Source organism: Malus sylvestris, chromosome 13, assembly GCF_916048215.2.
Source record: "Malus sylvestris chromosome 13, drMalSylv7.2, whole genome shotgun sequence".
NCBI classification, from domain to species: domain Eukaryota; kingdom Viridiplantae; phylum Streptophyta; class Magnoliopsida; order Rosales; family Rosaceae; genus Malus; species Malus sylvestris.
The window spans coordinates 33928724-33987918 of record NC_062272.1 but is presented as its reverse complement, the minus strand read 5'-3'; the positions used below and the strand labels follow the sequence as shown (position 1 = coordinate 33987918).

The window sequence follows — 59195 nt, the reverse complement described above, 5'->3', positions numbered from 1 at the left end:
ATTTATGGTTTTTTGTGTCTTAAGATGTGGTACTATTATTCGAGAAATGTCATAAATTCTGGAATTTCTCTCATAAAACATCAAATAGATGTCGGAAATAGTACAGCTCCGTAAGTAATCAACTAACCTCTTTAGGCCCTTTGATCTAGAATTTCCCTCATAAAACACCCAATGTGCCAAGAATAAAGAAACCATATTTTACCAACGGGGACTTTTTTGCAAGCTTTCCAAATTAGTATAATCCAAAGTTTTCGAGACAAGCAAATTTATGATAAAAATATTATCAGATTTACAATCCTGGAACTGGGCTATCCCACGAGACAAAATAAAAATATAAGGCACAGGTGACTCAAATCAGAAGTTAGAACACTGGATATGCATATGACCTTTGAGACTAAACAATGCTTCAAAATATCCAAAGACATTGACAAGTCATCATAATCAAATTATTCACTTTCATCTTCATTTCAAACTTTTAAGCTCATAACAAAATGTGGCAAACGCAACTATTAGCATCATCACATCTTTTTTGATATCCTTAAACCTCGAATCTTTTCCCCGTTGATACAACTGTGGAAAACCCATTTTAAATCAGCCTTGAACCCAAAATGGTATTCCAAAAACACAAAATTGAACTCAAATTCCACAAGAAAACAGTAAAACCCATTTTTCACAAAATATGGAAGAAAGATTCGACATGGGACTACAACTTTTTGATGAAGGCTATCTCGGTCGACCGCAATGCCAACGATTGAATCCCCTGCAACGACGACAGGAAGTTGAACTTGAAGAGGTTCTCGAGCTCGCAGTCGAACAACATCGCTAGGTTCTCGAACTCGTTTGGCCGGTGCTTCATTGATAAAAGATCCGCGTCGGCCGAGTACTTCACTTCCCTCCACCCTTTCGACATGAAGGAGAAGGCGTTGGAGGAGGCCGAAGCTTGGCCTTCCCTTCAATGGCGAATGAAGAGTTGGATCTTGATTTAGTTTGAAGAGAAAATTACCTGGTCAATCGGAGAGCTATAGACTCAAGTGAGATGGGATCTCATTGATTTAACGGAGAAAAAATCGGCGACTGGGGTGATGAAATGGGAAAATTGCATAGAGAAAAGGAATATGAGATCTGTAGAAAATGTACAAAGCTTTTATCTCTTTTCGTATGAAGTGAAACAAAACAAATAAACACAGCAAGGTTTGCTGTCAGGGTAAAATTGAAAACTAGGTGCTTGGACAATTTTATTGGGTTGGTTTTATGTTGGATTTGTCCTAACTATTAAATAAAGTTAGTGGATGGTTTTTTGTTAAAACTCAAAGTTTTGAAGTTCTTTTTATTAGTTTTCCTTTTAAAAAGAAGTTAACATTTTCTAGAGGATCACTTACCAATCAAATAAATTCAAAAATCAGATTCCAAAAATTACTTCCAAATAATGAACTTTAAATTGGAAAAGGACATATCATTTTACCACATTGAACGTTCACTTGTATAGTCCAAACTTGTACAACAAAAGCAAGTTCTTAATTAAGCCACTCATCTATTAACTGAAACAAATCGAATAATTGTTTTGTTTGGGATTGTTGAACAAAATATTCTATAAGAGAGAGGAAGCCTGCAACAACCTGGGAAAATTAGGACCCCAATCATGTGATGAGCATGTTTTCAATCATGCTGCAATTGTAAGGATATCAAAGCAAGTGATCCAAGTGATAATCCAAGTGAAAATAATACAATGATTAAGATTGTGTCATGTGTCATTAGATGAAGAGGGTTGTTATAAAGGTTGTTAGGATTGTAGTTTGTTGCAATATGGTGCTAGCACATTGTATTAGCTTAACTAGCAAGCTTTGTAATGGATTAGTATATAAGACTCTTTGTAATACAATTACTTGTTAATGAAGAAAGAACAATTCACAAAAACTCTCAAGCTCTCTCTCTAATTCCCTCTGCATTCTTTTATGCATAATCTCTGCATTTCTTGGTATCCTTGCCAAGAAATGATCCGGCACTTCCACAATCACATTGAAAATTTCTCTCTTCTCTTCTCAATCCGCTAGTTTGTATACCTTCTAAGATAAAATTGGACATGTACAATCATCCGATTCACAAGAAAATTGGAGTTCTTGATCACGAAGATCAATTGTTTGATAAAATGCAGCAGTGAAGAATTTCTCTCTTTCTACGACAATGGTTACAGCAGCACAACTACACATTGTTTAGTCACCAATCACCAGTCTTATTCCGACAGTATCAACATCTGTTACAATGAAATTGGATGACACCAACTATTTGACATAGTGTTTTCAGATCACATTACTTCTTAAAGGTCATGGGATCTTGGAATTTGTGGATGGCACCAAGAAATGTCCATCAAAATTTGTCAATGATTCGAATGTGGAAGGTGTGGAGACAAATGCTTACCAAGTTTGGAAACTACACAACTGTGCAACTATGTAGCTCATTACTGCAACTTTGTCATCCACTGCAGTGTCTTGTATCATTGGTAGTATTAGTTCTAATGAAATGTGGGTGAATCTCAAGGAAAAGTTCTCATTTGTGACTAAAGCAAGCATCTTTCAATTAAACACTGACCTTCAAAACATAAAAAAAAAAAAAATGTCTGATTCAATTTTTTAGTATGTGCAGAAGATTAAAGATACAAGAGATCATCTTGCAGCAGCTGGGGTTGTTTTTGAAGATGATGATATCATCAGTCTTGCTCTCAAGGGTCTCACTGCATAATACAACACATTTCGATGTGTTGTTAGAAGCAAGGAAAATGGCATCTCCATTAAAGATTTTTGTTCTCAGTTGGTTGCTGAAGAAGCAAGTATCAATCAATCTCTAGAGCCTAGTATGTCTTTTGGCACTGCAATGGTAGCAAGTACTCAAGCTTCAAAAGGGAAAGCATTGGTTCTTGGTTCTAGTTCCACAGAGTCAAACTGAAATACCCTAAAAAGTTTTAGATATATGAATTAAATATCCATGATTAAGAATATGTGGAGGAAATCGGGAAATAAATCGATTTATGGTTACGAAATTCAAGTGGGGGAAATGTGAAATCCTGTTCCTGGATTTATTATTAAATTAAGTATTTTGTTGTCGTATTCATAGAAACGACACATTTATGCTTACGGCGTATATTTGTTTGATAAGGGAAAAAGACAAAAATGCCCCTAGTTGGCTAAACATAAGTATACAAGGATGAATTTTATGCTTATATACTTTGTTGTATTTCTTGGCATATTTGGATAGAGTTCAATCCCATGAGTGTGTAGGCAAAAGCTATGAGTGAACCGGAGTTATAACGAAGAAGTTAGAGGCTCTTAAGTTTAGGGGCACTTCGGTAATTTTGCCCTAACCAGGAGACCCGAAGAAAAAGAAGGAAAAATAAAAAGAAAGGAAACGGAGGGAACTCTGGAGCCTTCCAATTTCTTCACTGTATTTTCATAACTTTAGTTAAGTCAGATTACAGTCAAATTTTCATCTCAGTGATCGGGGAGTCGAATCCAAGTATATGAGGGTGCAAATCAATTTAGAAAAAGGATTCGTGAGATGTACGTGAAGTCGAATGGTGATTTTCGAGCCAAGCATATTTGACTCGCATATTCAACAAGTCGATTTTCGATTTATTCCCGGCCTACCATCTTACTCATCCTTCCACATCATTGTCAAAGAACTATTTGTCAAACTCGTTTTAGTTTCTTTTTATTTATTTTAGTTTTATTCGCGCACTGGGTGTGGAATCAATTCTTTCATTGATTCCGGGTCCGGGGCGTGACAAAATGGTTTGAATCTTGTATTGAATTCACCATTTGAATATTTTAGAAAATGGTTTAATCGATGATGAACTACGAATGACTTAATCCCCTTGTAGGCTACGTAGGCAGTCTAACGACAAGGTTAGATGCAGCCATAAAATAACCAACTGAACTTTTGTGAATAATTGTCAAGGAAATAAATTTATTTTGGTTAATAATGTAAAGATTAACAACGACTTTATTTTGGCCTATCACCGATTCTAGCTTCCAAATTAATTTTTGGGTCCTTACAAAAAATGGTATCAGAGCAAAGGATCCTACTTTAAATATGTGATATTATTGAGTTTTGTGGATGCAAATTATGATTTGCATTGATATTGCTTTATTTCATAATTCCTATGATTAAAGTGGCATTTATGCGAAATACATAAGTATTGTGAATCTCTCACTTGTAGGGGGTGAATGCAGATATATTCTTGTGTTCTTGATGGTGTGAAATATGATTACAATGATGTTGCATTATTTATTCAATTCTATGAATAATGAGGCATTTAGGTGAAATGCATATATATTGTGAATCACTCACGTGTGTGGTTGTGAGTGCAGGTTCCATGGATGGTTTTGATGACCTAAGAGTGAAAGGGACTATGTGGTTCTCCTGGATTTCAATCCCCTAAACCTTTAGAGGGTGTTGTATAGACAGGCTACTCTTGCGGGATAGTCTATGTGCTATAGCTGGTGAAATGGACACTCCAAGATTGACAGGCACTAGGAATGAGGGGCACCATGCACTTCCTTGGGTTTCGATCCCCTCAACCTTTGGAGACCTACACAGATGGACTTGTACCCATAGTCCTTAGGGAGGGTACTTGGATATGTGGTGTAGGGTTAAATGGACATTCTCATTACCCTACTTTGCGTTGTTGTGAGATTGAAGTGAGGTTAATCGGCCATAGGACTAGTCATCAGGTTGGATTATTTTTATATGAGTTCTGAGAGAGAATTGTGGTAACGGCTGTGTATAGCCAATGATGGTAAGTGGTTTAGCCAATGAAGTTAATGGCTAAAATCTCTAATATTTGTTTTGCTAATGTTGATTATGGCTAAAAATTTTGATATTGATATTTGCCAATGATGATTATGGCTGAAATTTCTGATATTGGTATAGCTAATGTGGATTGTGGTTGGAAATTTTGATTATTGGTTTTGCCAATGATGTTTGTGGCTAGAAACTCTTATTATTGGTATTTCCAATATTTGTGGCTACAAAATTCCAATAATTGTGGCTGGAAATTTAAATATGTGTGAAAAACATAAAGATTATTTATTGATTTATTCTCGAGCTTGAACAAAATCATAGACTGAGGTTATGATTTTATTCAATATAAATGATAACACACCCGACCTAGAATGTCCACCTGGACACCTGAATCGTGATGTGTTGGCCGATATCTGGAAGGTGACGAAGCCATAAAGTGTAGTGAAGTGGAAAAATGTGAATAAATTAAAATCTAAAAATGACTAATTTAGAGTGCGCATGTGAGTGGGGATTGAACCTATATCACACGAGTGATGTCAGAGCATAGATAAATTGCAGTAAAAGAAGAGTAATGACATTTATACCGAAAGGAGAAGTCTCCTACATAACAACTTTTGCCAACAATCCTCGTCATCATGAAACCTCTGCCACTAAAATCTTGAAGGGGCGAAAAACAAGGGTGAGTGGGCCTGAAAATAAAGTTTTATAGAACTTTTTCGAAAAGTGTAACCCCTTGCTGTAAAACAAGTATATGGATTCTCAAAAAAATATTATAATAATAGTATTTAATAGGTACCCTACAGCAGAAGTGGGTCAAAGATGTAGGGTACAACAACAAGGCATCTCAACATTAAATCTTAAACTGTTTTTCTAAGAAATCAATGCTCATTAATTTATGTAGGCACACAAGTCCATTGCAAGGATATTCAGACAATGGAACAAGTTGGGTGTAAGTTTTACATTCTAGTACTACATCACGTGAGCTGCGCTAATTGCATCACATACGAGTCCAAAACATCACACAAAAGGACAGGCTGGCACCTAACTCTGGATCCAAAGCGAATGTAAAAGGTGCATGTGAACTACACGTGAAGCTAGTCCTCGTCCCAGGACAGTACAAATCACTAAGAGACACTGTGGAAACATGTAATAATGAGTAGATAAAATGCAAGGATGTCATGCCACAAGTTTATGCTCACAAATAATATTAAAAACATAAAGTGTACGAAAAGTCTATTTGTAAAGCTAAACATGACATGTCACATCATAATATATAAAAGCAATTGTCGAGAAAATCACATATATATATATATATAAACAAAATATATATATATATATATATATATATATATATATAAACAAAAAGACTCACTCACAAGTAATTGCGATGTCATAACCATTCGAGCTAGAAAAGCTGGAGTCTCTTATAGTAATCACACCTAAGCATAATATTGGGTCCCGTTAGTAAAACTCAACTAAAACGATTAAATTTGGCAAAACGAACTGCGGATTTTGAGTCAGTGCGTCGAAATATGCGCTGACAAATTTTTTAAAGAGTCAACAGTCAACCTTAAAAGTCAACCGAGACACCCCAATGATCAACTATGTTAAAACTTCATAATTTTCCTAAATGGATGTCAAAAATGGACTCGGGATGTCGATATTAGCCTATAAGGATTTTTGAGAAAATTTCGAAAAAGTCAACACAAGGAATATTCCAAAGATTATTCTAGGGAATATTCCATAATCCATTTAGAATTTGGGCTGGGCCGAATCCCAGGTTTGGCCCGGTTCCATGTTTGGACCAAAGGTTTGGGCTTAGGACCCTTTTTGATTTTTTTTTTGTACCGGGTCAGGTTGACCCGATTAGACTTACGGATCGCCCCAAAGGTTTAGGCAGAATCGGATCTGGGCCACGGTTCCGGTTGACCCTTTTTTTTTTCTCTCTTCTTCTTCTTCAGCAGATTTTCGTTGGAAAATATGGGGAAGATTCAAACCCTCCGTTCAGACCCAAAACTCAACTAAAACTAGCAACCCAGTATATCAAATCGAAGCCTCAGAAACAAGGAATCGAAATATACCATTGGGGTTCTCATCTGTGGTCGCATTTAGCCCGAAAATGGCCTGTAAGGGCCAGGTATCTTCGCCAGAAATCTGGGAAACGAGATGCAGTTTGCATGCATGTCAAACCTTAGTAATTTCCAACTAATTTTCACATGCAAAGAGGTATTTAAGTACCTTTCAAGTAGAATATGAGCTCCAAAGGACTCAAACTCACTGAGTTTACTCGAAGAAGGTGACCGGAAACTGGGCAAAGTTTCAAAGAAATAGCAGGGGATTAAACCTCTGGTTTTGAACTGGAAAACACCACAACTCTTGTCCCAAGCAACATTAAAACATAATGAAACAAGATTTGCATATAGAACCTCACCTAGGTTCGAGTTTCAAAGCTTGAAGCTCTTGGCTTCAATGGTGGTTTACACCGTGATGGTCCAATGACCCATGCAGCTAGGATCCTCTACTAGTCCCAAATATTTAGGTTTCATGGTTTTTGGATTTTGATTTGTTTAAATTTGGAAGAGGAAAGGGAAGGAGAGCTCTCAGAGCTCTAGAGAGAGTGACAATGTCGAGAGCTTAAAGAGAGAGAGAGAGAGAGAATCGGTCAAAAAGGAAGAGAAAGTGAGAGGGAAAAGAGAGAAAAAGTTAATGAGGGAAGGAGGCAGATTGTCTGCCCTCCTGTTTGGGTGCCCTTCTCATGCCCTCCTATTTTGTGCGGTCACGGTTAAGCCACGTCAACATTTTATATTAGTTTTTTTTATAGAGATAATCTGCCATGAACGCACAAATAGGAGGGGAAGGGAAAGACACCCAAACAGGAGGGCAGATAATCTGCCTCCGTGAAGGAAAAATGGGGTGTTGAAAACCCAAATAAACCATTATTTTAGTTCCTACTTGCATCTCACTTCAATTTCCACCAAAAACAAAAACATGTCTTCCCATTGTACGAAAACTCACTTAGACATTCAATAATGTTCCAGCAAGGGTGCGTGCTGCACGAGGGAAATTTCCAAGTTTAGGATTTGTCTTAGGTATTTTTACATAGTTTCGAACATAACTTGTTCGTTATAACTTCGAATTAAGGGTGAGCATGATGCGGTTAGGTGCGGTTTCGAATGAAACCACAACCGAAATTGAAATCTTTTGCGATGTGGTTCTGTGCGGTTTTGAAGGCAAAACTGAAAAGAAACCAAACTGTTTGGTTCAATGCGGTGCGGTTTCAAACGGTTTCGATTTGGTTTTTGAGAAAAAAATGTACAATTAACATATACACCTATTTACGCATAAGACGATCTTATTTTCCTCATATATATTAATTAATGAACATGCAGCAAAAACAGCAACAAGAATGCAGCAAAATGCAATAACAATGCAGCAAAACTGCAGCAAAAAATAGCTGCAAAACTGCAAAAAAAAAAAAAAAAAAAAAAAAGCTGCATCAAAACTACAACAAAACTGCAGAAAAATTGCATCAAAACTGCAGCAAAAAATTGCATCAACCCTTTTTCATTTAGTGTTCTTAAATCCTCAGTTTCCACTAGAAGAAACTTCTAATAAAGCATGTTTCAGATAGCGCAATGTATACCACACACATAGCAGCACAAACGATTGAAAGAATGGTAGTAAGGATCCACATTGAAAATGCCGAACACTAGCAAGGATACATGCATACAAGCCCACGCAACATAACATCACAACTAGTAGTTACAATCTGCCATTAAAAATACTCTTATTTCTCTACATCCAAAGAGAAGCAGATGAAATTGAAAACAGTGGACAATCTCAAGCCATGGGATAATTGGGAAGCCTCCAACTGTGAAGTGGTCTCTATCTGTGACTCTGCTAATTCAATTACATAGCTCAAGCCATGCTTCTGATGAACAAAAATCCTATGAGAATACCTCTATCGTGACTCTGGAATTTGGTTGGAAAGTGTTTTTTATACAGTTATTTGGCTTCATCAATGATCAGAGGCTTTTCTTCTAATAAATACCAAATTTTTTGAACTTTAATTATCATGATACATTCGTCGTTTTTGTTACATTTAGGCAAGCACACAAGGCATTGCCTAAAGAAATTAATAATTTAGAACTTAAATTGATACTTGGGTGGTTCCTAATCTAGTTCCCCTTTTGATTCACAAACCCTATCCCTAAAATTAATTATAAACCCTAACCCAGTTCCCCTTTTGAATCTTTGATTCAAACGAACCCTAACTCTAAAATTAATTTAATTACAAATTATTAACTAAACTAACTAATACAAGTTCTAAGTTCTTACCATATTAGCTGGAACAAAGAGCACTAGAGCAGGTGAATGGCTTGTAGATAAAGGGGATCTGGGGATGCAAGCAGCCAGGTCATAGAGATGCAAGCATCGAGGGCACTGATGTCGACTATGGAAGGGATAAAGATGAGTTTTGAGAGAGAGACAGACAAATGAATATGGTGACTTGAATAGTGTAGTTGAAGTTGAACTAATTAAAAGTTAAAACATAACATTCAAAATATATGGCGCGGTTTCGGTTTTGGTTTTAGTTTCGGTGCGGTTTTGAAAACCCAAAACCAAAACCAAACCGTTTTCTTTGTTGCGGTTCAATTTCAAAACCGCAACCGTTTCAAAACCACAAAACCAAACCATTTGGTGTGGTCCGATTTGATTTGTGTTTTGGTTTTAGTCTTCGGTTCCAAGTGCCCACCCCTACTCTGAATTGAGTTCCATCCGTGGCCACGTGTTCGTAAAAATGAGTACTATTCAAAAATAGTAAAATAAGACTGGAAAAGTGAAAGGAAAATTGAAGTGCATGTGTAGGGATGATAATTTAATCTGTCAAATTCGATACCCGCAGGTAACTGGCCCGAACAGTTCAGTTTCGGGGAGCAAATTTCGGGTTTTTTTATTGTTATGGGTAACCGTTGGGTAAAATTTTCAGTTTCGGGTTCGGTTTTGGATATAGGGGTATCTGCTCTGAACCCATACCCAAACCCGCCCCATTTTCATTCTTTAATAAAAAATATAAATATTTATTATATTTAAAACCTTTGAGTTCTTTAATACTACATGGGAGACTACAAAAATCTTGAGCACCACATACACGTACACGCGTACCCACGCATGCAAAAGTCTTGAGACTACAACAGTTCCATTTTTGTGCTTTGTGCTTCTCCTTTCCCCAAGCACCTTTCTCTTCTTCCCGTGCTCTGTCCCTCACCTCACTTCTCTGCAAGTCTCTCTCTCTCTCTGTCTTTCTCTCCTTCTCCTTATTACACACCACACCACCATCTTCTCGCCCTCATCGATCCCTCACCTTTCTCTTGTTCCTGTGCTTTCTCCCTCACCTCAATTCTCTACAAGTCTCTCTCTCTGCCTTTCTCTCTTTCTCCTCATTACACTATCCTCACCTCTTCCGAGCTACGTACACACGGCACCGCCACCCACACCACCCCATTGTCTCTGGCGAGCCCTCAAACCACACCCTCTAAACCCCCACCATGTTTGCAACCTCTCACTCTCTCTCCTAGTACCTCTTGCACCATAACCTCAAACTCCCCCGAGAACCAACCATCGAAACACCAGTGGCCTCCTCGTCTTTCTAACTGTTCAATCAGTTAAATTTTACGGTTACAGGAAAACCGTTACCCGATGTATTTGGTTACAAGGAATACTCGGTTGGGTTTTTTACGGTTTCGGGTACGGGAAAAATAAACAAGTTTGGTTATGGGGATGGCACATCCAAACCCAATCCACCTCGTTGCCATCCATATCCACGTGGAAGGCCTATGTGGCATCTCAGGGGCATTTTGATAATTTCACTACTACTTCGAGACGGGATGTCACAATCTATCCCCTTAAGAAAATTTCATCGTAGAAATTCGAAACAACATAATTTAATCAAGGAAAAATACGAATACAAGTCTCTCGCATGTTCTTCCATTTGCCATGAAGCCTCTTCAACATAGTGGTCTCTTCGAATTTTGTATCGCTTGCAGACATGCGATCGTAGCGGCTAGCACTACGAGAGCAAGTGTGTGTGTGTGTGTGTGTATGTCTTTGGGTCAAGCCCATACAACAACTAGTTAGGCATGAGGCCTAATTAATAAAATACTACCGGAGATGGGCCTACTTGCCCACTCGCTTAATGAACCCAACGAATATGTTATCGATATTTCAATCTGTAACCTGCAATACCAACAACCGATTATTGTCTCGATAAACAAGTAATGGGACCCCAAGGGTGCAAAATTATTATTTTGCCCCTTAAGGAGAAAAGTGCATAAATCGTCCGATTTACACATCATTTGCACTCACGTGTTCATAAGAACACGTACTACCTAGAAAGATGTGAAAATGAACAAAGAGTAATAAGGACTCAGATGTCCACGTATGAAATCCACATGGGATTTCCTTTTAGTTGACTATGGGTGTTTCGTAAATTTCTAGCGTTAGGGAATAAAATAAGAATAAATGTGGGATAAGATTCTGTCAAGTGGTCTAGAAGGTGTCCCCGTGGACCGACAGAAGATGGGAACATTAGTAAGTCGGGTCGACAATCATCGAAACATCATCATAGTCTCCATGTGTACAAGGTGACTTATACATGAAGTCCATGGTGATATTCTCTCCTATCCATCTGGATATAAGGAGTGACTGTGACAACTCGAACGATTCTTTCTTCCTACTTTGACTAGTTGACAAATCAAGTTTTTGCTTAATACCTAAGCGATCTCCTTTTCCATCCCAAGTCAAAAATGGAAGGGTTGGATTTGGAAATTAGTTAACAAGGTTTCTTGATGATTTGTAAGTAACGTCACATCAATACTTGTGAGTTGTAACTGAAATAGGATTTAACGGCCGAGTCATTCATGTGTTTTTTTGCTGAGATCATGAGTAACTACGTTTACACAAACTGGGGTAGTACACGATGGTGTAATCGTAGACGTTGATTAATTTCTTCCTTTGTTGCCGTCTACAATCAAGCTCATTCTAAATGAAGATGTAATTGAGGGGTTAAAGGGAGTCGATGAAGATTTTGGCATGTTTCTCCATAGCGAAACCACCATCAAGTTTTTAGTGTAAAGGTAGCAATTGTCAACTCTAAGTTGTAAGTAAGAAAGTTCACTTCATGTCGTTCCAACTGTCGGAAGGCATAAGCGGTTACCCTACCATGCTGCATAGCACGCAGCTAGATCATTCAGTGAACTGTCACTACAAATTCCGAAATAAGGTGTCATCGAAAAGTGTAAGAACGATAGTTGGTAAGAGACAACATCTCAGTTGTCAGAAACTTAATCACATTCACCTTTCAAATGAAACTAACTTCTTTCCTGGTCAACTTGTAAGGAATATGGCTAAGGTGGAGAAAGTTAGCACATAACGTCAATGGTAATCGACAAGACCAAAGATACCTAGTATTTCGCAAAACCTTGTAGGGGTTTCCAATTTTCCTACAACTACAACATTTTTGGGGATTGACAAGTATGTCGTTTGCTGAGCTCATGTCTCCCAAAAAGAAACATGATCTAAACAAAACTAGCATTTAGGGAACATAGTTAAAGCTAGTTCTCCTTGAAATTGCTCAGATGAAATCATCGATGTTTAGAAAGTTTAACTTCATTATTAGAGTAAACAAAGAAGTTCTCGATATGGTTATCACGAATTTCATGGGACATAGGCGAAATGTACAGTGTATCAGGTTCATAAACAATATTTCAGCATTCGTCAACCCACATGACGTCACAAGGAACTCATAATGAACATCTCGAGTACTAAACGTAGTCTTAGGAGCATCATCGTTTTTGATCTTTAGCTGGTTGCAACCAAACTTCAGATTAATCTCAAAGAAAGCTTGGGTTCTATAGAGTTGGTAAGAGGGATCTTCACTTCAAGACATAGATTAACGGTTTTTAATCATCACCCAATTAAATTGCTAGTAAACAATGTACAATCTTAAGGTTTAGTCTTTGCTCTTCATGCATGGAAGCAGAGGTCTTTGCAGTCAAGGTTCGAGGAAAATAGGTTTTATACTTGGACATAGACCAATGATGCCTCACAGGTAGATATTTATGAATGATGTCAAGAATTTAGTTTGACCGGATTCACAATTTCCAATTGTACCAGATTGTCGTCCTCTTCTACAACACGTGCTAATAAGCCTTCACATTTACTCTCAATGACTGTTTCGCCTGTACGGCATGGATTTTGTACTTCAGTTTTTTATGTTTGCCAGTTTAACTGACCATAGGAATAACAAGTCGTAAAAAAATGACTACTTTCAGTTAATGCTCCACCAGAGGAATAATAATAATGTAGTCGATCCATCTCTTGGATTACGTGGAATTCCACGATATCTAATAAAATAAGATTAACTGGAATTACCGGATTGGTAATGGAAACGGTGCAATCACTACACTCGTATTGGCATAACAAACTTGCCTCGTGGCATAGGAATTGTCAAGACGTACCCGACTAAGGTAACATGTGATTGAAGTATTTGAACAACAAGGATCAAATGACTGACTGGTGATTAATGTCGTTGTCATGACTATGGGTTTCCTGTTCTCCTATAGACTTGTCCCCAAGTTTCCACAATTTTAATTTCTTCAGCTCAGGTAGTCACTATTAATCAGTCTACCAGTCACGTTGCTAATTAACGCATTTATGATATTTTGATATTGTTCATTACTCTGAAACTGTGAACCAGCATTCTGGCACAAAGGTATCACTCCCAGATACTGTTAATCAGTCTATCAATCACGTTGCTAATTAACGCATTTATGATATTTTGATATCGTTCATTACCCTGAAACTGTGAACCAGCATTCTGGCACAAAGGTATCACTCCCAGATACTAGCATTTGTCTAGTATAAAAAATCATATCACTTGAATACTAGTTTACAGTTCCTGGGTATCAGACAACATCGTCAACGAGTGGCGCTACTGTAGGCTGATTACAGGTTAGAGCCCGCTCGGGTGGATGGTTTTGGACGATTGGTTAAAAATTGGTCCTATGAGGTGGTTTCATAATTCTAGGGAAAATACTTACTACTTTAGAGATTTCTACTAACCGTAGGTATAACAACTCGTTCTTTGATGCCTATACTCATCGAAATGATGAGTACATCACCAAAAGAAATTCTGGGAACTAGTATTGGTTGGAGTGTTCTAAAGTCGAAAAAAGGAAATTGCTAATAATCTACTTTAGGACAGATTTAATGAGATTTGATCTTCCTCCTAAAGATTCAAAATCATATCTGCTATGTTGGAAAGATTGACGTTGTCGGGGACAAAATGTGATTGTCCCCCTAGATGTTCTTCTATTGAGTGCAACCACTTCAGCACTAACATAGTCATTCGAGACATTTTCGAAACTTCGAGGTGAAGCAAAACCTCGAGGAAACTTTGGGAGGTGGCACAAAAATAAAGATGGCAAAGGATGAAAGCGCTTGTGGTTTCCTAACAAAGAAGGGTTGGTAGCGATGGTTAGACTATAGTTGTGTTTAATCGATAAATTTCCAATGGTACACAATTATCGATATGATTTCCTTGCTTCAGGGTCAATAAAATGTCTCCCTTTCGGGTCTTTCTTTGGCAAGGAGGTTCTTCACATAAACTCTAGTGGGGGTTGCGAAAGTGTTCTTCTAGAAGGTCGGTAAGTCGTAAAAAAAATGTCAGCGATAGTTGTTCCAAGTTGCCAAAAAGTCATGAAAAGTTGGCATATTTCATGTTTGACAAGGTGGCATAATTAGGACGTTAGAATTCAAGAACCGAGAATGCTTACATCACGTGTGTGATGATGGCAATACTGTCTAACTTATGCTCTGATACCAAACTGACACACCCTCACCCGGAATGTCCACTTGGGCACCTGAATCGCGATGTGCTTGCCGACACTTGGAAGATGACGAAGCCATATAGTGTAGTGATGTGGAAAAATATGAATAAATTAAAACCTAAAAGTGACAAATTTAGAGTGCGCATATGAACAGGGATTGAACCCATATCACACAAGTGATGTTAGAACATAGGTAAACTGCAGTAAAAGAAGAGTAATGACATTTATACCGAAAGGAGAAGTCTCCTACATAACAACTTTTGCCAACAATCCTCGTCGTCACAAAACATCTGCCACTAAAATCCTAGAAGGCGAAAAATAAGGGTGAGTGGGCCTGAAAATAAAGTTTTGTAAAACCTTTTCGAAAAGTGTAACCCCTCGTTCTAAACTAAGTATATGGATTCCCAAAAAAAATATTATAATAATAGTATGTAATAGATACCTTGCAGCAGAAGTGAGTCAAAGATGTAGGGTACACCAATAAGGCATCTCAACATTAAATCTCAAACCATTATTATAGGAAATCAATGCTCATTAATTTATGTAGGCGCACAAGTCCACTGCAGGGATATTCAGACAATGGAACAGGTTGGGTGTAGGTTTTACATTCTAGTACTACATCACATATGAGTCCAAAACTTCACACAAAAGGACAGGTTGGCACCTAACTTTGGATCTCAAGTGAATGTAAACGGTGCATGTGAACTACATGTGAAGTTAGTCATTGACCCAGGATAGCACAAATAACTAAGAGACACCGTGCAAACATGTAATAATGAGCAGATAAAATACAAGGATGTCATGCCATAAGTTTATGCTCACAAATAATATTAAAAACATAAAGTGTATGAAAAGTCTATTTGTAAAGCTAAACATGGCATGTCACATCATAATATATTAAAGCGGTTGTCGGGAAAATCATAGACACACACACACACACACACATATATATATATAAAGATCCACTCACAGGTACTTGAGATGTCACAACCATTCGAGCTAGGAAAGTGGGAGTCTCTGATAGTAATCGCACCTAAGCATAATATTGGGTATCGTCAGTAAAAATCAACTACAATGATTAAATTTAGAAAAACGGAAGGCAGATTCAAAATCAGCTTGTCGAAATACGCTAAGAAGGGTCCCGGACAAATTTTGTAAAAAGTCAACGATCAACCCTAAAAGTTTATCGAGACACCCCGGTGGTCAACTATATTAAAACATCAAAATTTTCCTAAATGGATGTCAAAAATGGACTTGGGACGTCGAAATTAGCTTAGGAGGTCAAGAAAATTTTGAAAAAGTCAACAAAAAGAATTTTCTAGAGAATATTCCAAAATCCATTTAGAATTTAGGCTGGGTTGGATCTCGAGTTCGGATCTGGGTTTGGGCCGGTTCTAGGTTTGGGCTTAGCCTCATTTTTGTTTTTGTTTTTTTTTTTTTTGGTACTCGGTCGGGTTAACCTGAATGAACTTGTGGGTTCCACCAAAGGTTTGGGCCGAGTTGGATCTAGCCCATGGATCCGTTTGGCCCTTTTTTTTTCTTCTTCTTCTGCAGATTTTCGTCGAAAAATCTAGGGAGGATTAAAACCCTCCGTTCAGACCCAAAACTCAACTAAAACTAGCAACCCAATATATCAAATTGAAGCCCCAGAAACAAGGAATCGAAATATACCATTGGTGTTCTCATCTGTGGTTGCATTTGGCAGGAAAATGGCATGCAAGGGCCAGGTTTCTTCCCCGGAAATCTGGGAAACGAGATGCAATTTGCATGCATGTCAAACCTTAGTAATTTCCAACAAATTTTCACATGCAAAGAGGTATTTAAGTACCTGTGATTGTTCTAAGTAGAACATGAGCTCCAAAGGCCTCAAACTTGTCAGAGTTTGCTCGGAGAAGGTGACTGGAAACTGGGCAAAGTTTCAAAGAAATTGTAGGGGGTTAAACTTCTGGTTTTGAATTGGAAAACACCACAAATCTTGTCCCAAGCAACATTAAAACATAATGAAACAAGACTTGCATTGAGAACCTCACCTGGGTTTGAGTTTCAAAGCTTGAAGCTCTCGGCTTCAATGGTGGTTTACACCGTGATGGTCCAATGATGCATGCAATGGTGTAGCTATGATCCTCTAGTCCCAGAGATTAAGGTTTCATTGTTTTGGAGTTTGATTTGTTTAAATTTGGAAGAGGAAAGGGAAGGAGAGCTCTCAGAACTCTAGAGAGAGTGAGAGTGTCGAGGGCTTAAAGAGAGTTTTAGAGGGAGAGAGTTATGAAAATAATGAGGGAAAAGTTGAGTGGGTAGAGAGGGAGGGAGGGAGGGAGAGAGAGAGAGAGGGAGAGAGAGAGAGAGAGAGAGAGAGAGAGAGAGAGAGAGAGAGAGAGAGGGAGAGAGAGAGAGAGAGAGAGAGAGAGAGAGAGAGAGAGAGAGAGAGAGAGAGAGAGAGAGAGAGAGAGAGAGGGGGTGGGGGGGGGGGGGAAGGAGAACCGGTCAAAAAGGAAAAGAAAGTGAGAGGGAAAATAGAGAGAAAGTTAGTGAGGGAAATGATGGTGTCAGATGAGGTCGGAAAAATTGGAGAAATTATTTTAATTCCTACTTGCATCTCATTTCAATTTCAACCAAAAACAAAAGCATGTCTTCCCATTGTACAAAGACCCACTCAGACACACAATAATGTTGCAGCAAGGGTGCGTGCTGCACGAGGGAAATTTCCAAGTTTAGGATTTGCCTTAGGTATTTTTACATAGTTTTGAACATACCTTGTTCGTTATAACTTCGAATTGAGTTCTGTCTGCTGCCAAGTGTTCGTAAAAATAAGTATTATTTAAAAATAGTAAAATAAGACTGGAAATATGAAAGGAAAATTGAGGTCCACGTGGAAGGCCTACGTAGCATCTTAGGGCATTTTGATAATTTCACTACCACTGAGGATAAAGCACGATAAATTTCGGGACAAGATGTCACAAATGATATGGTGGGATGGGTTTTAAAACCTTTTCCATTATTTAGTGGCTGAAATCTCAGGGACGAGATTTATTTTAATGGGGGTCGAATGCAATACCTATTGTGTAAGTTATATAACAAAAATTAAACTTATTAAGTCTCGAATTTTAGTGCTCACAAGTATACGAATCGAATGATTGCATAGCATATAAACACAGATATCGTCCCACAAATATCAAATTGATTCTAAATGTCTCATTAACTAAATTGAAACAGATTATAATTGGGAAGCTTTAACGGCAAAGATAGAAGATTTGAATTAAACTAAAAATGAAATATGACTTTAATATAAAATACATGAAATAATAAAATTATAAATATAAGAAAATAAAACCTAGGGCATCCGAATTCACTGTTACCAATTATACTTAATTCCCTTAATATGTTATGCTCAAGTAATTCCTTGATATTGATGATCGATTTTCCCTAAATTGTTCAATGGCCATGGCATCTGGTTCCATCAAAAGTATCCTTACATGTTAATCCTTTATGGCATCTAGATGAATATAAACAAATAAGAACCCATTAAGCTCTATGGAAATCGTTGGAAAATCATATAAACCCTAATTGCATGATGTCTACAAATAGATGTTTATGGTATCAGTTGCAAGAAGCTAAACCCAAGTTAAGTATGACATCTACTATAACTTACATCAAATCAACTTAACTAAAACTTAGACGGTGATCACGCATCTAAATAAAAATCAAGAGCATATGAATAGCAAAAGATACTCAATAAGGATGAAAAACTTGTTAATAACAATGCCACAAGGCAATTAAGTATTCATGATTAGGCTACATCAGTAAAGAAAAGAAACTAGAAAAGCTCTCCCCTCTTCTCTTCCTTGCCACAGCCCCCTATGAAAAATGATGTTATTTGGTGGATTGGTGGCTAGTAATTCACAATGGAGAATCAATCTCCATATAAAGACCCACGGCGAAGACAAGAAAAAAAAAATTAAACCCCACTAAAATTCTAACTAATGCACTTTCTTATTAAATAAAAAGAAAATAAACGGAAATAATAAAAACAAATAGTTATGTCTCTCCTTAAATCCATTGAATAGCACTCCCATGTCCATTTGATTTCCAAAACTGTTGCAGTCTCATCTTCTTGTTGTAACACATATGCCTTGGTGCAGTTGAATTTACTCTACACACCCGAAAAGCTTATTTTTCACTTCATTTTTGCATAACTCTAGTGTTGAATGCCTACAAATTAAAACAAAATAAATTAGTGCATTTAACCCATTCATATATACAAAATCCAAAGGAAGTATATGATAAAAATATATGAGAATATGCACCCATCAAATATCCCCAAACTTAGATTTTGCTTGTCCTTGAGCAAAACAAAAGAAAACACAAAGACGCGACGAAAACAAATGATAAGTAACTTCCCAAAGTTTAATATAGAGAAAATCTAACCGTAAGATAATATTCAAGAAATAAGCAACAATAGTTCAATACAATATCCAAGAGTTAACCAAATTTGAATCGAACCAACTTGGAGTGTAGTGTGTGTAATAGCCATGTCAATTCAATTCTAAGCTTCTTAAAATCATCATATGCATACAAGTGAACTTTTCACAAGGCATACATTCATTCACTCATATTTGTAGGTTAATGTGTTTCACTCAAAAGATCTCATTGTATCTCGCCATATACTTGTTTGTCTACCTAACTCGGTATCAATATAACGAGGCTGAGGGTTAATTGGTTACACAAGAAAAGAGTATGGAAAAACACAAAGTCTAAATAACTTGTCACAATTGTATTTGAGAGATGAAGAAACTTTAAACCCATGAAGCACATTAGAACTTGAGCACATAATAGAACTTTATTTCACTCTTTTTTTTTATAAAGCATACAATAGTTTTTTTTTCTTTTCATTTTTTTTATCAGCTTTTTTTTCTTCTCAATATTTTTTTCATCAGCTTTTTTTTCTTCTCAATATTTTTTTCTTGTCTATTATAAATGCTTAAGCCCCAAGACTTGGCATTCTCTCCTCTTAAGAAAAAAATTACTCTACAAGCTTTTAGACATGTAGGAAATTCTTTACAAGGCTAGGTAGGGAAAATTTAGGTTAAAGAAATTAAAAATAAAAAATAAAAAAAAGGCTCACATAAAGGGTCAACGGGGCTAACTAGGGAAAATAATAACAAGGATTGGCTAGGAAGGATCAAATGAAAGAAGAAAAAAAAAATGCCTATGTCATTTCCAAGATTAAGTTTAAATCTCTTGAAAGTTATGAAAAAATTAAGACCAAATCTCATCACTGAATTCGAAAGTAGCCAATAACATCAGGACCCCAAGAAAAATAAAATGTTTTTGGATATATTTTTTATGTTTTTTTTTTAAGAAATAAAGCAAAAGGATTGAAAAAACAAATGAAGATAAGAATAATGGAAATAGACAACAAACGTATAGAAAAAAAAAAGAATAAATGCGTAAGCTCTTGGACAAAGAAACTTCCTGGGTTTAAAGGAGACATGCAAGTGAAGATATACATGGAATCCACCCCCCAAACTTGAATTTTGTAGTGGCATCAAAGTTGGGTGATTTCAATTTATGCAAAAATACAATATAATGGGTAAGCTAAACAAGAGATTGAGGAAAATAATTTATTATTAAAAAAAAACTAAAAGTAAACATTAAAGCTAAACCAACTAAAAAAATGTAACAATCCAATTAAGTAAGGAATCGAATCAAATTCGATCCCCGGCAACGACCAGAAACTTGTTATGTAAATTAGATAATAAAAATTAAACTCATTAAGTCTCGAATTTTAGTGCTAGCATGTAACATCCCACAATGACCAACGAAAAGAGGGTGATGTGCCTTATATGTACATGCTCCCCTCCCTATAGCACGAGGCCTTTTGGGAACTCACTGGCTTCGGATTCCATCAAAACTCTAAAGTTAAGTGAGTTCGGGTGAGAGCAATCTTAGGATGGGTGACTTACTGGGAAGTTCTTGTTTGAGTTCCAAGAAACAAAACCATGAGGGCGTGGCCCAAAGCAGACAATATTGTACTACGGCGAAGTCGAGACTGGGATGTGGCAGAATGGTATTAGAGCCACTCTGCCGTTCAGTGCGAGAGTGCTAACGAGGACTTCGGGCTCCTAAAGGGGGTGGATCGTAACATCCCACATCGACCAATGGAGAGGGAGTGATGTGCCATATATGTACATGCTCCCTTCCTTATAGCACGAGGCCTTTTGGGAACTCATTAGCTTTGGATTCCATTGGAACTCCGAAGTTAAGCAAGTTCGGGCGAGAGCAATCCCAGGATGGGTGACCCACTGGGAAATTGTTGTGTGAGTTCCCAAAAACAAAATCGTGAGGGTGTGGCCCAAAGCGGACAATATCATGCTACGGTGGAGTCGAGATTGGGATGTGACATAACAAGTATACGAATCAGATGATTATATAGTATATAAGCACGGATATTGTCCCACAGGTACCATTTGGTATGTGGGATGGGACAGAACACAGTGGGATGAGGCATTCCGTCCCACGTTTGGTGCGCCAAAAATAGGTGGAACGCGTTGTTCCAGGGGACAAGTTTTGGCTGAATTTTGGTTCCACCTCACCCCTAGAACGACTCGTTCTACATCCATGGAACACAAATTTATAACATTTTAAGACAAAAATATCCCTTATCTTTTTCAATATTTACACCATCCAAAAAATAAACCCTAAAATTCTATCTTATTTGCAAGGTCTAAAATATCGATATTATCGGCGAAATATCGCCGATAATATCGTTTTTTTTAGAGGGCGATATTTTCACACTTATCCACTTAATTATCGTCAATATATCGCGATATTATCGATAATATCGTCAAGGCTTCGGCGTCGCAATTGCAGCCGAGGCTCCATCGTCACAACTGCCAAGATATGTGCCTCTATCTGGAATCCATGCTCAGACCCATCGAAATGAGCAATCCCTTTTCTCCGGATCCCAAAACCAGCTCATGTTTGATGGATCATCCACCTCGTACGACCTAAACAAGGCTTCCCCTTGCCTGATGGTGCTTGCCGGGAAGTGAGAAAGGGAGGAGGAACGGTCCATAGGTGGTGATGGTGCTCGTCGGAGTGTGCGCCACTGTGGTGCTTCCCAATCTTCTTCAACACCTCGGCCGTAATCGGGACCGTAGAGTTGACTGGGTTGCTAATCATGTTGATCAGCGCCTATCAAAAACAATCACCCAACATCCCAATTTGATCAAATACTCAAGATTTCCAAAACTTTCATAGAAATGAAGGGGACAAAAGGGATACTCACATTGGGGCAGTACTTAGCGATAGCGGTAGTGAGACCCTTGATGGTACCGACATTAATGTTGAAGAGATCATCTCGGGTCATGCCGGGCTTTCGGGGCACTTCGGCGAGGATAATTATGACGTCGGCTCCCTCCAAGGCTTGAGCAAGCTGCTCTTCTCCGGTGTAACCTTTGACCTAATCACCACCATTCATCAAATCCCCGAATTAATAAAAAAAGTTGAAAAATTTAAGATCGAATTGGAAACACCCGATCGGCGAAGAGGAAGTATTAGAGAGGGTTCGGAGTACCTCAGATCTGGTGTTGATGTGGCTGACGTCAATGACGACACCGGGGGTTCCGGTGATATCGTAGAGGGAGACTCGGTGTACGGATCTGGTGATAGACATTGAAAGCCTCATGTTTTACTTTGGGAGTGTCGAAAGCTCTCTACTTAGCTTTGTTTCGCGAGTTACAAATACTGATACAACAAGAAGTAATTTACAGAGCAAGCGATTGTGCCTGCTATTGGTATATATCTATGGCTAGTTCCTAGGGATTCTTGGTGTTGAATATTATTTTCAACGTGTAATTTTAAGAGGTCTTCAAATAATAAATAATTATTACATGGTCCCTTACCTTTTTTGACAAATGATAAAATATGTAAATAAATTTAGACGTAAAGGGCAATTCAAACACAGGATCTCAGTTGTAGTTTGAATGCTCTTAACAAAATTACAAACATCTTTAATCGTTGGGCTATGGCATCCAGTTAAGAGAGAGGTTTCTATCTTGATTATCGCACTTCATGGGTTGAGTTGCACGGCTGCTAGGCTCCAATAAAGGGCCTTCACCTTCTCTTGCATTTTCCAAGAAGATTACCTATTTTAGGCGACACCATTGGCTATCACAATGGTAGAGAGATGTGTTGCCCTTACACTACGATGTGGATTCAAATCTCGTTGGTTACCTAATCTAATATTACCATGCAATTTATAAAGTGTAAAATATTGTATTAATTCATTATATATAAATGATTATGGTGTGTTTAAACTTCTTTCATTAATTACTACATATTTTCTACACTCACAATGTTTGCCATCTCGCTATATAATCAACTTAAATAAGTTAAATCCATCATGCAATGCATTTTCTTCTAATTTTTTGTGATAAACTAATAGATAATTGACTAAATAAACATCCTGCAATATTTCAATAAAAATTTCCAAGTTTTTCTTACAATTTCTGTGGTTTTTATTCAATTTTTATCGATATCGATAATATCCCGATAAATTTATCGAAATTTCCATGTTTTGGACTACCGATATTTCCAATATCATCGATATTTTAGACCTTGCTTCTTCGTTCCATCTTCTCTGCCTGCTGATGCTTTTTCCCATAGCCTTCCTCCTCATCCTCTCCCGTAGCAGTTGCATCTCCAGGTTCGATCTTGATCTTCTCCCGTAGCCGCTGCATCTCCAGGTTCGTTGTCTTGATTTTTCCATGGAAAATTTCAATTTTCTAGGAAAATAGGATGATTATGAGAAAATAAGTTAGTTTTCTTGGTTTCTCTGGTTTAACTTGTGCTTGGGAAAAAGAACAAAGTCTGAATATTAAGGTTTATTTCGATTCTAGTTTGTAAAGATTGGATTTGGTTCCGAGCTGTGCGATTTAGTGGGTTTGGGTGTGAGCTTGGCTTTGAGAATGTGGGGGAAAGTAATTGAAATTTAATCTTGTTCTTGGTTTTTTTGATCTTTGAGATGCTTAGTTTTAAGTAAATTAATGGAGGATTAATGACAAATGTGTTTTGTTTTTGTTGGGTGGGTATTGAATTGCACAAAAATGCCAGAGATTTGTTGCTCTGAAAGTGCAAAAGAGTGCTGACCACTACACCGAGACGGCCATGGATGAGATAACCATCTTGAAACAGATTGCAGAGGGAGACCCAGATGATAAAAAATGCGTGGTGAAGCTTCTAGACCATTTTAAGCATTCGGGTCCGAATGGGCAACATGTTTGTACGGTTTTTGAGTACTTGGGTGATAATCTGTTGACGCTTATTAAGTATAGTGATTACCGGGGAGTGCCACTACATAAGGTTAAGGAGATTAGTTATCATTTTTTAGTTAGATTGGATTATTTGCACAGACAGCTGTCGATTATAACACTGATTTGAAGCCAGAGAATATCTTGTTGATGTCAATGATAGACCGGACCGGCTCAAGGATCCAACAAAGTCGAGCACCTTTTATTCTTCTAGGTGGTAAAGACAAGGATGCATCAGATTCAGGGTATGCAAAAGCGTTAAATTGGGATATGAGTCGGAACCAGAAGAAAAAGATTAGAAGAAAGGCGAAGCGTGCAGCTCAATAGTGCGTCGATAGAGATGAAGCTGATGCTGATGTAGAAACATCCACTGAGGTAGAGGCATCTCCTAACACAAGATTGAATGTGCGTACTGTCGAAGACCAGTCTACTAGTTCTGTCAATGCGAATAGATCATCAGATGCGGGTGGGCCAAATGGCTCTCGTCCAGGAAGTCAGTGTAGTAAGAGAGGCAATCGCACTACAAGGCAGAAGTTGTTGGCATCAATTTACCTGAAGTTCAAATTGGTTGATTTTGGGAATGCATGTTGGACGTGCAAATTGGTTGATTTTCGGAATGCATGTTGTTACCCATTATGATAGCGCTAGCAAAGATGACACTAGAGAGGATGAATATGATGATTGATGCTCTCTTTAGAATTGTGACAACTCAGTATGGCTCTGCAGACACATCAGTATGAAGGTTATACATCAGCAAGGCAGTTAGTTGAGATTGTAAGAAGGTTGTTAGTCTGTTGGGATTTGTAGGGATATAAGGAAGTTGGTTAGTAGCTCATGAGTGAAGCAAAGAATACTTGTATAAATAACAAACACCTCTCTCTGTAATTCATTCATTGTTCAAAGAATACAATCTGTAGTCATTCATTTTCTCTCTCTAAATTCTCTGCCATTGTTTTTGACACACCCCGATCCTAGAATCAAGGTGTGCTGGCCGTCACGTGAGCGTGACGTAGCCAAAAGTGCGACACGGAAGCGAGAGATAAAAGAAATATGAAGGAATTTAAACCAACCACTAGCAGTAATAACCTACTAGCATAAAAGAGGGAATTATAAAGTAAAACACACGAATTCAGAGCGTAGGTATCAAGTGCAGTCAAGTAGGACCATAATTAAAAGTACAACACCCGCAAGTGAGTCCTACATGCAGAATGTCTATCAGAATGTCAAAAAAAGACCTCGTGAGTCACCAACTGCTAACTAGAACCTGGAGGGGCGCAAAACAAAGATGAGTGGGTCAGTAAAACCGAAGATTTTCCAAAACATTTCATTTAAAACATTTCTAACCCCTCACCGTAAAACCTGTATACTTTCCTAGAAAAATAGTATATAAACATATATATACATATATCATCAAAACTCAGCTCACCATCTATCAACATAACATCTCAGAAAGAATATGCCATGCCATGCCAAAATTTAATATGAATGCATTGATATAAATCAGGTGAAATAATAAATCAACCGGAGACCCTATAGTGGTCCTGTACGGCTGATTCTATAGCTTAATATCCCATCCAGCCGGAGTCACCAACTGTGACATGTACGGCCCTGCCGGAGTCACCAACTGTGACCTGTATGGCACTACACTGCACATAAGTCAGAATTACCTATAGTAGTCTGTACGACTAAGATGGTGAAATAATACGCTCTAGTGCTTCTCTCTGTTGGAAATGTGCCCTAAAACCAATCATATGATGATACTTTACGGACATTTCAAATGTTAAACTAATCTAGTTTAACATATAAAGGGCAAAGATTATTGTTTGAGCCGTCTCATATAAATGTTATATGCTTAAACGATAAAGTCCAAGGAATATGTGATTGGGAGAATGCAATCTAATGAAGTTAGATTAATGAGACCATTCTTTCGTAGACACATCCTAAATGTTCCTGATCATAGGATTACCAATTGGGCATTGACAGTCCGTTAAGATCAGTACGTACTGTGTCTTCTCTCAGGGAGAGTGACTAGTCTCGAGTCATTGGTGTGTGTGACATCAAGACAAGTACGTAGGTGCTCAATAAGAGAATGAGTTCACTGAACGTGATCAACGAAGAGTTCTTATATTCCATGTCACATGAGAACTCATGGTTGGGATAATGCAAAGTAGTCATTTGACCTGAGGCATCACAGTTGTCTTGTGGTTAAGTCCTTAATCTTTGATTATGTCTAATTCACCCCCTAGGGGTGTCACGGCATCGTTGGGGTTAAGCCACTTAGCTATGGAGACAAGTAAATGCGCAACAAGGGATCTCTAACCTTCAAACAGTTGAGGGAGAATACTCTATGATATGATTTGGAATCTCTGGCCAGAGTATGAATGAGATTGGGGAATGCGTTCCAAATCACATTCAAGGAAATCATATAAGCAAAATCACATTGGATAGTAGACATGAATAAATAAACTATCATACCAAACAATGTGGTCAAGAGTATTAGATTAGAGAATGACCGTATTGCATTTGTAATCCCGAACTGAATAGGTTCTCTAACCTCTTCTGATTAGCTTGGGTAACCATGACATGCTGCTAGGCGTCAACCATGGTTTGTGGAAGCCCTATACGTGTATAACCACTAAAGGGAGAATTGAAAATTGTTTCAATTCACAATCGATGTAAAATTGTTTTAATCGCCCACTGCCTCGCTAAAAGGAACCTAATGGATCGCACACCGTAAAAGGTAGAGATTGGAGATTAAACAGAAATGAGTAAGAATGATTAAATGGTTTAATCATTTAATTTATGGCAAGGATTAATTAATATGTTAATTAATCAAACGAATAAGTTCGTTAAAGACCTCGGGATAGTTTTGGACCTTAAGGCCCAATGGGCTTCGAACGTCAAGCCCATTGACTTAAGTTGTATGACAACTTAATGAATAAAGATTCACAAAGGCCCAAAAGCCCAAAATTCCCAAGGTAGGCCGGCCATGAGGAATGAATTAGGGTTTTGGTTATTTAGGTCACTTAAAGAAGTGACTATATAAATGACTTTATAGCCAAATATTCATTAATGTGATTAAGGGTTTATTTTGGGTGAAAATGGGTGAGAATTGTCTCTCCATTTTCTCTCTAAAGAGGCCAACACCTTGGAGGGTACATCTAGCAATCCTACTACTCCAAGGTCACTCATTTCTTCTACAATCTAACCTTGGTGAAGAGACTTAGAGGTTCTCAATTTTGGGAACTTGGAGAACCTATTCTTCCATCCAAATCCATGGATCTAAGAAGCAAGGAATGAAGACCCTATCTCTTTGGGTGATTAGCCTTTGCTTATGCAAAGAGGAATCTACAAAGGTATTAATTTCAACTCACTTTGTTTTGAGTTGATTATTGGTTCACCAATCTACTAGGCTTTGAATTTCATGGTAATGTTTTGTTTTTGAGTGCATGCAAGCATGATTCCGCCTTTTAATTGTTAATTGCATGCTATATGATGTTGCTCAAATGAACATGTTTTTCAAGATAAATCCTTCAGTGGTATCAGAGCCTAGGTCTAGTAGTTGGTGAATCCTTTTGGGTTTTGTAGTTCATAAGTTTATGATTTAAAAGTTGTAATTGTTACAAGCTTTATTCTTGCTTCTTTGAATGTAAATTTTGTTTGAAAATTTGCCATCTCAAATGTTGTAGATGTAGTTCATATGAGGATGAATATTGGAGCTAAAATTTGGTGCCATGATTTTGGGGATTTTCGGCCAAATCCAAAGGGTGATTTTTTGGGTTCATGTTTGTCTTGTTAAAAATGTTTTAAGGTGACTTTTGGAACCCCTAAGTACCCTAGGATGTTAACACCATTTTGAATGGTGAAAATTTGAGTTTTATGGCTTGAAAACATTCATGGAGCTCTTATGGGTTTTCATGGATGTTCTTCATTGTTCTTGATGTTCTTGCCAAGAACAAAAAGGTTTTGTGTTTTGATTCAAAGTTTTGAATATTTCATAAAGTTTATGTTATATGTTTTTCAAATGATTTATCATGTATTTAAAGTGTTAAATATTTGAATAAATGATGATGGAAACATCAATCATCAAAACATATATTAATTTTATGAAAGTATTTAAAGTGTTAAATATTTGTATAAATGATGATGGAAACATCAATCATCAAAACATATATTATTTTTATGAAAGGTGAAAGCACTACTTGATTGTTTTTTGACAAAAATAATAAATCAAAACACCCATCACTCATTTTTATCCCTAAAAACCGGCCACCCTAATAAAATAGGGTATTTTTGGGGCTTTTATGCAATTACATAAAGTTTTGATACTTTTGTGTATTTGTACTTTGACCCGAAAGTTTACGTTTTGACGTTAAGGCCTAAAAACGCTAAAGGACAAATTGTTTTGCTCCTTTAATGAAGTTTTTGAATTTATTTAAATTTTGGGTTCTAGTTGTATTTACATGAAGTAGTGACTTTTGTGTTTTTACAAAGTGACCCCAAAAGTGTATGTTTTCGCAATATGGCCCAAAAAGTTGTGGTTATTGCATGATGGCCCAAATAGGATGAGAACAAAATTGTTTTGTCTCTTTAAATGAGAATTGGATTTTCATTTTGTTTAGCTCCACTTAAATCAATTTTATGGATACAAAAACCAAATGAAAATGTTGCATTCAATTAATTAGTTAAAGCGTTAATTAATTAAAGGATGATTATGAACCTAAGCCTAATATAATTGAGCTATGTGAAAGGCGTTTCAAATTTGTTTGAACCATGGGAATGTGTAGATTAGATTTTGGTTGTAATTTGATTTAATCAAATGTTGTAAAAGGGCATAAGTCCTTCTTTACTTTAAGGTAATTTGTTTTATGCAAATGTTGTAATGAGCATAAGCTCATCCTTTACTTTGAAGTATTTCTTTCTTGCTTTATATGATATGCATGAAAATGAAGTAATTGGGTCCAACGCCCCTAAGACAACACGCCTTAATGTGATTAAACGCGTAACTAAAATCAATCTCCATCCCTAGACCGAGATTCAACACAAGGCTCGTGTTGAATCTAAACAAAGGTTCATAGTCATCCTAAGGCCCTAAGGCAACTATATAGTCCATTAAATGAATGCAAAGGTTATGATAGTAGTATCATATACTCTTGCTTTAAAAACCGTTTTATAAGCATAGTGGGAGTATTATATACAACTAAAACAATCCAATGGACCAATAGTTGTAATAGGACCAAAATTGTTTTAATAGAGATTAAAATGTATATTGATATGTGATGAGACCTAAAACCCTCAACCAAACCAATATTAAGTTGAAAGCGTGAGAGTGCTTAGAACATTCTTTCGTGGCCTTCTACCATGGTAGTTCCAATCGTTTATGACTTGTACACCGGCTTCACCCTATCATGGGGAAGTACAAAGTGCATGCTTATACTCAGGAGGAGTCTATATACATATGATGAGGTGAGTGTAGGCAACGAGGATAGCTATATATCGTATCATCGTGAGGCTATTCTTGAACCCCTTCACGCACTAAGCATGGTGGGAAGAACTTAACTAAGTGCAATGGAACCAATATCATATCATTGTGAGGTTACATTCTCTAGAGGCCAAATAAGATGGGTACTTGCATTAGTTGCAAATGAGTAAGCGTACTCTCTCATTATTATTAATGCTAGCCAATATCATATCATTGTGAGGTGGGCTTGATAATAGTGAGCCTCCCATAACCTACTAAGAGTTTCATCCAAAACTCTCGAATTCCAATGAGGGATATGGAATTTGCCAAAAATAGTGGGTGATGCTATTTGATTTAAAGACCCGAATCAAATGGCTTAAAATCAATCAATTTATATACGTTATGTATTTGTTTACCAATATATTTGCAAACGCTATCCAACACTTGACAAATAAAAGCCGAACGTTTAGTTTACGGACTTGGTACTACAAAACCATAGATTGTCTTTAATGGCTTGTAAATGTACCTAAGTAGTCTCATCCTCACAATCTTCCTATTGATAATGTATCATTAGAAGAATATGTTAGAAAAGGTCTATCATAAAGAGGACAACACTTTTAATGTCATAATTCTTCAATTACAAATTGTTGTATGAAGAAATAAGAGTTGCTTTGAACAACCTTTAATCAATGCAAACACTTAGTGCTTGTTTCTTTGTTACATGAACAAGGAACTTGAGAAGAAAGCACAAAGGCTTGGACACTTAATGTGCCATGATTCTTCACTTCCAAATGTTGTATGAAGAAATGAGAGTTGCCTTGTACAACTCTTGAAAGTTTGTAATTATGTTTAGAACATAATGGTTGGTTGACAAAAATAGTCCATTAACATGGACTTATGATGATTTTGAATCATTAAGTGTTGAAGTGTTAAACCACTTAACGAGACGGAAACTAGGCAAGGACTTCACCTTTGTTTCCCTATCCTAATGGTTCACTAAGTTTATGGTAAACTATGTAATGAACAATAACCACATACTCTCCAAATTGTTTGATGTGTATAACACAATTGAAAAAGGTTTCAAGAGAGATAGTGGGAGTTTAGGGACCATGACTAATGTAGTCAAAGGTGAAAGTCAAATAAAGAAGATAAATAACTCCAAGGGAACAAACTTTCTTTATGAAAGGATGGACATTGGAAGGGGTATTTGCAAGAAATGTCTTGCAAGTGTCAAGAACACACCTTTCGAAGGTGTTGTAAAATGTTCTTGAAAAGTTCAAAACAGTTGGTTCTTCTACTTGAATGTATGATTCCGTATTAGTAACTATGTTTTACAAATCGTTGTAAAAGTGTGACTAATAAGAAGTAGAAGATATATGAGAGAAGAAAAGGTACTTCACATACGGAACGTGAATAAGATATAGATCTCTGCGAAAGCAGATAGTACTTACTTCCTCATATGAACTACCAAAGAAATTGGATTATAGTAATCTAATTGATTGTCTCTATAGTAGAGATGATATGGTAGTGTTAACTGTTTAGAATATAATGATGCTTAAAACCCAAAAGGTTGCAAGGTAGTGACTAATCCCAACTAAATTGTGATACCTCTAAAACATAAGTTACGAGTTGGTGAAACAAGGATGCTTTGGATCGTTAGATCCGGATCCAATACCTTCTTGTTAAAATTGTATAGAGGCGAAATGTTCGAATCTTTATTCTTTTGGAAAGAAGAAAGAATCACAAAAGTTGTTGAGGTTAATTCACTTAGATGTTAGTGGCACTTGTCCTCAACATAATACTACTCATGTTATATGACATTCACCGAAGATCACTCTCGGTTGGACTATAGTTTATTTTGAATAAACACAAGTCCGAATACTTTGCAAAAAGTTTCAAAGAATTCAAGAAATGTAAATAGATGAGTAAGATATCTAAAGTATTTACCTCTTTAGATTTGATCCAAGGAAAGGTAACACTTTAGATGAGTTTCCTTGAATGATATCAAGGAAAATAGCATCATAAGATAATGTATTTCTCCATTAGGAGAAGAACGAACTAAAATAAGATTTAGTTCGTTAGATGTTATCTATTACCCATATATAGGATATATACTTCTAAAACAATATGATTGTCAATTAGAAGATCTTCCAAAATTTTCATAACTCCATAAGATGTAGTTGGAAAGAAAGACAAATCTTAAGCATGTTAAGATTTGAGGTTGTGTGCTAATAAGCAATATTTGTTTGATAACAATCTTGTGGGATATCCTTAAATTAACTTTTGGATATCGCTTCTATAATCCAACTAACAAATGTTGTTTTGTTGGGAAGTTCATTGTAATCCTACAATGTGATTTGCCTAAGAGCAAATGAACGAGAGATAGAACTCAAAGAATGGGTTCTTTGAGAGACAAGGAAGTAATCAACAAATATAACAACCTAGTTCCTATACCACAAGCTCCAAGGTAGTCGATAAGAATGAAAATCCTTATGACTACATTGAGTGCATATACGATATATACTCAAGGAAATGGTAAAGTACCATTTGACTCGAAATAATGAAACCTTCATAACTAATTGGTAGCTTAAGGTAACTACAATCAAAGAGAATGGTTGACTTTGAAGAAACCATCTTTGAGGTAGGCTTGGTTTCAATTAAATTCGAAGATTGCTAGCTACAACTAAAATGGTGATTCAATGTTTTGACATAATATGGGTTTCCGAAACCATTATTAAAGATAGTCTTGATAATATATGTCCAAAACTATAAATCACAAGACATGTAAGTTGTAGAGATCCATCCATCATGGATCTTAGCAAGTTAGTGGGAGCTATTTGCATTTTATGAGGAAAAAGGATCAAATCGTTTGATTTCTCATCAAGATGTAAATGAATCTTTTGTTTACGAGTTTTACAAAAGATTAGTGGGAGTTAATCATGTTCCTAAAATTTAAGTATATATGATATATTAATTTTGGAAATGAAAAGAATACTTCTTCGTTAAAGTTATGACTTTAATACATTATATGAAGATAGAATGTATATGGGAGATATAGTCTATATACATGGGATGGAAATCTATAATGATATATTTCATGATATAATTGGATTATATCAATCCCTAATAATAGACAATGGATGCTAGGAAGTTTCTCATATGATGATAAACTTCAATAAGAAGGACGATTCTAGTGAGACTAGCAAGTTGCCCTTCTCAAAGGGAACGTACCCTTTGACTCCCATAAAAAAAAAAAAAAAAAAAAAAAAAAAAAATAATGCGTAAATTGAATCCTTTATGCATAAGCAGAAAGGTGATTTATGTATTTCATATTGTATGAAAAACATTGATATGAGTTGTACCTAGAACGGTACAAGACGATATCAGTGCAAGCCCAGGATCAGAACCGTGGCAACTGTCAAGTGAGTCCTTAAGTATTTAAGAAATACTTAAGGATAGATTCCTCAAAGAATGAGGAAGAATTAGAGTAACGTAATGGAAGCGTAAATGTATTAGATTATGAATCTAATTCATCATTGGATGTTTCTTCATTATGAATGAAGAGATAAACAAATATCTCTTTATTATGACTAAAGAGATATTTGGATGGAAACATTAAAGTAATGACTTTAGTGTGTTCCATTATGAATGCAAGATATATTGCCATATAGAAGTTTACAACAATGTTGTTTGGATGAGAAAGTTCATTTATGAACTCTCTATTCGGTTCCAACCAGAAAGTGTATGACACTAATGGGGCGATAGCTCAAGCCTGGGAATCAAGGTCTCATCAAGATCCGAACACAAATGAGAGACTGAACCACATGATTGAGAATCATGTATAATGGTGACGTCGTTATTCTCAAGGTTGCTTCTGTGGATAACACATATAGATATCCATTGTCTAGGCCTACTACTCAGCCATTTATGAAATGACGACAGAAGAGGTATCATCACTGATGACCAATGCTGATTGGCTCTAGTGCAAGTGGGAGATTGTTGGAAATGTGCCCTAAAACCAATCATATGATGATACTTTACGGACATTTCAAATGTTAAACTAATCTAGTTTAACATATAAAGGGCAAAGATTATTGTTTGAGCCGTCTCATATAAATGTTATATGCTTAAACGATAAAGTCCAAGGAATATGTGATTGGGAGAATGCAATCTAATGAAGTTAGATTAATGAGACCATTCTTTCGTAGACACATCCTAAATGTTCCTGATCATAGGATTACCAATTGGGCATTGACAGTCCGTTAAGATCAGTACGTACTGTGTCTTCTCTCAGGGAGAGTGACTAGTCTCGAGTCATTGGTGTGTGTGACATCAAGACAAGTACGTAGGTGCTCAATAAGAGAATGAGTTCACTGAACGTGATCAACGAAGAGTTCTTATATTCCATGTCACATGAGAACTCATGGTTGGGATAATGCAAAGTAGTCATTTGACCTGAGGCATCACAGTTGTCTTGTGGTTAAGTCCTTAATCTTTGATTATGTCTAATTCACCCCCTAGGGGTGTCACGGCATCGTTGGGGTTAAGCCACTTAGCTATGGAGACAAGTAAATGCGCAACAAGGGATCTCTAACCTTCAAACAGTTGAGGGAGAATACTCTATGATATGATTTGGAATCTCTGGCCAGAGTATGAATGAGATTGGGGAATGCGTTCCAAATCACATTCAAGGAAATCATATAAGCAAAATCACATTGGATAGTAGACATGAATAAATAAACTATCATACCAAACAATGTGGTCAAGAGTATTAGATTAGAGAATGACCGTATTGCATTTGTAATCCCGAACTGAATAGGTTCTCTAACCTCTTCTGATTAGCTTGGGTAACCATGACATGCTGCTAGGCGTCAACCATGGTTTGTGGAAGCCCTATACGTGTATAACCACTAAAGGGAGAATTGAAAATTGTTTCAATTCACAATCGATGTAAAATTGTTTTAATCGCCCACTGCCTCGCTAAAAGGAACCTAATGGATCGCACACCGTAAAAGGTAGAGATTGGAGATTAAACAGAAATGAGTAAGAATGATTAAATGGTTTAATCATTTAATTTATGGCAAGGATTAATTAATATGTTAATTAATCAAACGAATAAGTTCGTTAAAGACCTCGGGATAGTTTTGGACCTTAAGGCCCAATGGGCTTCGAACGTCAAGCCCATTGACTTAAGTTGTATGACAACTTAATGAATAAAGATTCACAAAGGCCCAAAAGCCCAAAATTCCCAAGGTAGGCCGGCCATGAGGAATGAATTAGGGTTTTGGTTATTTAGGTCACTTAAAGAAGTGACTATATAAATGACTTTATAGCCAAATATTCATTAATGTGATTAAGGGTTTATTTTGGGTGAAAATGGGTGAGAATTGTCTCTCCATTTTCTCTCTAAAGAGGCCAACACCTTGGAGGGTACATCTAGCAATCCTACTACTCCAAGGTCACTCATTTCTTCTACAATCTAACCTTGGTGAAGAGACTTAGAGGTTCTCAATTTTGGGAACTTGGAGAACCTATTCTTCCATCCAAATCCATGGATCTAAGAAGCAAGGAATGAAGACCCTATCTCTTTGGGTGATTAGCCTTTGCTTATGCAAAGAGGAATCTACAAAGGTATTAATTTCAACTCACTTTGTTTTGAGTTGATTATTGGTTCACCAATCTACTAGGCTTTGAATTTCATGGTAATGTTTTGTTTTTGAGTGCATGCAAGCATGATTCCGCCTTTTAATTGTTAATTGCATGCTATATGATGTTGCTCAAATGAACATGTTTTTCAAGATAAATCCTTCACTCTCATCAATCATCTGTGCACATAATTTAAGGTCACCTACCAGTCGGAACCCCTTTAATGGTCTGTACGACTGGCATGTCGGAACCACCTCTAGTGGTCTGTACGACATCCACCTATTTGGATCCAAGGCGAGCGTGCGGTGTGGTGAATAATATAAGCACTAACACCTAGGGTGCAGGTTATGAGCTTCCAATGCAATTCACATAAAATAAATCGTATGAATAATGTAAAAACTCACATGTGCGTCAACAGCGTCAATTCACATATATATATATATATATGCATCAATTATCAATTCAAATATCTCATCGATTGCATGCATGGCATTTTAAAACATATTTTCATATAATTGCATTTTCTGGGAAAAACAGTAGTATATAGGTAATACGAAAACAAAACTACCCACTCACTGATAAGTCAATGGGTCGTAACCCCCGTGACGTCCCTGGATGCGCTCTTCCTCGGGATAGGTGTCACCTATATGTGAAACAACTATAAAAACGTTAATTAAACACATAACCAACAATTCAAAATAACTTCTCATACGATGCTCAATTTGGGTATATGAATATACCACATCGACCTACTCGACGTCACGGACGTCGAGGAATTTTTAGAATTAATTTTGGGCTTGTCACGCGCCCCCACGCGCCGTGGGTGGCACGGACCTACGCGCCCCCACGTGCGTCTTTTTCCTCAGCCAGTCGTCGGACTGGTTTTTCTGGTGGCCGGATTCCGGCGAGTTTTAAAAAATGCTTGTTCTCCTTCGTTTCTTAACCGTTTTCTTCGAATTTTATATCAAAATGAAGCCCTAAACATGTAGTTACACGCTATACTACTTTAAGGCTCTAAAAATAATGAAATCTCACTGGAGAAATTTCACAAAAACCGGCCAACTTTGAACGTGGTGATCCCGACGTCCAAAACTTCCAAACGAATGTCCCCGAGCTTCCTTAGAACCTCTCTAAGCTCACTATACGCTTGGATTGTCCTAAAAATCAACCAACACTAAGCTCATGAACAATGCCAAAATCGGTGCTTATGGTTTCGACGTGAAATCGAAAGATTTCTTACCTGAAATGGGTGTGGTTGAGTTCGTAGAGTCCTCACGAGCACGATGGTGTCTTCAAAATCCTCGATCTATGAAGTTTTAGGGGGTTTTGGCGTTGGTCTGTACAGTTCAAGAATGAGAGAGAGACTGAATGGAGAGGAGAGAGAGAGACACGGGGAAGGAAAGGGAAAATGTCCCGAGGGTGTGTGTGGTCACCAAACAAATCCCACGTCAAACCCTAACCACACAAATTTACAAAACCATTTTTTTATCCAAACTTAAATTATTTTCCAAGAACTTAGGGGTGTATATATTTAACCAATAATGTGACACACGTACCTTAGTCCCCGCTAAGGGGTAATTCCATCATTTCACGCTCCCGATATAGAATTTTTGGGACGGGCTGTGACAGTTTTTCGTTTTGCTTCTTCTGCCATGTCTTCAGTCAAGAAATTGCATAACATATCTTCAGTCAAGAAATTGCATAACATATCTTCAGTCATGTACTACTATAAAAAAATATATCATAGATAAGCATATATGTGTTCAAACATGAACAAGTTAAAAAAAAAAATTAAATTGTCCTGTCCCGTCCCACTCATAAACATTGTACCAAACAATAGACGAAACAAGGGTAAGTTAGTCATTCAATCTTTTGGTTTTGTTTTGTCCAGTGCGTACCAAACGCAGAACGAAACAACGGTCTCGTTCCCTCCTACGTGTACCAAACATAACACGGAACCTTCGTTCTGTCCCGTCCCATCTGAGTTCCAAACGGTACCACAGAGATCGAATTGATTCTAAAAGTCTTACTAACTAAATTGAAACAAATTATAATTGGGAAGCTTTAACGGAAAAGATAGAAGATTTGAATTAAACTAAAAAGGAAATATGACTTTAAAATAAAATACATGAAATAATAAAATTATAAATATAAGAAAATAAAACCTAGGGCATCCGAATTCACTGTAACCAATTATACTTAATTCCCTTAATATGTTATGCTCAAGTAATTCCCTGATATTGATACTTGATTTTCCCTAAATTGTTCAATGGCCATGGCATCTAGTTCCATCAAAAGTATCCTTACATATTGATGCACAAAACCGGAGGTCTTGGAACAACGTAAATCCGACCGTGAATCTGCAAGTAATGTAAATAACACAAGATGTATTGTGGTTCACCCCAAGGTTAGGGCTACGTCCACACTGATTATATATTTCACTGTTTGTGAGGGAGAGATTCAGAGCCTCTAAGGGAGAGAGTGAGGTCTCTGATGGCCTAGGAATTGGCCTTATCTAATTATGAGGGTGAGGAGTACTTTTATAGAATAAGGGCTCCTCACTTATTACATATTTGCCCCTTCCTTTATTACGTAATTACATTTAAGTCCCCCGATCATTTGTACGAGATCTAAATACGGAGGCCCTAAGTATGGTATAAATAGTAGTCCCCAAGTCTTCAGTCAAAAGAGTCTTTTGGCTGGAGACTTGAAATTTAGTCCATGTGTGGGCCGAAGTAACTAGATGTCGTCTAGAGCTGAATACTCGATATGAGGCGGTGCTCAATGTGAAATGAGGCTCAACTAGAAGTGGCACATGTTGCGAGGCTGCTCAGCTTGTGGCTTATGTTGCCTTGGTTGGCTCGGGTTGTGGCGTTGAAGGTGAGGGAGTCCCTTTTATAAAATAAGGGCTTGCTCCTCAATACATGAATGATGGGCTAGAGTTGATGCTCTCTAATGATGGTGAGAGAGTCCCTTTTATAGAATAAGGGCTCGCTCCTCAATACATGAATAATGGGTGCTTTCTAATGAAAGTGAAGGAGTCCTTTTTATAGAATAAAGGCTCGCTCCTCAATACATAAATAATGGGCTAAGTCCCCCGAGTATTTTTTATGAGGCCCAATATATGGTACATAGTGTAGTTCCCCAAGTCTTCGGTCAATAGAGTTTGTTGGCTGGAAACTTTAAATTGAATCCATGTATGGGCCAAAGTGGCGGTTGTTCGGAGGCGGTATTTGTATACCCTGCACTGAAGCTTTGTAGGTGAAGCTTTGCAAGTGATGCTTTTGAAGATGGAGCTCTGTAAATGAAGCTTTTGAAGCTAGAGCTTTTGTAAATGTAGCTTTTGAAGCTAGAGCTCTGTAAATGAAGTTGTTTGAAGCTAGAGCTTTTGTAAATGACGCTTTTGAAGCTGATTGACATGAGTGATGCTCATAAATGTTTATGTTGATTTATATGAGTGATGCTCATGGATGTTGACATGAGTGATGCTTCTGAATGTTGACATGAGTGATGCTCATGAATGTTTATGTATGATTGATATGAGTAATGCTCATGAATGTTTATGTATGATTGACATGAGTAATGCTTATGTATAATTTGGGAGTACTGGACGTACTTTTGATCACCTAGTTGGTGGTAATAGCGGCAGGTTGCCGAATAATTTTGGAGTACTGGGCGTACTTTTGATCACCTGGTTGGTGGTAATAGCGGCTGGTTGTAGAATAATTGTGGAGTACTGGGCGTACTTTTGATTGCCTGGTTGGAGCTATTTTGGGCTTATGGGCCTTCGCCCTCTACACAACATTCCAGTCCATTTATTTTGGGCTTTGTCGTTTGTTTTATTACCCTCTGATGGGGTTTATACAGATTTCTTTGAAAGATAAGAAAAATAAATTACATCAGTCAAAAGTAAATCCGACCCTCTGATCAATAGGTCACACCCATAATTTTCTTTTCTCTTTTGCAAATGGCAGACAAGGAAATCACGTGGAGTGTCTCTTTTTCCCTTCTATTTTTGCCGATAAAATCAGTGGAGTCTTCAGATTGCAGATGGCTTTTACTTTCTCAAAAATCAGGAAATGATTTCACATGCAAACCGCGAACACTTTCTCCTTTTGCTTTCTCTGAAATAAAAAAATGATGGCTTTTTTCTTTTGCTTTTGTTTCCCATGTGCTCTTGCAGAGGAAAGCTCATGGCTCACAATGTTCTATATCTGGAACTGGGCCAATGCCTTTTCCTGCTCCTGTGCCTGGAAACGAGGGAGCAGAGATGATTCACGGCGTCTTCCGACGCTGGCCACCGATGACGGCGATGGCGGGAAGAGAGTCCCAAAGAGTTGGTAATGCGCTACCTTCGCCATAGTCACCTAGAGCAGTATAAGCTCTCTGGGTTTTGTCCACCAACGAGATCAGGTTCTCCATTCTTGGGACACATCCAATCTCCCCTCTTCACTTCAACGTCTTGAGATAGCTCATCACCAATGAAATTGGATAATTTTTCTTTTTCTCAACAACCCTTTCATTGAGTTGAAGCAACTCAGAAAGCAGCTTCTTGCAGATGTTTCTAGAATCTCTCTACCAGGCAGTTTCTCTCCTTCATAAAAAACAATGGGATCCAACGCATTAAAACAATAGTATTTGCACTATACCCACTGTACGTGCTGCTGCTTCAGATTCCTTAAGAATCACATAAGCTCTATCACAGGAACCTCGGAGATTACAACCACTGCAAACCTCCCCTTCATCCAGTCTCAAATGGAATCTCAATATTTTTGTTGAATTCATAGCTTTCCAGCAAAGATTGGGACATCCACCCTCCGCAACTACTTAAATATCTTCCATAGATAACAATTTGAAAACATCATAGCGGTCACGAGCAAAGTTGAAAGAGGCCTTCTTTACTTCATTTATATTCGTGTAACCATCGCTTTCTTTCGGCGGCATTCTGGTGAAGTACCTCTTGGCCTTCAAGTGGTCGACGAAGGGCACCCACTTGGTCCAGGGGTGGTGCGGGGGGGCATTTCTGTGTTGTTGGCCGGGACGGTGTCAATACTTTCAATTGCATCCGAAAAGGAGGCGTACTGGGGGAAGTGCAGTCCAGTGGCGAAGGGCATAACTTTCTTACAGGTCCACTGGGTTTTTTATCAGATTCTTTTCTGGAATCCCCCTTTTCGAACCTGAGGAAGATGGAGAAATTGAAGAGAGAGATAGAGAGAGAGCAGGTCAGAGACCTGTACCTGATACCTCTTACCGGTCCTCTCGTCGATGATGGTCAAAGGTCCCTAGAGGTTCCCGGGCGGTGGTACCATGTTCTGAGCAGACACGCAGTGCAGCTCGAGAGCGGGTCTGAACTCATAAAGCTCGATGGTTACAGCTTCCAGGTGAGACTGTGTATTGAGCTTGGCGGGGTTAAAGACTGAGGGGTCGACGTGGCCGGTGCTCTACTCAAAATCCGTGATGGTATTAGGTTTGATCAAAGACCAGCTCGAAAAGCCGATTTGGGAAGTACCCAGATGCAGAAAGGTTTGAAAGATTGCAAGTTTGCAACGTTTTTCATGAAGGGGGCCCATTTTGCTGGATGAGCCCACCTTAGGGTTGGACTCCACTACAGCTCAGCGGATCCTGATCACACTAAAAAGGCTTGCTAGTGGGGTCTGTGTCTTCTCCATTTCATGTGCTCTGCTTCTGCAGTTGAGCTCTCTGTAAGAGCATGGTTACCTAGAAAGATAAGAGAGAGAGAGAGATGGAAAATGGGTTTTTTGGATGGTTTCTTAAAACTGCATAGAGTCTGCGAATGTTTTCTGGAAAAGCCCAAAGAGTGAGGTTTTCTAGGTTCTTGGGTTTCTGCAGGTTCACGACGGATGTGAAAAAATGAAAGAGAACCAACATAACTTTTTGTGTCAATTCCCACAGACGGCACCAAATGTTGATGCACAAAACCGGAGGTATTGGAACAACGTAAATCCGACCGTGAATCTGCAAGTAATGTAAATAACACAAGATGTATCGTGGTTCACCCCAAGGTTTTGGCTACGTCCACACTGATTATATATTTCACTGTTTATGAGGGAGAGAGATTCAGAGCCTCTGAGGGAGAGAGTGAAGTCTCTGATGGCCTAGGAATTGGCCTTCTCTAATTGTGAGGGTGAGGAGTCCTTTTATAGAATAAGGGCTCCTCACTTATTACATATTTGCCCATTCCTTTATTACATAATTACATTTAAGTCCCCCGAGTATTTGTACGAGATCTAAATACGAAGGCCCTAAGTATGGTATAAACACCCTTAATATGTTATGCCCAAGTAATTCCCTGATATTGATACTCGATTTTCCCTAAATTGTTCAATGGCCATGGCATCTGGTTCCATCAAAAGTATCCTTACATGTTAATCCTCTATGACATCTAGATGAATTTAAACAAATAAGAATCCATTAAGCTGTATGGAAATCGTTGGAAAATCACATAAACCCTAATTGCATGGCATCTACAAATAGATGTTTATGGTATCAGTTGCAAAAAGCTAAACCCAAGTCAAGTATGGCATCTACTATAACTTGCATCAAATCAACTTAACTAAAACTTAAACAGTGATCACGCATCTAAATAAAAATCGAGCGCATTACGAATAGCAAAAGATATTCAATAAAGATGAAAAACTTGATAATAACAATTCCGCAAGGCAATTAAGTATTCATGATCAGCCTACATCGTAGCTCTAGCAAAGGAAAGAAACTAGAAAAGCTGTCCCCTCTTCTTCTCCTTAAATCCATTGAATAGCACCCTCATGTCCATTTAATTTCCAAAACCATTGTAGTCTCATCTTCTTGTTGTAATGCATATGCCTTGGTGCAATTAATTAGCCTCTTGGTCCACTGAAATTACAATACACACCCGAAAAGCTTATTTTTCACTTCATTTTTGCATAACTCCAGTATTGAATGCCTATAAATTAAAACAATATAAATTAGTGCATTTAACCCATTCATAAATACAAAATCCAAGGGAAGTATATGATAAAAATATATTAGAATATGCACCCATGAATACCCTGAAATGTTTTAGATATATGAATTAAATATCCATGATGAAGAATATGTGAAGGAAATCGAGAAATAAATCAATTTATGGTTATGAAATTATGGGGAAATGTGAATTCCCATTCTTGGATTTTATTATTAAATTAAGTATTTTGTAGTCGTATTCGTAGTTACGACACATTTATGTTTACGGTGTATATTTGTTTGATAAGCGGAAAAGATGAAAATGCCCCTAGTTGGCTAAACATAATTATACGAGGACGAATTTTATTCTTATTTGCTTTGTTGTATTTCTTCGCATAAGATAGAGTTCAATCCTATGAGCGTGTAGGCGAAAACCGTGCGCGAACCAGAGTAATAACAAAGAAGTTAAATGCTCTTAAGTTTAGGGACACTTTGGTAATTTTGCCCCAACTTTTGTTTTTTTTCCCCAAAAAAAACCTACAGCAGCAGGGAATCAGGATGGGAGACCCGAAGAAAAAGAAGGAAAAATAAAAAGAAAGGAAACAGAGGGAACTCTGGAGCCTTCCAACTTCTTCACTGTATTTTCATAACTTAAGTCAAATTATAGTCAAATTTTCACCTCAGTGATCGGTGGGTTGAATCCAGGTAAATGAGGGTGCCAATCAATTTAGAGAAGGGATTCGTTAGACGTACGTGAAGTCGAATGGTGATTTTCGAGCCAAGCATATTTGACTCACATATTCAATAAGTCGATTCTCGATTCATTCCCGGCCTACTAGCTTATTCATCATTCCGCATCATTTTCAAAGAACTATTTGTCAAACTTGTTTTAGTTTCTTTTTATTTATTTAGTTTTATTCGCGGACTGGGTGCGGAATCAATTCTTTCAGCGATTCCGGGTACGAGGTGTGACAAAATGGTTTGAATCTAGTATTGAATATATTCACCATTTGAATATTTTAGAAAACGGTTTAATCGATGGTGAACTACAAATGACTTGATCTATTCGTAGGGTACATAAGCAGTGTAACGAGAAGGTTAGATGCAGCCATAAAATAACTTAAATTTACTTTAATGAATAATTGTCAAGGAAAGAAATTCCTTTCGTTAATATTGTAAAGATTAACGATGACTTTATTTTGGCCTATCATTTAGCTTCTAAATTACTTTTTGGGTCGTTACACGAACACATATGGTTCAGCTTTTGGGGGTGGATCTACTCAACCCAATAGCTCAAACAATCAAGGTTATTACTCTGGCAATCAAAATGGTGGCTACAATAATGGTCCACTAAACTACATCGGTGGCTACAATGGTGGATACAGAAGCAACAATTATAGAGGCAAAGGTAGAGGGAAATTCAACTACAATTTAGGGTCAAGATTCAATACACTAAACAATAACCCTGGAATTCTTGGCACTCCTAAACCTTATCAATCAACTTGTCTTGACCATCCTTTTGAAATTCCAACATGCCAAATCTGCAACAAAAGAGGATACATTGCAGCTGACTATTTACAAAGGTATACTGGTTCTTCTAATAGTTCTTCATCACCTATTCAATGCCTGATTTGCTGCAAATTTGGGCACAACTATCCAATGTTATCACAGAGGCAATTTTGCCTATCAAGGAAGGCCTCCTGCACCTTCTCTCAGTGCCATGCATGTGAATCATCACCCTTCAGCTCCACTAAATCAATTTTGGATTGCTGACACCGGAGCTACATCTCACATGACATCTGAGCTTGCTAATCTTGAACTAGCTAACCAATATCAAGGAATTAAAACAGTAACCATTGCTAGTGGTTCAGGTTTGGCTATTATCAACATTGGTTCTTCAAAATTGCATACTCCAAATCATACTCTTGAGTTAAAAAATGTTCTTCATATACCAAAATTGTGATAACATTAACTTTTCATTTATCAACTCTGCAAAGACAATAGATGCAGGTTTATATGTGATGAAATTTCTTTTTGGGTTCAAGACAATATCACAGGGACAATACACCTCAAGGGGCTGTGTAGGAATGGCTATTACTCTATTCCATTTTACATACCAAAGTAGCTGCTATTTGCATCATCTCACAAACATGCATGCTACCTTGCAAAGCCAGTACATACAACCTTGTGGCATAAGGAGACTAAGACATCTATGAAATGCAATCCCTTCTGTCATATTGCACAATAATCAAGTTCTTGCATCACAAGATACTACCGCAAACATTTGTACACCTTGTTTAAAAGGAAAAATTACCAAACTACCTTTCTTGTATTCTTCAAATAAGTCTATACAACCTCTAGAGGTCATTCACAACGATGTATGGGAACCTTCCCCTTCGCTATCAATTGAAGGTTTTTGATACTATGTAAGTTTCATAGATGAATGTACTCAATATACATGGATTTTTCTATTACATAATAAAACAGAAGTGTTTCCAATATTTGTTCAGTTCAATGCATATCTATGTACTTAATTCTCTGCAAAAATGAAAGTTTTTCAAAGTGATGGGGGTGGTGAATATAAAAGTAACAAGCTTAAAAGCCATCTTCTTGATATTCGAATTATACACCAGATTTCTAGTCCATACATGAACAAAATAGACTTGCAGAAAGAAAACACATACACATTATTGAGACTAGTGTCACTATACTACAAGCTGCACATCTTACTTCCAAATTATGGTTTTATGCTTGTGCTTCTTTAAAGTGAAATCTCCCTATTTGTTGTTATATGGTCAAGTTCCTAGTATAAGTCACCTTAAAATTTTTGGATGTGCTTGTTTTCCATTACTTAAATCATATAACACAGAAAAGTTTCAACCAAAACCAAGATGTGCTTATTTTTGGGATATGCAGGTCATTACAAAGGATTCATTTGTTTTAATCCTGAAACAAAAGAAAACTTATGTATCTAGGCATGTTCATTTTTATGAAACAGTTTCCATATCACACTAGTTTCAAAATTATAAAATTCACCTGGCACCCACAAATACAAATACAGGTCACTGCATTACCAAGCATTTCATTTCAAACTCAAACATTGTCACCCTCATGTCATGAACATTCATCATTATCATTATCTTCAAATTCTATGGAGAACAACTCATCTAGAGTCTTAGATTTTTTGTCTGCATCACCATCTAGTGCCTCAAATTCCTTGAAAACAAATGCATCCAGAGCCTCAGATTATATTCAAAACCTATACATAACATGATCATTCCCCACTGTCTAAGCTTAACGACAGAGTTCAATTCCTCTACCCAATCACCTATCCATATGGATCCTAATTTACAACATGAATAGCTCACTGTTGTTCTTCATATATCAATGAATTTGCATCCAATACAAATAAGAGAAAAAAAGGAATTATGAAGAAGAAAGCTTTATCTGCAACTATTGATTTAGTTTCACCTACATTGGAACCAAATACATTCAATGCAGCTAATAAAGTTCTAGAATGGAAATATGCAATGCAAGAAGAAATAGATGTTTTGCATTCTCAACAGACATGGTCTCTTGTTCCATTGCTACAAAACAAGAATCTATTAGGTTGTAAGTAGGCTTACAGGATCAAGAAGAACGCAGATGGTTCCATAGCAAGGTATAAGGCCATATTAGTGGCAAAGGGCTGCAATCAAGAGGAAAGAATTGACTATGGTGAAACTTTTAGTCCAGTAGTCAAATCAACAACCATTAGGCTTGTTTTGGCATTGGCTGCTCAGTTCAAATGGCCTCTTAGGCAATTGGATGTCAAAAATGCCTTTTTGCATATTGTTCTCGAAGAAGAAGTTTACCAGGTTTTGTCAGTGACCAATGTCCATCCAACTTTGTGTGCAAGTTACAAAAGTCTCTCTATGGACTTAAACATGCTCCCAGATCATGGAATGAACGATTTACAAGTTTCTTACCTGGTTTGAGGTTTGAAAGTTCACAAGTTGGCCCATCATTGATTGTCAAGCATTCATCACTTGGTGCTGAGGAATTGTTGTTGTATGTAGATGATGTGATTTTAACAAGCATCAATTAACATCTTATATCAACAGTCATTAAAGATCTTACTGCAGAATTTGATATGAAAGACTGGTTAATTGAACTATTTTTTGGGATTACAAATTAGTTATACACTAGAAGGGCTCTTTGTGTCTCAATCCAAGTATATACCAGAATTGATAGACAAGGTTGATTTGTAGGATTGTAAACCTTGTCCTACACCATGCTTGCCATATCACAAGTTGTTAAAAGATGATGGAAAACCATATCATAGCCCTAATATACAGTGATGCAGATTGGGCAAGATATCCCAATGATAGATGTTCTAATTCTGGTTTTATTGTGTTTTTGGGATCCAATCCCATGTCTTGGGCCTCAAAGAAACAACATACAGTGTCACGCTCATCTATTGAAGCTAAGTATCGGGCATTGGCTTTCACAACATCTGAACTTGCTTGGATAAAACAGCTCTTCTGTAATTTGCGTCTTCCACTTCTCACATCTCTAATACTATATTGTGACAACATCTAGGCCATTGCACTGTCTACAAATCCAGTATTTCATTCCGAGTCAAAGCACATCGAAATTGACTACCATTTTGTTTGAGAAAGAGTCACAAAGGTGATCTTCATGTTCAACATGCATCCTTTGCAGAGCAATTCGCAGACATTCTAACCAAAAAGCTATCATCATCACTGTTTTATCAACAGTGGAGCAATCTCATGCTCAATTCTATAAAGCATGAGCTTGAAGGGGATGTAAGAATATAAAAGCTAATGATACAAGTGATGATCTAAGTGAAAAGAATACAATGGTTAAGGTTGTGCCATGTGTCATTAGATGAAGACGGTTGTTATAAAGGTTGTTAGGATTGTAGTTTGTTGTAATATGGTGCTTGCACATTGTATTAGCTTAACTAGCAAGCTTTGTAATGGATTAGTATATAAAACTCTTTGTAAAACAATTACTTGTTAATGAAGAAAGAAAAATTCACAAAAACTCTCAAGCTCTCTCTAATTCTCTCGGCATTATTTTCTGCATAATCTTTGCATTTCTTCAATTCTCACAACAATTACTCTCTTATAATGCATTTTAAACCTTCTTCGTCTTTGGAAGTTCAATAGAATAATCAAGAAATAAGAACAATTATTAATTATGCTATGTGTGATCCATGGTGCCATCAACTTATGAAACTCTTATGTGGCCATTTTATATGTATGATTAATTATGGTCAAACATTGTTAATTATAAGGATCATTATCATATTATATATTTCTGGATTCCTGCACGCAGAGATCTTTGATACCAATTTGATACCATTATAAAAACATGGAATGTCTTCACAATGTAAAATCTTCAAACTCAACATTATTTCAAAAACTGAACACTACCATTATTTTTAGAATTGAGCACTGGTACTACCAGTATTTATATAACTAAACAATGACTATTTGTAGAACTGAACAATGACTATTTCTTAAACTAATCATTGGTACTAACAATATTGTAGTTCCAAAAATAATCTTGGTTATTTTGGTTTAGTTTCATAAATAGTTTTGGATATTTTGCTATAGTTTTAAAAATAGTGTGAGTTAGTTCCAGAAATAGTGTAGGTTATTTTGGTTCAGTTTCAAAAATGGTGTGGTTGTTTTGCTGTCGTTCCAGAAATAGTGTGAGTTATTTTACAATAGTTCCAGAAATAGTGTAGTTCCTGAAATAATGTTTATTTTGTTCATTTCCAGAAATAGTGCTAGTTATCTTGGTTCAGTTTAAAAATTAGGGTCGGTTATTTTGTTATAGATCCAAAAATAATGTGCGTTATTTTACAGTAGTTCAGGAATAGTGTGAGTTATTTTGGTTTAGTTTCATAAATAGTATGGTTATTGTGTTGTAGTTCTAGAAATAGTATTTATTTTGTTTTTTTTCCAGAAACAGTGTGGGTTATTTTGATTCAGTTTTCAAAAATAGTGTGCAATTTTGCTGTAATTCTAGAAATAATGTGGGTTGTTCTGGTTCAGTTTTCATATCAATGCCCCCTTGTTGATATGATTTTGTGTATTAGATTAGAGGTCCATGATGTGTATAAATGTATGCACAAACACACGAAAGTCAAGAATAAGAATAATTTCTATACTTATTTTATGTAAATAAAATGTGGATGAAGAGAAAATAATTTTTGAAAGGGTACTAGTCCCCATGTTTAGAATTAGAAAATAGATGGGAGGTTTGTACTAGTCCCCATGTTTAGAATTAGAAAATAGACAAGGGGTTTCATTGTCTATTTCTTGATTCACTTTTGCAAACTAAACTAGGGGTTGTTTAGTTTAGTTGCTCACAGGCTCAAATATCTTTTGATGTAATTACAAGAAAATTTTTCACCAAATAAAAAATTTGCACCATTGTAATTTTTAAGTAGAATGCACAATGCACAATGTGTGTTAAAATGTTATTAACTTAAAAATAAAATTTCTCATCACTTACATAAAAATACGTGATGTACCACTTGTGTTCTCGTCACACATGACACCGATTTCTGCACTCTTATCTTCTCTCTCTAACTCCTCACTGCCTCTCCACAATTCTATGCTCAAACGCTACTCACTCCACAACTTCCTCTCTAATCCAACCAACACAACTCTTCTCTCCTCCATCACCACCACCCTAATCTCCTGCCATTCACTGATTCTCCGCTGACCCATCTCCGCCTCCAAGCTCCTCGCCATGGTCGAGCACACTTCGAGCAACCCAGCCCCTACCTTTTGCAACATGCCCATAACCCTGTAAGTCTGAATTTCCAAACTAGGTTCTTTGTTCTTTGTTTCTTTGTTGTTTGGATTGCTTTGCGAGCTAAAAGATTGAAACTTGATTGCGTTTACCAGGTGGATTGGCAATTTGGCATCTGTGGGGAAAAGAAGCTTTAGGGACGTTCCCATCTTCTTATCAAATTCCATCAAAAAGTCAGTCAAGATACACAAATTCACACAGATTTCAATACCAACTTTTTCATCATTTTCTCATCAACCAAACAGAAAAAAATATAAAAAATAAAAAATTTCGATTCTATTCAGTTTACCTAACGTAGCGAGAGACGAGGTTGATGAATCTGTTCTTCTCATCTTCACTGCAAAAAAAAGAAAGAGTTGTTGATAGGGATTTTACAATACACGCAAACGGGCTAAAAACTCCTATAATACTTGCAAGAATGACAAGGTTATTGTAGTATAAACGGATCTCGCAAGGTCGTTCTTTATATGGATTATTAAATAAATCGAAGCAAATCAAATTCCAATTAATTGTTGTAAAGGAGAAAATTGAGTTGATTGATATTTATGACCTAATTTAATAAAACGAATTTAACAAATAAAAATAAGACAATCTGCAATATTAAAACTGAAAGGAAAAAGAAAACAGTTTTGGAAAAATCAATTTAAGAAAGCACTAGGAATCCGCCGTCCTTAACAATCCTATAGAGTTCTCTCAATTACTTATAAATTATACATGCATATTTCGAAGGTTAGGTTTTCCTGATATATGCCTACTTGGACCCCCAACATAGAGCGTATATCAAACATGCAATCCGTCTGTGGTATTCAGATCAAATCTAAACATGCATAACTCATTATGTTTTGTGAAACCTTTTGAAAAACTATGCAACCCTTAAGACGTGGTATTCATCCTACGTGAACTTGCACATATTAATCACTAGAAGCCTTCGTCAATTTCAGGGACCGACCTCCTACCAAAATTAGTTACACATATTCATAATAAAAATCATAGAGTTCTTTATTGAAATAATAAAGATAGAAAAACAGCTTGAATGGAAAAAGTTTGAAAATCTCTACGCTTGGCCAATTTCCTCTCTTCAATAACACACGGAGAATAAGAAGACCCCCAACATAGAGCGGCCAAGCTTATTTAACCTAAAAATTAAATCATCATAATAAAAGGTCTTCCAATCGAACTAGGAAACTAAATAACTAAAATAAAATAGGAAACATAACACTAAATTAAATGGTAAAATTCGCCTAAAATCTAAACAGCCATGTTTTGGACCGTAGAACTGCTCCAAAACCGACCCAATATAGCTGGATTTAAGGTTTGGAATATTCTGAACACTTCTCCAAAAGGCCACGAACCCATCACAGGTTATCTTGAGCTCCAAAAACGCAATTTAAACCCAGAAACGTCATTTTCCAACGCTGCACACTGCTCCTTTATTCTGTTATCAGAAAATAACCACTTGGTAGAAAAATCTCAAATTTTGATACAAGTACGCCAAGAGACACACGAACGTCCTCCAATTTGAATCACTCCAAAATTCATCTGTTTGATAATGTTTTGCTCCAGAGGAAGTCGGATGTCCTATATTGAAAATATAAATCAAAGTATCAAAATTCTACGAAATCATGAAAATCCAGAAATTGGATCTAGGGAAACTCATAAACCAACTTTCGTTTTTTTTTTTTTGGAAAACTAACCAAAAGCCCTTGAAAAACTTTCATTTAACCATAAGGACAAATAATTTCAAAAATGCCAAGGTTACCCTTGACAGAAAAGGCAAAGTATTATGACTGCCAACATTCAGCAAAGTTCACATGAAAGCAAATACAAAAAAAAATGACAAAGTTATGGGTCCCAGGAGACAAACCATGCAGCAAATTCACATGCAGAAGGAGACAGGCAAGTTCACATGCAAATCAAAAGCTAGACCACGTTTCAGAAACAATACTGACAATTTTAGCAACAGTAAAAGCAAAGTGACAAATGACAAGTACCAAGGAGATGTATGTGCACACCATTTATTTATAAATAATTTTAATACCATTGTATCCTTATTCAGTCTATATAAGTGGAGTTCCATTCATTGTAAAACATACCTGAACACCCTACTCACACCATCTTCATACTCTCAAGAATCCGTAGTCTTTATAGCATCCTTTGTAAACACTTCGCTTTGTAAACATTCTATATATCAATAAAAGTTCAAGTGTACATATTCAAGCAATCTTCAAGTCTTACGTAAGTTTTCTTTTCTTTCTTTAGTGTGTTTATTTAATTAGACTTCTAATCCAAAACAGGAAAACACTATTGTAGTTATATTATTAACCTGCTAAACTGACAATCATATTTTGTTTGAGCAACTCTGTTATAGTTGAATGCTTGTTATACAAATAACTGGACATTAACCAGGGTACCTCTGAGTTCAGCCGTTAAGGCCTTATATTTGTACTGTGAGTGGTCGTCCTGCTGAAACATGTCGAGTTCCATGTGCAAGGTTTTATGTCTAGTTGTTATAATGGTCACTCGACTATTTAATCGGGTCTGCTGTGCGAATCTGGTATCAAAACCAAGTTTAGCATTTGATAAGAGTATATTTATGCGACTTAGTTAGCTTGTTCTTGTGCATTTATGTTGTTATTTCTTAGTTGATTTAGTATTTCAAGCCATTTTCATGTGGTTGTACGTACAAAGGGTTAAAGAGGCAAAGAAGTGCATTTTGGAGCAGTTTTGGGCATGGAATGGATATCACATGCATGGAGCAAAGTGGTTGGACGAAATTAAAGATCTAAAGAAGCTAGGAATGTGCCAAGGAAAGGAAGAAAATAAATTGAGGACCAAGGAAGACAAGGAAACCATTAAGAATGAGGGAAGACTAGTCAAACTTACCTTATCTTGTCATTACCTTTCCTAATCCTAAATTACCAAAGATTTAGTCACACGAAAGGTTCCTAAATACTTTGGGACATTTCATTACATATTCTACAAGTCCTAAACCTGCCCTAAAAGTCCAAGCCATACCATCTTTCACCATTTCTCTTCCTTGTCGTGCAAGGGAGCCATTCCTTTCCTATTTTCTGCCATAAATCACTCCATGTCGTGCACATTCATCCATGTTCCCTCCTTGCACTCATTTGCTGCACCATTCCACTTCCTTTCCTTTGTCTACCATGTGCACAATATCCTTTCACCTCATTGCACTCATTGATTTACCACTTACTCACCTTTCCACCCATGCCATGCATAATCACCCTTGTCCCCTTCATGCACCAAATTTCTTGTACTCATTTCATGCACCATTACAATCATTATCCACCCATGCCGTGCACCACCCTTGTCTCCTTCATTATTTCTGATTTCATGTATCAAAACATTGAATCATTGCACTCAATTGCTGCACATTTCTTGTCCCCTTCACCCATCAGATTTCATATAACTTTTACCTCCACTACATGCACTCGTTGATGCACCATCCACCACATTTGGAATCCCATGTCATGCATCATGAGTCTTGCTGCACCTTTGACTCATTTCTGCATCATTCCACCTCTATTTCCTTTCTCTACCATGTGCACAATCATTCATGTTCCTTACTTTCATTCATAGCTGCAACACCACTCCATTTTACCCCCTTGCTTTGCATCATTACTTCATTTTCACCCTTGAATCATTGCACACACCACCAATTTCCCTCCATTGTCGTGCACTTCCTCTATAAAAGGAAATGTGTGTAGCAGCCATATAGTTTAGTTTTGGCTTGATCATTCATCCCCATTACAATACAACCTTCATCCAAACACATCCATTCATCTTCACATCCATTCCTCCATACAAACAAACCTTCAAACACTCACCAACACCTTGTGCCGTAGAAAAGGAAGGGAAGGAAAGTGTTTGGACGTGCTTGTTGTCCAACTTGGATCGTTTGAGCGTTTAGGTGTTTTCTTTCTTTTGTTTCCAATGTTTAAATTCATTTTCTTTCATTTTGTTGTGAACATGAGTGGCTAAACCCCTCTTAGCTAGGGGTGATTTAAAAGCCATGATTATGTGTGTAATATGAATTGATAAATTCCAGTTATGAACTCTTGAATCGTGAATGCAATTGGCTTAACTATTTGATTGATAACTTATTTGTATTTGTTGATTAAGGGTCGACACTTAATTGGCATGCATAAATCCGATGCTAGAATATAAGAAAGTTTCACATAATCGTTACAAGCTTATATTCATAAATAGTGGAGGTGGCTTATAAACGATCGCGTTAAGTTTAATTATAGCATGAGTGACATGATGTCATAGTTGCAAGTGCTTTGTCAATGCTTATGATTTTCATTAAATGTAATGATCTTTGATTGTATCTCTATTATGATGTCATGTAGGGAACTTTTGAAGAATGTGTTGGGTTGTCGAATGATGTCATCCAATCCAATAAAACAAGGAAAATCTGAGGGTTAACTAGTGATGTCATAGATAATTTGGGGCATTGTCGTTCATAATTCAATGAAGTAGTAACTGGAAATTGAGTTGTTTGCATACATGTCATGTGTGGAGAAAAAGCCTCTAGCTATCCCATCCGTCATCTTATTTCTCAAATTTGTTTTACAATCTGTCTAGTTTTTCATACTTGTTTGTTTGTTTCAACTTCATCCAAATCAAAACCCTCCTTTTAGTTTCTTGTTTCAAAGTGTTTCAAATCTGTTTTAGTTTGTGTTTTTAAGTGTTTTGATTCGAGTAAAAGTCAATTTTCGTGCAAAGTCATTCCTAGTGTCTAGTTTAAGTTTATTTGGTTGTTTTAAGCTGTTTTAAGTATTTTAAGTTTGCTTTGAGTCTTGTGAGTCTTGTTAAGTGTTTTTAAGTTTAGTTTTATGTTTTTGAGTCAGTTTAGAGGTTATTAGCAAGCCCTCCTAATCCCCGGACCAGAACGATCCCCACTTATACTTATACTACAATTGTTAAAAGAGGGTTAAATTTGTGTGTGAAGTTAATTTTCACATCAAGTTTTTGGTGCCGTTGCCGAGGATTAGCAACTTTGCTAATCCCTTGTTATTTCTTTTTGTTTATTTTCTTGTGTTTATGTTCCTAGTTTCTGATTTTACTTGTTTTCTTGTTTTAGGTGGTTTATGACTCGAAGTTCTCAACCTGTTCATAAGCACATCCTTGACTTTGATGACGATTTTGAACGAACTTTGAGACGAGCAATGAATCAACAAGAACCCCAACCATCTCAACCTGCACCAGATCTTGAAGAAGACAAAGTAGAAAAGCAAGAGGAGGCCACGGCAAGGACTTTTGAAGAAGTCCAAGATATGGCAGTAGACAATCAAACAATCGAGGAGCTTTCCTCTTCGGGATTGGACAATGCTCTGCCTTTATGCATTCAATATCCAAAGGCGGCCCAAAACAAGACCGACGAGTTCGAATTAAAGTCTAGTTTATTGCACCATATTCTTAAGTTCCATGGGTTGTCCATGGAAGATCCTAATAAACATTTGAAAGAGTTCGAGGTTGTTTGTTTGAGCATGACTCCTGTGAATGTTGACGGAAGCATTCTAAAAATAAAGGCTTTTCCCTTTTCTCTCTTGGAAAAGGCTAAAAATTGGTTGTATGAGCTAGCCCCCGGAACTGTCACATCAAAGGAGAGTATGAAACGAGCATTTTTGGAGAAGTTTTTCCCAACTTCTCGAGTCATTCTACTACGCAAAAGGATTAGTGGCATTCAGCAAAACCAAGGTGAATCCTTTCCCACTTACTATAAGCGTTTCAAAACCCTTGTTGCTTCATGTCCACAGCACCAGATGAAGGAGGAGCTTCTTCTTCAATATTTCTACGAAGGGCTTCTACCAATTGAACGCCAAATGCTAGACGCCTCAGCGGGAGGAGCTTTGGTGGACAAAACACCCATGGCTGCCAAGACCTTAATTGCTAACCGAGCATTGAATGCTCAACAATATGAAAGCGTTGGTCAAAGAGACAACCCACGGCAGCAACAAGTTAATGAGGTAAGTGCTATTTTTGAACTTCAAAATCAAATGGCTAAGCTTACTACTCTTCTTTCACAGGTGGTTGAAAACCCAAAAGAACAAAGTGTAGCTACTTGTGGCGTGTGCTCAATGAATGGACATCTCACGGATAAGTGCCCTCAATTGATCGAGAACGGAGGGTGGGAATCTGCCAACGCCGTGGGTTTTGGGAGTCAAAACCAACCAAGGAATGATCCGTTCTCGAATACATACAATCCAGGTTGGAAAGATAATCCAAATTTCAAATGGAGGGAGCCCCAACAAACCCAACAACAAAGTGCATTCAGACAACAACCTCCAGGATTCTATCAAAGGCTATATGCACCCGCACAACCCCAAACACAACCTGCCTGAAATAACTCAGGTTCGTCTTTTGATAATGCTCAAGTTATTCAGTTACTAACTACATTGGCGAAGGGTCAAGAAAATCAAGCCAAAGATATGCACAATTACGCCAAGGAAGTGCAAAATCAAGCTCGAGAGGTGACTGAATTAAAGAGACAAATGGGACAAATGGCTGAGTTCATGGGGCAATTTAGAAGAGAACAAGGTAAGTTACCTAGTTCGACGGATGTGAATCCAAATGGAGGCTTCAAATCTGCCAAAGCCATCACCTTGCGAAGTGGAAAAGAAGTTGGATCTGATCCTAACCCATCTAAATCCAATCAAAAGGAGGACGAAAACATGAAATCTGAGGAGAAGGAACAAGGCCTGCCCTCGGCAAGGATTGAGCAATCTTTGCCGCAGCCACCTACACACCCTAATTCGACCACCAAAGGTAAGTTGGGTTCAAATTCCATGACTTCTAATTCCATTCCACCCTATGCACCCTTTCCTCGCAAGTTTATGCAATCAAAGAAGGATGAGAGTGACAAAGACATCCTTGACACATTCAGAAAGGTGCAAGTCAACATTCCACTTCTAGATGCAATTAAACAAGTCCCCAAGTATGCTAAGTTCCTGAAGCAGCTATGCACTACAAGGAAGAGGGCTTCGAACAAAGAGGTGGTAAGGGTAAGTGAGAATGTCTTAGCTGTGTTGCAACGAAAATTACCTCCTAAGTGCAAAGATCTCGACAGTTTTACAATTCCTTGTGCTATAGGAAATACTCGCTTTGAATCTGCCATGTTAGATCTAGGTGCATCAATAAATGTCATGCCTTATTCAATATATGCATCTATGAACTTGGGAGAATTAAAAAAATGATAGAGTGATCATTCAACTGGCCGATAGATCTAATGCGTATCCAAAAGGTGTTTTGAAGGATGTTTTAGTGCAGGTGAATCACCTAGTCTTTCTGGCGGACTTCTACGTGCTTGAAACGGAAGACTCGAACCATTCCCCTCAATTACCAATCTTACTTGGCCAACCATTCATGAAGACTGCCCATACAAAGATAGATGTATTCAAGGGAACATTGACCATGGAATTTGATGGGGAAGTTATTGATTTCAATATTTATCATGCTATTAGATATCCTCATGATGGTCACTCTTGTTTCTCTATTGATGTGATTGACTCTTGGGCGCAGGAATTCCTTGATGATTTAAGTGAGGATGCACTTGAAAAGACTCTCACGCAAATCATTGGACTCAAAAACAAAGGGTTAGCACTTAGGCATGCACACGGCAACAACAAGGAACACCTTGCTGTGCCTATTCAAGAAGAGTTGGTGGAGATGGTTGCTGCCCTAGAGTCAAATCCAAGGCATATAGGTAAGTCTCCTTACCTAATTTCAATTCCCATTTCGACTAACAAGTTGCTTCATTCTGTAATCCAGCCACCTTCCTTAGAACTTAAACCATTGCCTAGCCATTTGAAATATGTGTTTTTGGAAGAACAAGAGACGTTGCCCGTCATCATCTCTTCTTCACTCACTGCACAAGAGGAGGACAAGTTGGTGAGGGTGCTTCGGGAATACAAAACTGCCATTGGGTGTACATTGGCCAATATCAAGGGAATTAGCCCTACCACTTGCATGCATCGAATACTCTTGGAAGAAGAAGCCAAACCATCTAGAGAAGCACAACGCCAACTCAATCCACCTATGATGGACGTTGTGAAGAAGGAAATCATCAAGCTATTAGATTGTGGAGTGATTTACCCAATTTCTGATAGCCATTGGGTCTCGCCGGTCCAAGTTGTTGCTAAGAAGTCTGGAGTTACTATGGTAAAAAATGAAGATAATGAGCTTGTGCCCACCCGAATCCAAACCGGATGGAGAGTTTGTATTGACTATTAGAAGCTCAATGCTACGACAAGAAAAGATCACTTCCCACTGCCCCTTATTGATCAAATGCTGGAAAGGTTAGCTGGTCATTCATTTTATTGTTTTCTTGATGGCTATTAGGACTATAATCAAATTGTGATAGCTCCCAATGACCAAGAAAAGACTACCTTCACATGTCCCTTTGGTACCTTTGCTTATCGACGCATGCCATTTGGGCTATGCAACGCACCAGCCACATTCTAAAGGTGTATGGTAAGTATTTTCTCAGAATTTGTGGAAAAGATCATTGAAGTGTTTATGGATGACTTTAGTGTTTTTGGTGACTCATTTGATGCATGCTTGAATAATCTTACTTCGATCTTACAAGGATGCATCGAAACTAATCTTGTCTTGAATTGGGAAAAGTGTCATTTTATGGTAAAACAAGGTATAGTTTTGGGGCATATCATATCAGAAAAAGGGATTGAGGTTGATAAATCTAAAATAGATCTTGTACGTCACTTACCCTCTCCCACTTCGGTGAGGGAGGTTCGTTCTTTTCTTGGCCATGTAGGATTTTATAGGAGATTCATCAAGGATTTCTCAAAAATCGCCCAACCCCTTTGTTGTTTACTCTAAAAAGAAGTAACCTTCGAGTGCAACAAGGAGTGTGAGACCGCTTTCAAAACCCTTAAGGACATGTTGACTTCGGCCCCTATCATCATGCCACCAGATTGGAGCCTTCCATTTGAGCTAATGTGCGATGCATCCGATTATGCCATTGGTGTTGTTTTAGGCCAAAGGAGGAACAAACAACCCCACGTCATCCACTACGCATCCCGGACCCTAAATGATGCTCAATTGAATTATTCTACCACTGAGAAAGAACTTTTTGCAGTTGTATTTACTTTAGATAAATTTCGTTCATACTTACTTAGCACTAAAGTGATTGTATATTCTGACCATGCAGCGTTGAAGTATCTCCTCACCAAGAAGGAGGCCAAACAAAGGCTGATTCATTGGATGCTCCTACTTCAAGAGTTCAACATTGAAATAAGAGACAAAAAGGGGAGTAAAAACGTGGTGGCTGACCACCTCAGCCGTTTGGTGCACAAGGAGGACTCCTTAACCATTCTAGAGACATTCCTTGACGAGCAATTGCTGTCCCTAGAGGTAACTGAGCCCTGGTATGCTGATCTGGTTAATTATTTGGTCACAAAACAAGTTCCTAGCACTCTAGATAAATACAAGCGTGATAAACTCAGAAATGATGCATGATTTTATGTGTGGGATGGTCCATATATGTGGAAGTATTGTCCTGACCAGATTATCCGTAGATGTGTGCACAATTCTTAGTTTAATTCAATTCTTGCATTCTGCCATAGTTATGCATGTGGGGGTCATTTTGGCACCTAAAGGACAGCCCTTAAGGTTTTAGAGAGTGGTTTCTACTGACCTACATTGTTTAAGGATACTAGAACATTTTGTATAACTTGTGATAGATGCCAAAGAACAGGTACAATAGGTGCCAAGGACCAAATGCCGCAAACCCCGTCTTTAATGTGGCGATATTTGATGTATGGGGTATGGATTTCATGGGACCCTTTCCGCCCTCACAGGGTTTTACTTATATTTTGCTAGCCGTTGACTATGTGTCGAAATGGGTGGAAGCCAAAGCCACCCGTACTAACAATTCTAGAGTGGTGGCAGATTTTATCAAGGCTAACATCTTTTCCAGATTTGGCATGTCGAGGGTGTTCATAAGCGATGGAAGCTCCCACTTTTGCAATCGCATCATTGAGGCGCTGTTTAAAAAGTACAATGTGAAGCATTGGGTTTCCACGCCATACCACCCTCAAACAAGTGGCCAAGCCGAAGTCTCGAATAGAGAAATCAAGCAAATCTTGGAGAAGACTGTTGGGCCAAACCGGAAGGATTGGAGCTTGCGTTTAGATGATGCACTGTGGGCATATCACACTGCCTACAAAACACCTCTAGGGATGTCTCCATTTCGACTAATCTATGGCAAGCCGTGTCACCTACCCGTGGAACTGGAGCACAAAGCGCATTGGGCTGTGAAAACATTCAATTTGG

The 59195-nt window shown here is 37.4% G+C and overlaps 1 protein-coding gene, 1 long non-coding RNA gene and 2 pseudogenes across 2 annotated transcripts; 1 reads left to right on the top strand and 3 right to left on the bottom strand.

The window, feature by feature from the left end:
• Positions 1-18417: 18417 nt before the first annotated feature.
• Positions 18418-19151, bottom strand: LOC126597043 (uncharacterized). Its single transcript, XR_007614114.1, has 2 exons — positions 19110-19151; positions 18418-18893 (listed from the first exon to the last, which is right to left on the bottom strand). It is a non-coding gene; the product is annotated as an uncharacterized LOC126597043 (long non-coding RNA).
• Positions 19152-21323: 2172 nt separating this feature from the next.
• Positions 21324-22704, bottom strand: LOC126597039 (malate dehydrogenase, mitochondrial-like). Its single transcript, XM_050263794.1, has 3 exons — positions 22261-22704; positions 21973-22146; positions 21324-21878 (listed from the first exon to the last, which is right to left on the bottom strand). Exons 1-3 carry the CDS (start codon positions 22369-22371, stop codon positions 21660-21662), a joined length of 504 nt encoding a protein of 167 aa, XP_050119751.1. The 5' UTR covers positions 22372-22704; the 3' UTR covers positions 21324-21659.
• Positions 22705-23789: 1085 nt separating this feature from the next.
• Positions 23790-24919, top strand: LOC126595444 (protein kinase dsk1-like; annotated as a pseudogene).
• Positions 24920-39465: 14546 nt separating this feature from the next.
• LOC126595443 (zinc finger protein VAR3, chloroplastic-like) lies at positions 39466-40216 on the bottom strand (annotated as a pseudogene).
• Positions 40217-59195: the final 18979 nt, after the last annotated feature.

Bases quoted from the DNA above. Each gene is read 5' to 3' on its own strand.
- LOC126597039 (XM_050263794.1), bottom strand. From the start codon at position 22,371: ATGAGGCTTTCAATGTCTATCACCAGATCCGTACACCGAGTCTCCCTC. The intron at 22,147-22,260 runs GTACTCCGAACC...GGTGGTGATTAG, and splicing joins ACATCAACACCAGATCTGAG to GTCAAAGGTTACACCGGAGA. The intron at 21,879-21,972 runs GTGAGTATCCCT...TGTTTTTGATAG, and splicing joins TCGCTAAGTACTGCCCCAAT to GCGCTGATCAACATGATTAG.